This window comes from Bombina bombina, chromosome 6 (genome assembly GCF_027579735.1).
Source record: "Bombina bombina isolate aBomBom1 chromosome 6, aBomBom1.pri, whole genome shotgun sequence".
Taxonomy (NCBI): Eukaryota; Metazoa; Chordata; class Amphibia; order Anura; family Bombinatoridae; genus Bombina; species Bombina bombina.
In genome coordinates this window covers 839,870,453-839,942,541 of record NC_069504.1, presented here as the reverse complement: position 1 = coordinate 839,942,541, position 72,089 = coordinate 839,870,453, and the positions used below count along the sequence as shown (strand labels likewise).

General features: G+C 38.0%; 2 protein-coding genes across 2 annotated transcripts; one reads left to right on the top strand and one right to left on the bottom strand.

The window, feature by feature from the left end:
* Positions 1-21,079: 21,079 nt before the first annotated feature.
* SNRPG (small nuclear ribonucleoprotein polypeptide G) lies at positions 21,080-36,197 on the bottom strand. Its single transcript, XM_053716102.1, has 4 exons — positions 36,080-36,197; positions 33,785-33,807; positions 33,049-33,173; positions 21,080-21,268 (listed from the first exon to the last, which is right to left on the bottom strand). The coding sequence occupies exons 1-4, from the start codon at positions 36,109-36,111 to the stop codon at positions 21,218-21,220; spliced, it is 231 nt and encodes a 76-aa protein (XP_053572077.1). The 5' UTR covers positions 36,112-36,197; the 3' UTR covers positions 21,080-21,217.
* Positions 36,198-36,623: 426 nt separating this feature from the next.
* Positions 36,624-65,977, top strand: FAM136A (family with sequence similarity 136 member A). Its single transcript, XM_053716101.1, has 3 exons — positions 36,624-36,757; positions 61,752-61,892; positions 65,237-65,977. The coding sequence occupies exons 1-3, from the start codon at positions 36,671-36,673 to the stop codon at positions 65,423-65,425; spliced, it is 417 nt and encodes a 138-aa protein (XP_053572076.1). The 5' UTR covers positions 36,624-36,670; the 3' UTR covers positions 65,426-65,977.
* The last annotated feature ends 6,112 nt before the right edge of the window (positions 65,978-72,089 follow it).

The following is a 72,089-nucleotide window of genomic DNA, read 5'->3' as shown; positions in this document are numbered from 1 at the left end:
CACCGGGGCCCTGAGGTTTCTAGTTATGCCTCTGCCTGGGGTGGCAATCTTCCCCCAGCTAGGTGGTGGGACCTTGAACAGGCCTCACTACCGGCTCATGTTGAACTAGAGTATCTCTTATGGATCCCCTCGCATTGTAAAGATAAGCCAGTTATCTCAAATTTGCTTGTTAAAGGATGCCAAGAAACATGGCTCAAACTAAGATATAGCCCATCAATCTCCCCCCATCCTTCACCTATCCACTACATAGTGGGCCTACTACACAGCCTCCCAAACATGCACCTAAGTAGCTGGAAAAGCACATCCTTAAGCAAGGTATCTGACTTCTACACAGAAGGACGACTTCTTCACTAAACAGACCTGACCAATTTACTTGAGATTCCTTCTAAATTACAATTTGACTTACTTAGACTACAATCCCTTATGAAAGCTTGGGGATTCCTGGAAGGTCAGCTTCGAAGCCTGACTCCCCTTCCCACCCACTCCTTAGATGTTGTGATGCAAAATGGGGAAAATTAACCCTTAAGCAGACCTCTGCCTTAGTAAGATAATAATGACAGACCACAATACACAAGTAAATACTTTTTATTATTATACAACTAAAAACATTATCGCCTATATTTAGAGTTCTGCGGTAGCCGTCAAAAGCAGCGTTAAGGGCTCCTAACGCTGCTTTTGGCCGCCCGCTGGTATTTAGAGTCAGCAGGAAAGGATCTAACGCTCACTTTCAAGCCGCGACTTTTCCATACCGCAGATCCCCTTACGCCAATTGCGTATCCTATCTTTTCACCTATGTACCCCTAAACCGAGGTCCCCCCACATCGCCACCACTATAATAAAAAAAATGTAACCCCTAATCTGCCGACCGCACACCGCCACCACCTACATTATCCCTATGAACCCCTAATCTGCTGCCCCTAACATCACCGACACCTATATTATATTTATTAACCCCTAATCTGCCCCCCCCCCACGTCGCCGCTACTTTACCTACACTTATTAACCTCTAATCTGCCGACCGGACCTCGCCGCTACTCTAATAAAGTTATTAACCCCTAAACCGCTGCACTCCCGCCTCGCAAACACTATAATAAATAGTATTAACCCCTAATCTGCCCTCCCTAACATCGCCGCCACCTAACTTCAAGTATTAACCCCTAATCTGCCGACCGGACCTCGCCGCTACTATAATAAATGTATTAACCCCTAAAGCTAAGTCTAACCCTAACCCTAACACCCCCCTAAATTAAATATAATTTTAATCTAACAAAATAAATTAAATCTTATTAACTAAAGTATTCCTATTTAAAACTAAATACTTACCTGTAAAATAAACCCTAAACTAGCTACAATATAACGAATAATTATATTGTAGGTATTTTAGGATTTATATTTATTTTACAGGCAACTTTGTATTTATTTTAACTAGGTACAATAGCTATTAAATAGTTATTTACTATTTAATAGCTACCTAGTTAAAATAATTACAAAATTACCTGTAAAATGAATCCTAACCTGTTACAATTAAACCTAACACTACACTATAATTAAATAAATTAAATAAATTACCTACAATTACCTACAATTAAATAGACTAAACTAAATTACAAAAACAAACACTAAATTACAAAAAATAAAAAAGATTACAAGAATTTTAAGCTAATTACACCTACTCTAAGCCCCCTAATAAAATAACAAAGCCCCTCAAAATAAAAAACTTTCCCTACCCTGATCTAAATTACAAAAGTTAACAGCTCTATTACCAGCCCTTAAAAGAGCTTTTTTTTGCGGGGCATGCCCCAAAGTAATCAGCTCTTTTGTCTGTAAAAAAAAACACAATACCACCCCCCAACATTACAACCCACCACCCACATTCCCCTACTCTAACCCAAACCCCCTTAAATAAACCTAACACTACCCCCCTGAAGATCTCCCTACCTTGAGTCGTCTTCACCCAACCGGGCCGAAGTCTTCATCCGATGGGGCAGAAGAGGACATCCAGACCGGCAGAAGTCTTCATCCTATCCGGCAGAGGAAGACATCCGGACCGGCAGACATCTTCATCCAAGCGGCATCTTCTATCTTCATCCATCCGATGAGGAGCGGCTCCATCTTCAAGACCTCCGGCGCGGAACATCCTTCTTGACCGATGACTAGACGACGAATGAAGGTTCCTTTAAGTGACGTCATCCAAGATGGCGTCCCTCGAATTCCGATTGGCTGATAGGATTCTATCAGCCAATCAGAATTAAGGTAGGAAAAATCTGATTGGCTGATTGAATCAGCCAATCAGATTCAAGTTCAATCCGATTGGCTGATCCAATCAGCCAATCAGATTGAGCTCGCATTCTATTGGCTGTTCCAATCAGCCAAGATGTCTGCCGGTCCGGATGTCCTCTTCTGCCCCATCGGATGAAGACTTCAGCCCGGTTGGGTGAAGACGACTCAAGGTAGGGAGATCTTCAGAGGGGTAGTGTTATGTTTATTTAAGGGGGTTTGGGTTAGAGTAGAGGTATGTGGGTGGTGGGTTGTAATATTGGGGGGTGGTATTGTGTTTTTTTTACAGGCAAAAGAGCTGATTACTTTGGGGCATGCCCCGCAAAAGCCCTTTTAAGGGCTGGTAATAGAGCTGTTAACTTTTGTAATTTAGATTAGGGTAGGGAAAGTTTTTTATTCTGGGGGTCTTTGTTATTTTATTAGGGGGCTTAGAGTACGTGTAATTAGCTTAAAATTCTTGTAATCTTTTTTTTTGTAATTTAGTGTTTGTTTGTTTTTTGTAATTTAGTTTAGTTTATTTAATTGTAGGTAATTGTAGGTAATTTATTTAATTTATTTAATTATAGTGTAGTGTTAGGTTTAATTGTAACTTAGGTTAGGATTTATTTTACAGGTAATTTTGTAATTATTTTAACTAGGTAGCTATTAAATAGTAAATAACTATTTAATAGCTATTGTACCTAGTTAAAATAAATACAAAGTTGCCTGTAAAATAAATATAAATCCTAAAATAGCTACAATATATTTATTAGTTATATTGTAGCTAGTTTAGGGTTTATTTTACAGGTAAGTATTTAGTTTTAAATAGGAATACTTTAGTTAAAGGACCAGTCAACACATTAGATTTGCATAATCAACAAATGCAAGATACAATGCAATAGCACTTAGTCTGAACTTCAAATGAGTAGTAGATTTTTTTATAACAAATGTCAAAGTCATGTATATTTCCACTCCCCTTGTACCATGTGATAGCAATCAGCCAATCACAAATGCATATACGTATAGTCTGTGAATTCTTGCACATGCTCAGTAGGATCTGGTGACTCAAAAATTGTACATATAAAAGACTGTACACATTTTTTTTATGGAAGTAAATTGGAAAGTTGTTTAAAATTGCATGCTGTATCTGAATCATTAAAGTTTAATTTAATCTGAGTGTCCCTTTAATAAGATTTAATTTATTTTGTTAGATTAAAATTATATTTAATTTAGGGGGGTGTTAGGGTTAGGGTTAGATTTAGCTTTAGGGGTTAATACATTTATTATAGTAGCGGCGAGGTCCGGTCGGCAGATTAGGGGTTAATACTTGAAGTTAGGTGGCGGCGATGTTAGGGAGGGTAGATTAGGAGTTAATACTATTTATTATAGGGTTTGCGAGGCGGGAGTGCGGCGGGTTAGGGGTTAATAACTTTATTAGAGTAGCGGCGAGGTCCGGTCGGCAGATTAGGGGTTACTAAGTGTAGATAAGGTAGCGGCGACGTTGGGGAGGCAGATTAGGGGGTAATAAATATAATATAGGTGTCGGCGGTGTTAGGGGCAACAGATTAGGGGTTCATAGCTATAATGTAGGTTGCGGCGGTGTCCGGAGCGGCAGATTAGGGGCTAATTGTGTAATGCAGGTGTCAGCGATAGCGGGGGCGGCAGATTAGGGGTTAGTAAGTGTAAGATTAGGGGTGTTTAGACTCGGGGTTCATGTTAGGGTGTTAGGTGCAGAAATAGGAAGTGTTTCCCCATAGGAAACAATGGGGCTGCGTTAGGAGCTTAACGCTGCTTTTTTTGCAGGTGTTAGGTTTTTTTCAGTTCAAATTGCCCCATTGTTTCCTATGGGGGAATCGTGTACGAGCACGTTTTTCCAGCTAGCCGCTACCGTAAGCAACGCTGGTATTGAGGGTTGAAGTGGCGGTAAATATGCCTTTACGTTCCCTTTTTGGAGCCTAACGCAGCCCTTCAGAGAACTCTCAATACTAGCGTTGTTTAGAAGCAGCGCTAGAAAAAAAAACACGCGTAGCTAACGCACCCCTACGGCCGCAAAACTCTAAATCTAGGCGTAAGACTTTTACGTTAAGTTGATCTACATTCACCATCTTTTAAAGTTTGTCTGGAGGACCATAGGTCCATTCATGGTATTCACTCTATATCAATAATGTTTATTGTTTGATATTTGTTAAGCTATGTTATATATGAAAAATTTGGACATTGTATTTATATGTACTTTCAAGGATATGGACATTTTATTTCTCATCGACCACCTGGATATGGAACATTCATTAAAGCCTTTAGTTTTAGTATAGAGAGACAATGGCCTAACCAGTTGATCTAGAACTTCAAGTACTTTTACCCTTTTGCATGTATTGTTCTAAGACCTGATATGTATGCAAATCCTTGATAGACTATGTCATTATTACTTTTTCCTCAATAAAAAAAATCTTATTTAAAAAAAAGTAAAACACATGTAATAAATTCATACATAACCTGCCAGACAGAAGAAGTAATCTACGCCCTCTCATGCGAATGTAACCTGATCTATATAGGAATGACAACCAGAAAATTGAGAACCCGACTAGGAGAACATTTACGTAATATTAAGAACGCAATGAAAGACAATCAAGATGGCAAGAAAATAACTAGCATGGCATTACATTTTCTCAAGTCTCATCAGTATAAAACTAAGAACTTAAAATATTATGGTCTCCAGCATATAAATTTGGGTATAAAAGGAGGCAACCTGAAACAAGAATTGCTAAAAGCAGAAATCAGGTGGATCTACCTGTTAAATACTATATACCCATATGGACTAAATGAAAACAACAACTATTTTTCATATCTATAAAAGTACTGTGAGAAGAGCATAAGATCAGATAAAGGTTAAGTAATTGGTGGTAGTTTTAATACTTCTTTTCACAATCTACATGAGTTTATTATTGATGGAAGTAACCCATGGTGAAGGGTTATTCCAAGCCACCCACAATATAATGACACAAATGCACCAAAATACACAAGTTTATAATTATTTATTTATTTGTTTTTCACAACACAGTCTATTGAAGCACTCTGTTCACTCAAAAACTCAAATTAACATTAAGTATCCCACTATTAATTTCAGATCACATCTCATTTGAGATATTATATATTGTTTTATGTAATCCCTATTAAATTACATTTTATGATTACATCCTTCACTAATGACATTGTCATACCCACAACTACACTTTACCACATATAAGTTGTAATCAAAGGATACTTTATGATTGAATATCCCAAGTACAATATTTAGTTATAATTGCTAATAACTAGGTACGTGTCATGATGAATATATCTTTCCTCCTTTTTATCTCGTGCTGCTCAGATTACCTATACCACCTTAACGCTAGAGACCTGCCTACACAATCTATTTAACCTGTGCTGTGACGTTAGACAGGTGCTTAGTAATTGAGATTCTTAGTTCCTGAGCTTTGGATGTTACTCTCCTTGGAATTTATACAAACCTTGGATTACAAATACTGATACGTTCAGTCTAATTCTGCTAACTTAACGAAAGAAGCAGTTGTATACCCTTTGACCAAATCCCTCATCTCTCCTGCTGCATAACATGATCGATGTAGATGTACTTGCTGTTGATATCTAAGCATCTACCATCATATTCCTGCATACCTATTTCGCATACTGACTTCTAGTTCTAACATCGGACAAAATTAATTTTCTCCGGAACGCAGTCACACCCACTTGGTGACGTCATCCACGTTCCGTCAGAGTTCCAGCTGACCCAATGTCATTGCTCTAACCGGAGCTGTTACAATCACTCAGGTATCAGACTGCCTATCCTGTCTCGCATCCCTGTACTGGGGTAAGTCCTTTCCCTCCTTCTGCTCCACTATTCCATCCTGAACAAACTACCTGCAGGACACTGTAAATAAGAGAGGCTTTTAGGTAATTGATTTCCTCATTTATGTACCTGATTTCTGTTACTACTTAAGAAACCCGCTGCGAGAAGTTTTGCCGCAGCTCTCAGTCTGTCAGAAAAATTATCAATTCACTTCCAGCCGAAAGATTATACTAAATAATTATAATCTTGTGCTAAGTGACACAAATTACGATCTGCAGCTGAAGATCCTATTTTCTAGTGAAGAACCACATAACCTAATAATTCTAGATCATAACGGTTCCATAACAGTACGTTTAATATGCAATTCTAGGGCATAAGCACTATAAATGTATTTTATTCTAAAACATAATAATTGTATTAATGCTACTGACTCCCAATTACATCCTATTATCAAAGTGACACACTAAAATAATAAAATAATAATAATAAATAATCTTTAATATTAATATCAGTTGCCCAATATATCATCCATAACAACAATTTATTGCTCACATTTATCGTTCTCAAATAATGATTGATCTAGTTTCAAACACATCAAATGATGATCTCCATAAATCATAACACAAGTAAATATCCCGTTTCAGCCAATGAATAGACATAGATCACTATAAAGATTCGATAGGGATTGAAATACCTGTGACATCATAATATCGGACCTCACAAGATTTCACGACTTTAAAGCCCTAGAGGACGGCGTGCCTCATCCTTTTGATAAAGCCGTTAAGGCAAAACATGTCAAGGGCGGGTGGGAGTACTTTGGGGCTCTTTTATTTTTAATCAATTCTCAGCATTATTTAGTTGAAATAGTTTTTTTTATTAATTTTTAAAAATGAATTATACATGAATCAAACATTCCATCATTTTACATCCAAATATCTGTCAACAGATTGTTTACAATAGTATTCGTTACGTCATTATATAAATAGGACACAGAATTGTTTCCATCTAATTCCAGCATGATTTTTCTCCAAGTGTTCAACCTTGTGGGCCTCGGCTCAAACCTCTCGCACTCCAGATATGGTATAATTATCTTAATCACTATTTCTCAGTGTGGCCTCATAGTGCATAATAAACGGCTCCCATTGTAATAAGAAGCCCTCTTTATTATTTAGGGATTCAGCTGAACTTGCCATATTATAGTGGTATATTATCTTATTTTTTACTAGTTCAAAGCTTGGCGGTGTTGTTTTCCAAAATTGGGCAATACTTAGTCTAACAATCGTGCAGATCATCATGATTAATGTATTATTTTGTTTAGAGAGCCCATGAATCGGGAAGTGTCATAGTGTTTGTTCTATTGTTAGTGATATTCGCTTTTGGAATATTGAGCTCAATAGTACCGAAGTTTGTTCCTAAGTGTCCCTGATTTTTTCACAGTGTCACCACATATGTATATATGTACCTCTCTCTCCGCATCCTCTATAGCAATGTCGGGATAATGATTCCTCCACCCCACATGATCTTGTTGGGTAGAGATACCATCTGTAGGCCACCTTAATAAAGTTTTCCTTAAGCATTGCATTATGTGAGAAAGTTAATCCGTTAGTAAGACTTGTTGTCCATGTCTTGATTGGCCATGTTTTACCAATGTATTGTTCCCACTTTATCATGTTGTGTTTTGCCTTCTGTTGGGGTGTGGTTAAAAATATGGCATAGAATGGATATTGCACCTTGAATATGGTGTTCGGAGAGACGTAGTGTTTGAGGGTATTTATTCATTACCTATAATTTATTGTGCTCTGTATTTTAATTGTATGTAATGGTACCATATGTTCTTATCGTCACTGTCCAGTGCCTGATATTGCTCGTAGGATATGATTTTGTCTTCTCTGTAAATGTCTGCTATTCTATAAAGTCCTTTGTTGGACCATTTCTGTTGTACTCTTTTATCTATGGAGGAGGTAAGAGTTATTAGAGGGGTTACCTTTGATCTATTTTGAATTAGGGAGAATTTGGAGTTTAACAGTTTCCATAAGTGAATAGTGTGTTGAACCGCAATATAATTGCATTTTTGAGGTGATTTGGTAGTGTTGGGGGTCTACAATAGGTTAAATAATGGTTCGGTTTCCATGACACTGGATTCAATACGAACCCATTGCGTAGTGCAGTTAGTTTTGAACCAATGTAGTGTCTGTGCTATTCGTGCAGAATAATAATATGAAATTAAATTCGGAAGACCTACTCCTCCTTCTCTTTTGCTAGTGCACATGAGTTTTTTTTATTAATTCTAGCCCTTTTGCCCTGCATTATAAATCTTAAGATGTCTCTTTGGAGTTTATGCAATTCTGAATGGGGCACTGAAATAGGCAAAGATCTAAAGAGGTATAGCAGTTTTGGTAGTAGGGACATTTTATTAGATATAATTCTACCGTAAAAAAACATTTTGAATTTTATCCATTTTGCTATTTAGTCTCTAATATGCTTGAACATGGGAGTATAGTTTGAGTGGTACAACGTGTAGATGTTATTGGGGAGGTAGATCCCTAAATATTTAACAGATTTCCTTGCCCATTTAAATGTAAAATTTAACTCCAGTAGTTTTTTAGTGTGTTGTGAAAGTTTGACACTTATTGTTTCACATTTATCCTCAATAATTTTATATTCTGAAAGGAATCCGAAATGTTGTATCATTGAATAGAGTGGGGGAAGGGAAAGCAGTGGTTTAGTTAATGTCAGGATTATGTCATCTGCGAATAGCGATATTTTGTGTTCAAGTTGTCCCACATTAATTCCCAAGATGTCTTGGTTATCTCTGATTTTGAGTGCTAGTGGCTCTATGCTTAGTACAAATAGTAGTGGTGAGAGCGGACAACCCTGACGCATACCGTTGTTGATATGTATTGATTTGGATTGGTAGCCAGACAAATGCTGTCGGGGATGAGTATATGGCTGTGAGGGCGTTATGGAAAGCTCCAGTGATGCCCACTCTTTTTAATACTGCAAACATATAGGCCCAGTTAATTATATCAAATACCTTCTCTGCATCCAAAGATAGGAACAGAGAAAGCGCTTCATGAACTGTGCCAATATAAATCAGATCTATTACTTTGCGTGTATTATCAGGGGCTTCTCTATTCGTTATGAACCCCACTTGGTCTGGATGAATTAATTTGGCAAAAAGAGGGTTAAGACGATTAGCTAATATTTTAGTGAATAATTTAACATCTTGATTGATCAAGAAAATGGGCCTATAATTCTGCCAATGCTGTTTGTTTTTACCGGGCTTGGGAATCACTGCAATTCTTGCCATCAACATTTCTTTGGGTACTTCTTTGCCTTGCAATATACAGTTAAATACTTGTGCTAAAATGGGTTGCAGTCGTTTGTAGTAGAGACCTGAGTAACTATCTGACCCTGGTGCTTTAGAACCTTTAAGTTTTTTTTATGCATACATTTATTTCATCATGAGTGATGGGATTATTTAGTAACTCCCGTTCCTCTTCTGTTATAGTTGGTAGGACGCTATCTCCTAAGAAAGCGTTTAATGCAGTAGTTTTATCTAAGCCCTTATTGGTTGTTGGTAGATTATATAATTTATTATAGTAATCCGCTAATAGGTTCGCTATGGAGAGGGGGTCATTAGTGGTTTTATTGTCTGGGATCTGTAGTTGTGGAATTGTTGTGATCCTTGTGATCTCTTTTAGTTTATTGGCAAGCATCCTATCTGGTTTGTTACGTAAATGTAATATTGCTTATCTATTACTCTGATTAATCTAACCACCTCTTTATTTAAGACAAACAGCATTATTTAATGGTGGAATGGTATATAGCTGAATCGCTGATTTAGATTAATGTATTCTTAAATTTTTTCTCCATCATTAAACTATTAGTTTCAGCCTTCACTGGCCTGTCAGGTATGACCTTATTTACTCTAGACATAGCTGCTGACTAATAGTCTTAATTAACGCTTGGAATTTATTTGTTCTAAATCGCGGTATCACCTTATTTGATTTTCATATAATCATTGCTAAATATATGTTGCAGCATCTATCGCTGTTATTTAATAGAGCATAGACTCTGAATAGAAGATTGTTGCAGGCTATCATACTTGCATTCTACAACGGTGTGCTTGCTTTTATATAGTAATTGCTGCACAGTTAACTAGTTGATACAACCGAGAGCTGCTATATATTAACACTGTAACAGGTCTATATACCAGAATCTAATAGCGGTGTGGTTGTTGCTATATAGCCATTGTTGCTCAGTTAACTAGCCGATACAACCGAGAGCTGCTATATATTAACATTGTAGCAATTGTATTACTTATTTTGATAGCAGATACCACCTACAATTTTACTGGGTTTCTCATACATTAATAGTGTTAAGTTCACTTAATTACAAGGGATCTTATCCCTGGCTAATACCTACTTAGTCAGTACAGCTTCACCCCTTTTATCACCATCAGCTATCTTTGTATCACCATTTCTTTGATCATAATCTAATACACTATTAAATATATCTGGCTTTTTAGTGGATTATACTTTTTAGATATTGATATGATTTGGATCACTATCTTCATTATTATATTTTGGGCATGTTATGATTGTTTATTTTATTTTATCACAAATATTGCAGCATCCTTAAATTTATTGGTTCTTAAATTGCTGTTTGGGTTCATATAATTGTAAATTTTATAGTATTTGTAATCAAATTCTCTGTTTTCAACTTCTGGGTCCATCTGCGGCTTATGGATGCCACATCCTACTTCTGTTATTACTAGTAATATTGCCCACGGCTGATGATGAAGTATGTGTAACCAATGGTGATGTCTGTGTCGGATTGGACAGATTGTAACAGACGCTCCCCTGGATTGTTGATGTATATTACACGCATGACGAGTCGGGGGGGGGGGAGCATGTCTGAGTGCTGATTGGTAAATGTGTCGCTTCTCATGCCCTTGTTTGTTTGCTTGCTAGATTTGGGATTGACAGTTTTTTTTTTTTTTAATATAAGGCCATATTATACATGGCGCTTTATGCCTGATGAAACGGCGGAATTAGTCACTAAGAAGTGCGTTGCATTATACAGGGGTGTATTACTTTTTATACCCAATGGTAAGCAATTGTGAGCTGTATTTTAACTTGTATTCTTGTGTTTTTAATAAACCAGCTTTTATATTATACATAAGACTTGTCCTAGGTATTTTATACACAGCTGCCGATCTCATTTGCCTTAGTTGGGAGATTGGAGTTCCTGGGTTCCAGTACAACGGGTATCAGCATGCGTCTACCAGCACATGAGAGTGCTCTGCTCAAATGTGAGTAAATATAATTCCGGCCTTGAAGATTCCTACTTATATTGATTGATACACACATGGGGTGCTTCTTAGTTGTTTATTTCAGATGTTTGTTTGGGTGAATAAAAAAAGAAAGCCGTCTGACGTTTTTGTTGTAGAAGATCGTGGGACCATTAGATCTCCTTTCATTTATTCTCTCTCTTATTCCTTGATTAAGGTTTTTTATTTTTAATTATTAGTTATATATAGGATATATATAGCATTTTTTTTTGGTTGTTTTTAATATATGGCACCTAATGTGCTAAACACACACTATCCAAGCCGCTGCAAATCCGGAAGTCCCGATGTCACCGGTGAGCAGAGGTGGACTGATCCATACAGCATGTAGGCAGCAGGGGTGCTTGCTGTGTAAAACGGCCGGTGAAGTCGTATATCAATACTAAATGGGGTGATACAGCAGCACTTTAACAAAGGAGTCAGAGGGCAAAAATAGTAAAAATATTATTCACCTTTATTTAAACATAAGTTAAATAGAGAGAGGGCACTGAGCAAACTCACCCTATGATTAAGTGCTCAACAGAGCACGAAACTAGTCAGGGATTTTGCGAGCCTTGTACTATTTTAACTTATGTTTAAATAAAGGTGATCAATATTTTTACTATTTTTGCCCTCTGACTCCTTTGTTAAAGTGCTGCTCACCCCATTTAGCACCTAATGTGCTGTCAGCTTTAACAAAAAGTAGACAGGAGCACCGGTTGATATCCAAGTAGCATTTATTGCCAAGACAAAGGCTACATATGTGTGAGACCAAACAAATAGTCTCTTTATTAAACCATTAACGGTTCCATTAACAGTTCATATCATGGAAACTGTCAGCAATGCTTGATGTGATGCCAATGGGAGGAAAAGAACAACCGCCGACGCGTTTCAGCCTATGGCCGTAATCCAAACTGATAAAAGGGTTTTAAAACAACCGCCCTTTTAGTAGGGCCTTCTTTCCTCCCATTGGTCAAGCTTCTGACCAAGTCAAATCAACATATACAACACCTATGCAAACACAAACTGTTACATAAAAAATAGCAATATTAAATCTAATCAATATACATAGTGTGCATAACTTATGTCACCTTGTGTTGTAGTTTTTCACCCACATTTCTAATTCGCCTGCTGCCTTTGCTGTACAAAAAAGGGGGCATAAATGACCCATTTTACATAACTTTTCCTTTGATATTTAATAGATCTATTCCAAACATAAGAGGCAAAAAGTACGCCTGCAGGCTATAACAGGGTCTGAACTGAGTGAGCTACTGTCCTCTGGGAAAATTTAACAACCTATACCCTGTTAGTAAAGTGATAATTTACATGATCCAGTTTTAAATGCTAATTATCATTATCTATAACTGCATTTGTGTGCAGAAGAGACAATGTATCCCCTATTGCCAATAATTAATTAAATTATAGGTAGAGTTTAAACCTATCGGTGGTCTGGTCTTTAGCTTAAAGATCCAGAACACCTCTTGTTTACCCAAGATTTTTTCTCTGTCTCATCCTCGTAACGGGGTTGTTATCCTCTCAATAACTGTCCATACATATCTGTATTGCTGTCATGAGTATGTACAAAGTGCTGTACTAAGTGGGTGCTGGATCTGCCTGTTCGGATACTGACAGGTGTTCCCTGATAAGGGACCGCACCTCCTTGGTGTTTAAACCTACATATTGAACCTCACATTGATTACAGGTAGTCAGATAGATTACAAATTTAGACCTGCAGTTTATACATGTTTTTATATCAATCTGTTGGCCCTGTGGCCGAAGATTTAAATGTGTCACCACATACAACTTTTTCGCAAGCCACGCAATCCCTAAAGTTGCACCTGTGCATGCCATTAATTGTTAACCAAGCTGATCCCCCTTGCTGTGTTCCTTTCAATTTAGTTGGCGATACCAAGTTGCCAATCATTTTTTTTCTCTTGTAAGAGAATTGACAACCCTTCTTGGTTATATCTGCCAGGTCATCATCAGCTGTCAACAATGAAAAATTTCTTCTTTAGGATATTAAAAATCTGAAAATACCCCTCAGAGAAATCAGTTACAAATAATATCCCCTTATTGGGATATTTAATCGTGTTTTATCCTTCTGTGGCAATCAATTAAATATTTAAGCTGTTTCTGGAAACGCTTCGTTGGATCATTGTCCAACAATTTGTAATCACATGGATTTATGAGTTGCCTCATGGCTTCTTTGACAAAGTCATTCTTATCCATAACCAAGATAGAACCCACCCCCTTGTCAGCCGATCGGATCACAATGTCCAGATTGTTGCTTAAACAATTTAAGGCCTGCCTTTCCACCGAGGTGATGTTCTGTTTATAGGGTTTAGTATAATTCATTAAATCTTTCTCTACCCTAGCTTGAAACTTTTCTATTACTGAACCCCTATCTTGTATAGGGTAAAATGGGAGTTTATTGAACTTTGGCAGTCTTGTATCCCCTGTAATAGAGCCACCAACTCCTTCCATGAGGAGTGATTCCATTGCTCTAAGGTCACACAATTCTCCAAAGCTCAATGCATCTTTGTCCATATGTTGATTGGATCCTATATACTCTGGACCCCTCATAATGAGTCTCATCTCTATGGGCTGATTTGGAAAAATGTTTATGTAGAGTGATTTTCCTTATAAACATCTAGCAGAGTGTTAGATTGAAGCTGGTGGTTGGTACAAAACCTAAACCCAATTCCAAAACTTTCTTTTCAGTACCACTCAGCTTATATGTAGACAAGTTTATAACACTCGTAACTACTGATTTAGTAACTTCTTCCTTAGTGTGTACCTTTCCTTTGGTGCTCCTCTTGTACCTTGCCCCCCCATCTACTTTTGAGGGGGGGTGCAATTCAAAATACCTGGTTCAATTGTACAGAGTGTGTTTCTATTGCTGTACCCTCTCATGGTTTCTCTGTAGATTGTACTTAGAACATGTATGAGGCGTGGCATTTTTTTGTTAATATTGGGTTTAAGTGAACACTACCCTCTTTAGACCTTACTGTTTGTGGTAGTTGCGTAGTACCCTGTAATTCTTGTGTTGTACTACTGCTAAGAGGGTATGGCGTATAGTTGCTATCTGTATCCTCTCCCCTTGATGCTGAACTATTACCCTGGGAATCTATTTCACTATCTGAGAATGAAGTCCTCCTATTACCCCAATGTGCTATACCAAAGACTCTGTGGTTTGCAAGAAAATTATCTCATACCAAAGAGGAAAAACTACTCACAACTACCACAGACTTATTCACAGCCTTCTCAGAGACTATTCAATTGTCGACGGCCCTGAGGAAGACTTAACACCTTCCTGGCCCCTCCATACTTCCACCCCTCTATAATGCAAACTGAATTATTTATTAGGATGAATGTAAGAATAAAGTTGTGTTTTGACAATGTAATGCAAAAAAAAAAACGTATGTGTAAACCATGTACAGTGCCGTTGTCATTCAAATGTGATGTCACAGTAAACTGACATATGAGCTGCCCTGGGATGGTGGTCTAAATCACTGTACAAACCCCAATGAAGCTTAAAAGATGTGTATACAGCAATGCTATAGCATAAAGGGAGTCTGCCAAAAGCAGACTAAAGAAAGAAAAAAAAAAGTCATTACAAACCTCCGCTGCATGTCTTACCCAGAATAATTTGTGCAAAGGAAACAATGTATCCAGCGGTTTTCCGAAGGGAGATATATGATGGGAGAGTGATATAAATAAATGGGAGATTGAGAAATATAAAACAAATTCTGCCATCTCATGTATAGTCGCGTGTGTAAGAGATGGGATATAGATACATGGGAGATTAAGAAATATAAAAAATTCTGCCATGCAGTCGCTGCCATCTCATGTATCATCCCGGGTGCTTTTAATCTTTTAACAGTATTCACTCTTCCATAATTTTGAGGGCACTCTCAGGACTTTATTTTTTCTTTCATAATTATACTAAGTAAAAAATGTAACTTTTTTTTTTATATATATCCATCTATATTGAATGTATGGGATAAAAATTGAGACCTTCAATTTATCTGGCCTCCTGGTCACTCAACCAGCCTCATTGAATGAATGTCTATGGTTTAAAGAAATATATATAATAAACAAATCTAAAAGTATCTAAAAATATCCAATGGAGTATAGCATGTGACGCTGACTTAGTGAACCAGTGATGAGGAGTTAGAAGGACATGTACATCCAATAATATAAACAACCTAAGTGAGTGATTGAGTGCACACAATAGCTGTCAACAAAGCAAAATAGCATTCACAAAAAATAGTGTTCACAAAAATTGGCGTACATAAAAAATGTTCAAATGTTCAACCGGTTATATGTAAGTGAATCCAGTAGTGTTTCCTCCAAAGTGACGTGTAGAAATATAACATGAAGTCAATAATAGTAGAATGTAAACGTTGAGTGGGTCAAATTATTGTGGTTCAGCTTCTAAATTAAAAAATTGTAAATCCGTGAGGTGTATAAAACATAAAAATAACTTGTGAAAAAATCCACGTGGAAAACTTGAATTCAAATGATAAACAAAGGTCAAAAATCAAAAGACAAAAATAAAAAGACAAAAATATCAAAAGACAAAAATAGAAAATCAGTGATAATAGTAAAAAGCACTAAAGATCTAGTGAAAACAAATCCTTAATTCAGATGTTAAAAATCCTTGGTAAGATCCATAACAAACAAATACATCGATAAAATACCTAAAAGGGAACAAAAGAGAAACAAATAGTGCAACACTGTATATGATATATGATATAGGTAATTAAAACCAAGCTCACCAGTATGCCAACGCGTTTCGGCCTAGATTAGGCCTTTCTCAAGACTATACTGTATCAGAAAATCTGGGAGCTTTAAGTAGGGTCAGTGTTGAAATGATTGGTGCTGTTTTGGCGCCATTTTTAGAGGCCCCTCCCATTCCTGTTTCACCCATTGCATCTCTGGGATATTTCCTGTGTTGTGTTTCCTGTTTCACCCATTGCATCTCTGGGATATTTCCTATGTTATGTTTATGTTTTCCCATCTTAAAGGTCAATTGGTTCCTATTATTGCCACAAATTCTAGTATAAATCTAGATTTTCCTATTTGTTTTTTATTTTCATTATTAGGTAATAGTAGCGTTTTGTCAATGTTGTTATTATTATATTCTGTGTTAACTCCGTTAGTTTTCTGGGCGGGTTTCCCCTTTCTTTGGGCTCAAATTGCTTATTTATTTACATGGACTGGTTCTCATTTATGAATTGCCCCTGTTGATGTCAAAAACTTAATTTCCAATGCAATCTTATTTTGAAAATTGCTATGACCGGAAGTGGCCTGGTATCGCGGCATCAACTTCCATTTTAGCTTTTGGGAGACATAGTTTATTCGATTCACCGGTCTCTATCATGTGACCGGAAGTTCTTTAGTCCACCGGTCTGCATCATATGACCGAAAGGTGCAGCATCATATTCCCCATTAACTTATGGGATATGTAGTTCCCTCATTTATTAGGACTACAGATCTTTCTCAGATGTTCAGTATTACCCGATCTTACTATGGCTCATTGTCTCTATGTGTCTATAACATATAATGTCAGAGTCAATGTGCCAATATGTAATAGAATCGGTTACTGGGAATAGTCAATTCTTTGAATAATGTATGTAATTTCTTACGATGCTGATCTGTCACTGCTTATAGTAAAACTGCTTCTAATAAAACTCGCTATGTTAATTCTAAGCACATTCTTGGATACTAATAAAACTCACTTTCTTAATTCTAGGCACATTCTTGGATCCTAATATTGAATAGCTTTACAATTTACTTTTAATTGTTCATACTTTCGTAATGGATAGCCGTTTCACTGCTTCCTTCTAGTTCTTTTGAAAATAAAGCCTATGGGTATTTTCAAGGAGACATTGAGTCATATATGACCTTGATAAAGTATAGACCTGCAATGTTTATCTAACTTAACATTGTGGGACGTTTATTGCATCCTAATGCTGTAATCTCACCGCCGATGTCTGCCTATCTGTTCACAGTGAAGGTGTAAGCTCAGATCTAATTGGGAGGGTTTCATTACATTTGTATGTGTATATAAAGGACTTTAGGTGACCATTAACCAGAAATCAGCTGGTGTAAGATCAGGCATAAATACACTCAAAGTGATGGCTTTTGTTTGACTTTGGGGCAGACGTGGGGTAGAGGATACAAGATACAAAATCTTCAAATTATATTTCATTTCACACAGTAAGTAGTCCTACATTGGATTGTTATGTATAGACCAGTGTATGAATACAGGGTTTTTTCTTTTCTATGATACTTTTTTAGTTCAATATGACAATTTTAAAGTTGTCATACTGAATGTGTTCAGTTTGACAAAGCTGGGTGTATTCAATACGACATTGTCGCAATTCTTTAGGTCTATTATTCCCGTGTATGGATCTGTTGCCAGGTGTTAATTACTTGACAAATGTACTTATGCTTGTATATTTACTCATTGGTGCTGATGTATCTCTGTGACCAAATTGTCCTATGCCTGATGTTATGTTTCTCTCTCTGATATGATTTTGTTCTTAATGAGCGACTAACATTTTGTAATACAGAACAAGTATTATGCCCACTCTAAATTTTTACATTTCCCTTGGTTTTTATAGGAAACGGAGAGGGTTAGTATTTTCGATTTTCACTTCCACTCTAGTTTATAGCTTTCATGTATTCGATCTCCCTTTATAAGTACATAGAAAATAGTGATGAAAGCGGAGGTAAATATTTAGTTGGGATACTGTGTGGGGTAACCAACTTAGCGGTCGCATGTTTGGATCCTATCTCTCTAACTTAGGTCATATATTTGAGCCCTCGGAGATGGATGGTGGTTGTTATTTAATAGATGTTATTTAATGGAGATCAGGTGTGCAAGGTCTTCTTTCTGATTTAAACCTCTAGGGTATAGACAGTCCATCATAAATATCCATCTGGACTCATTGAATAGTAGTTTTTGCTCATGGTTTCCTCCTCTCCAGTCTTTTTTGACCTTCTGTATCCCAAAATAACTAAAATCTTTCAGATTCCCCTTGTGGGTAGTTGCAAAATGCTTGTAGAGTGAGGTATCTATTCTGCCTTTCTCTATGCATAGGATGTGTTCCCTGATCCTATCTTTGAGGGCCCTTGATGTATGCCCTATATATTGTAATCCGCAGGAGCAGGAAACTAGATAGATCACATTTTTGTCGCTACATCTGATCAACTCTTTGATCCTATGTTTCTCGTTTCTCTGATGTGATGAGAAAGTATCCGTTTTTCGTCCGTTCTTACAAGCTTTACAGCTTGGACATGGGTAGAAGCCTTTAATGCTTTTTCCTTGGTGATTGGTCGTGTCGTTAGTATTTCCTTTCCTAGGTATACTAGGAGCTATCATCGTTTTCAGGTTCCTAGTTCTCCTATAAATGAATCTCGGATGTGGATTCAGCCTTTCCCCAATCACGTCATCATCTTTGAGTATCGCCCAATGTTTCTTAATAATCTTTTCCAGGATGGATCTGTTCTCACAGTACTCGGATATCATAGGTACGTTGATTGTTTCATCATCCCAGGTTTTTCTTGGTTTGTTTTTATAACTCAGGAGGTTCTCTCTCTTGATCTTAAGGATTTCTTTGATTTTATCATCCAACGACTTATTGTCATACCCTCTTTCCAAGAAACATTGTTTCAGTATGTCAGCCTGTGCAGTCCATTGTTCTATAGTAGAACAATTTTTCTTGACCCTCAAGAATTGGCCCTTGGGTATATTTGACTTCCAGGTGGGATGATGGCAGCTTTTGTTATGGATATAGTTGTTACAGTCAACCTCCTTGAAGAAGGTTGACGTCTCGAGCTTCCCATCTTTCACTTCAATTCTCAGATCCAGAAAGTCCAGTTTCTCTTGGCTGTATTGGTATGTAAACTTAAGATTCTTTTCGTTGTGGTTCATTACATTGATAGTATGTAGCAGATCTTCCAATGTTCCACTCCAAATCAAAAAGATGTCATCTATATATCTTGAATATAGGAACAGGTCCGCGCCAGCTGGACATGAGTCCCAGAAGATGTTTTCCCATAGGCCCATGTAGAGATTGGCGCCAACCTGGTCCCCATTACTGTGCCTCACAATTGCCTGTAAAACTGATTGTTACAGAAATAGTTGTGATTCAAGATATATTTAATACAGTCCAAAATGAATATCCTCTGTTCTTCTGGTATTTCCTCATCCTTTACTAGGAATGAGTTTACTGCTTCAATCCCTAGGTCATGTGGGATACTTGTATAAAGTGACGTAACGTCACATGTGGCCATTATATAGTTGTTCTTCCAGGTCATTGAATTTAGCAGTGACAGAATTTGTGTGGAGTCTCTGAGATGTGATGGTAATGATATTACATATTTCTGTAACATCTTATCAACGTATTCAGATAAGTTGCTTGTCAAAGATCCTATCCCAGGAAACACAACACAGGAAATATCCCAGAGATGCAATGGGTGAAACAGGAAAGGGAGGTGCCTCTAAAAATGGTGCCAAAACAGCACCAATCATTTCAACACTGACCCTACTTAAAGCTCCCAGATTTTCTGATACAGTATAGTCTTGAGAAAGGCCTAGTCTAGGACGAAACGCGTTGGCATACTGGTGAGCTTGGTTTTAATTACCTATATCATATACAGTGTTGCACTATTTGTTTCTCTATTGTTCCCTTTTAGGTATTTTATCGATGTATTTGTTTGTTATGGATCTTACCAAGGATTTTTAACATCTGAATTAAGGATTTGTTTTCACTAGATCTTTAGTGCTTTTTAATATCACTGATTTTCTATTTTTGTCTTTTGATTTTTGACCTTTGTTTATCATTTGAATTCAAGTTTTCCACGTGGATTTTTTCACAAGTTATTTTTATTTTTTTATACACCTCACGGATTTACAATTTTTTTAATTTAGAAGCTGAACCACAATAATTTGACCCACTCAACGTTTACATTCTACTATTATTGACTTCACGTTATATTTCTACACGTCACTTTGGAGGAAACACTACTGGATTCACTTACATATAACCGGTTGAACATTTGAATATTTTTTATGTACGCCAATTTTTGTGAACACTATTTTTTGTGAATGCTATTTTGCTTTGTTGACAGCTAGTGTGCACTCAATCACTCACTTAGGTTGTTTATATTATTGGATGTACATGTCCTTCTAACTCCTCATCACTGGTTCACTAAGTCAGCGTCACATGCTTTACTCCATTGGATATTTTTAGATACTTTTAGATTTGTTTATTATATATATTTTTTTGTTAAGTCAGACATGGATCCGTGCGTCTGATTGCCATTTGTAAATTTTTATATGCATTAAAATGTACTTTTTACTAGCCTTTTAGCGCTTACTCTCTCCCCATTTTAACTTTTATATTGTTAGCCTACTAGGAGGCTATATAGTTAGTAAGCTTAAGTCCCTGGGTGTAGCGCTCGGTCCACTTCTCCTGTTCTTATGGTTTAAAGAAACTTGGAACCTTTTCCCCAAAATACAGCAAGACATTTAATAATAACATAAAAAAAAACAAAAAAAAAACAAGCACTAAGTATCTTTTTGAGCTAAGACAAGATGCGCATTAAAAGAATATACATACAATACACAACACTAAACTAACGAAAAGTTTTTAATACAAAAAAACAAAACAAAATATTTTGCAATTGAAAGTCACATTTTTCTAATACACAATTTAAACAGAGGGGCTTCTGGTAGGGGTTGGTCATCTCAGCTGCATTCTCTTAGGCTTCTATACACGTTCCAAAGCTTCTAACATTATGATACTGTTTCCTCGTATAACCTAAATAGATGAGAAGAATATGATCAACAAAATAAAAAAAATGTATCTGCAGTGTATAAATCAGGAACATTATATTTCATCAAAGAACTTAGCCATGGTGAAAGGGACATGAAACACAAAATTCTCCATTCATGCTGCAGATGGGGTGCAGTTTAAAAGGTGACAAATTTCAAGGAAATAGATAAACAGATTGGTTGAGCTATATTTTGGAATTTGTCCGGGTTTAGAATAGCAGTTTTAAATAAAAATATCCACGAGAAAAAAAAATTTTTTTTTTTTGTAAACCATGTATATGTGCAGTGTTTATTTTAACAGGCTGTATCTAGATCTACTGAAAAATCTAATGATGCTCTACAGAACAATCACTATTAACCTCTTAAGGACCGGACATTTTTCATGCAATTGGCAAGAGTCCATGAGCTAGTGATGTATGGGATATACAATCCTACCAGGAGGGGCAAAGTTTCCCAAAACTCAAAATGCCTATAAAATACACCCCTCACCACACCCACAATTCAGTTTTAAACAAATTTTGCCTCCTATGGAGGTGGTGAAGTAAGGTTTGTACTAAAATTTCTACTTTGACATGCGCTTCTCAGCAATCTGAAGCCAGATTCCACTCAGAGTACAGCGAATGTCAAAGGGATGTGAAGGGAGTATCACCTATTGAATGCAATAGTTTTCCTCACGGGAGATCTATTTCATAGGTTCTCTGTTATCGGTCGTAGAAATTCATCTCATACCTCCCTTTTCAGATCGACGATATACTCATATACCATTACCACTGATAACTGTTTCAGTACTGGTTTGGCTATCTGCTATATGTGGATGGGTGTGTTTTCGGTAAGTAATTTTTTATTATTATTTAAGACACCCCAGCTATGGTTTGGCCTTTTATGCATTTATATAAAGTTCTAAATATATGTATTGTACTTATATTTGCCATGAGTCAGGTTCATGTATTTCCTTGTGCAGACTGTCAGTTTCATATTTAGGGAAAACATTAAGAAATATTTTTCTTACCTGGGGTTTAGTCTTTTTCAAATTGACTACATTTTTTTCTTGCAAATTGCGGGCAGTACTAGGCCCGTGGGGTGTGCCAAATGCTAGACTTTATTGCATCATTTTTTGGCGCGAAAAGTATGTCAGTTGACGCAAGTTAGTCATTTCCGGCGCCGTAGTTGACGCCGAAGCCTTACACACTGTTGCGTCATTAGTGACGCAAGTGTCTCGTTTCCTGATATTGTTGGCGCCAAAAATTTTTCAGTTACATTGTGCGTCATACTTGCCGCCAAATTTTTTTATTAATTTAATACCCCATTGCCGTTTGCCTCTTTCTATGTCAGAGGGCTATGCTATTTGCATTTTTTCCCATTCCTGAAACTGTCATATAAAGCAAAATAATCAATTTCCGTATATGTCTTTTCTTTTACATTTTGCAAGATGTCGCAATCTGATCCTGCCTCAGAAGTATCTGTTGGAACTTTGCTGCCTGATATCGGTTCTACCAAAGCTAAGTGCATTTGTTGTAAGATTGTGGAAATTATATCTCTGAATATCATTTGTAATAGTTGTCATGATAAACTTTTACATGCAGAGAATGTGTCCATCAGTAATAGTACATTGCCAGTTGCAGTTCCTTCAACTTCTAATGTACATGAAATACCTATGAATTTTAAAGAATTTGTTACTGATTCTATTCACAAGGCTTTGTCTGCATTTCCGCCTTCTAATAAACGTAAAAGGTCTTTTAAAATGTCTCATGTTGTCGGTCATTTGAAACTTCACCAACCTTATAATTGATCCTCCTCTGATGAGGATCTGATACAGAAGATCCTTCCTCAGATAGACACTGACATATCTACTTATTTAAAATTGAGTATATTCATTCTTTATTAAAAGAAGCGTTAATTACTTTGGATATTGAGGAAACCAGTCCTCTTGACGTTAAGTCTAGTAAACATTTAAATGCTGTTTTTAAACCTCCTGTGGTTACTCCAGAGGTTTTTCCTATTCCTGATGCTATTTCTGATATGATTTCTAAGTAATGGAATAAGCCAGGTACTTATTTTATTCCTTCAAGGTAAAAAAAAAAAAAAAAAAAATAAGGTATCCTTTACCAGCAATTTCTATAGAGTTTTGGGAAAAAGTCCCCAAAGTTGATGGGGCTATTTCTACTTTTGCTAAACGTACCACTATTCCTATGGAAGATAGTACTTCCTTTAGATAGGAAGCTTGAATCTTATCTAAGGAAAGCCTTTATATTCAGGTCATCTTCTCAGACCTGCAATTTCTTTGGCTGATGTTGCGGCTGCATCAACTTTTTAGTTGGAAAATGTAGTGCAACAAGAATTGGATTCTGACATATCTAGCATTATTCGCTTACTGCGATAGGATAATCATTTTATTTGTGATGCCATTTTTGAAATCAAAATTGATGTTAGATCCATGTCTTTAGCTATTTTAGCTAGAAGAGCTTTGTGGCTTAAATCTTGGAATGCTGACATGACATCTAAGTCTAGATTACTCTTTCTTTCCAAGGTAATTTATTTGTTTCTCAGTTGGATTCTATTTCAATTGTTACTGGGGGAAAGGGAGTTTTTCTGCCTCAGGATAAAAAAAAACCTAAGGGTAAATCTAAGGCTTCTAACCATTTTTGTTCCTTTCGTCAAAATAAGGAACAAAAACCTAATCCTTCCCCCAAGGAATCTGTTTCCAATTGGAAGCCTTCCTCAAATTGGAATAAATCCAAGCCATTTAAGAAACCAAAGTCAGCCCCTAAGTTCGCATGAAGGTGCGGCCCTCATTCTAGCTCAGCTGGTAGGGGACAGATTGGTTTTTCAAGGATATTTGGATGAATTCTGTCCAAAATCAATGGATTCAGAGCCTTGTCTTGTCAAGGGTATCAAATAGGATTCAGAGTAAGACCTCCTGTGAGAAGATTTTTTTCTCACGCATCCCAGCAAAAGCTCAGGCTTTCCTGAAGTGTGTTTCAGACCAGGAGTTTTCAGGGGTAATCATGCCATTTCCTTTTCAGGAACAAGGTCTGGGGTTTTATTCAAATCCATTCATTGTCCCAAAGAAGGAAAAATCATTCAGACCAGTTCTGGATCTGAAAATTTTGAATAGTTATGTAAGAGTACCAACTTTCAAGATGGTGACTATAAGGACTATTCTGCATTTTGTTCAGTGAGGACATATGTCCACAATTGACTTGCAGGATGCATACCTTCATATTCCGATTCATCCAGATCAGTCCCTGAGATTCTCTTTTCTAGACAAGCATTACCAATTTGTTGCTCTTCCGTTTGGCCTAGCAACAGCTCCAATAATCTTTTCAAAGGTTCTAGGTGCCCTACTCTCTAATCAGAGAACAGGGTATTGCGGTGTTTCCTTATTTGGACGATATCTTTGTACTAGCTCAGTCTTTACATTCTGCAGAATCTCACATGAATCAACTAGTGTTGGTTCTTCAAAAAACATGGTTGGAGGATCAATTTACCAAAAAGTTTGATTCCTCAAACAAGGGTCACCTTTTTAGGTTTACAGATAAAGACAGAGTCATGGACACTGAATCTAACAGACAAGAGACGTTTGAAATTGGTTGCAGCCTGTCGGCACCTTCAGTCATTCCCTTCAGTGGCTATGTGCATGGAAGTTTTAGGCCTCATGACTGCAGCATCGGACGTGATTCCTTTTGCTCCTTTTCACATGAGACCTCTCCAGCTTTGTATGCTGAATCAATGGTGCAGGGATTATATAAAGATATCACAATTAATATCCTTAAATCCCAATGTTCGACACTCTGACGTGGTGGTTAAATCACCAGCGTTTAGTTCAAGGGGCTTCTTTTGTTTGGCCAACCTGGTCTGTGACAACTACAGATGCAAGTCTTTCAGGTTAGGTAACTGTTTGGGGATCAATGACAGCACAAGGGGTTTGGAAATCTCAAGAGGCGAGATTACCAATCAATATTTTAGAATTTTCAGAGCTCTTCAGTTTTGGCCTCTGTTGGAGAGAACCGTTCATTTGCTTTCAGACAGACAATATCACAACTGTGGCACATGTCAATCATCAGGGTGGGACTCACAGTCCCCAAGCCATGAAAGAAATCTCTGATACTTGCTTGGGCGGAATCCAGCTCCTGTCTAACCTCTGCGGTGCATATCCCAGGTGTAGACAATTGGGAGGCAGATTACCTCAGCCATCAGACTTTACATCCGGGGGAGTGGTCTCTCCACCCAGATGTGTTTTCTCAGATTGTTCAGATGTGGGGTGTTCCAGAGATAGTGAAAAAACAAGTGTTATAAAGCGCTACGGTCTAAAAATTAATCCAGGCCTCTCCCTAACCACCTCTCCAAATGGCTATATAGAAAACGGAGTATCAAAATATAAAATGAGAGGGCGCTAAAAGCAAGAATAAATACCACACTTAATCTCTAAAAAATTATGAGTTTAATAAACATAATTAAACATATATATAGCAAGTAAAAATTACTAACATCAAAAAATTGAAGGGACGTCTCCCTATAAAAAAATTAATCTTAAAAATACCACCAATATATTCCAAAAAAATGTTAAAATTCCATTTATCATCCGTTTATATAAGGACAAAAAAGTATAGTCAAATCGATGTAGGCCACTGGTAATTGCAATAAAATTGATCCGCAAATGCTCAGGGACCAGCAGTTGGTAATGATCCAAAAAATGATTAACAATGTTGCATAACACTTTCAGTCACTTTGTGGCAGTTCTTAAATAGATGAGTGCCTAAAGTTTAAAGACAGCGTTCCACCTTTTATATGCAATTATCAAAAGTACTTGTGTATATGTTAAGAAGGGCGCTCCAGGGCGTCTTACCGTTTTCTTTTGTCGGCTAAAAGCAGGCCGCTCAGCTTATGTAGTAAAGGTTCACCCGTGGTGATTGAGTGATATTCAAGCTTCCAGGTAAACTCCCACTAAGGTTTAACCGTCTCACAGCAAGCCGTTCTTACCACACTGGTGGCGGTTTCCTTTCGGTGGTTGAGCACGGTAGTGGTCCGTGTCACTGGCTGGATCTGTCCTGACTGAGGTTAACACCTTACTTTGTGACTTTTAGTAACAACGGCTCCAGGACAAAATAGAAATTCAGGCAGCATGAAGTAACGGAGAATGTCAGTGAGTCCCGCACTTAGCGTGTATCACGCGCGGGGTAAAAAGAACTAGGTACCTAGTGTCAGATATTTGCTCTTAGCAGGATAAGCAACTCTCCTACGCGTTTCACCCAGGTGTGGGCTTTCTCAAGATAAAAGTTGCTCCCAGAACAAAGTTTAAAAACCTGCTGCTTCTCTTCTATTGGTCCGAGTTCTAATTGCTTTAAAAGGTGGACTTCATTTTAAGGTGGATTGTCCGTTTCTTCAACATACTAGGAATTTGGCACTTGTTTAACCATCTTGGAATATTTAAAAATATTATAAATATTTTGCTTAAAGAAATTGGTATAACTTTAAAACATTTTATTTGGTGGTATTATAAAATTGATTGGTGGTATTTATAAATATGTTAAACTAAATAATATTCACAAAATTGCAATAGTATATTTCAACACAAAATTGATTATTTAAAAAATAAATAAATAAATGAATTAGAGGATCAAGACCTTGTTTCTCGTATTGGCATTGTATGATATAACTACATAATTGTTATCACATGGATTTGTGTGTAATCCATATATCCTAGATTATTTCTAAATATTAGGAATACGCATATTTGGAACAAGGAATTTCTTATATTTGGGAAAAAATAGAAATGATAAATATATGATGGTCTAGCTTCCTCCAATCATAATATATGTGAGGATTTTAATGAGTTTATCATAACTGTCTCTGGGAAGAATTATATTCCTAAAAAAGGGGACAGATCCATTTCTGAATTTAACCCAGCAGGGTGAAGGGAGTTATACTTATAAATAAATTCAGCTTCTTTTTTGAGGAGTTTATTTACAAAATTTCCTCCTCTCCAATCCCCTTTTACTATGTGGATACCCCAGAATTTAAAGTGTTCTAAGTTGTTGTTATGAATGTCTCTAAAATGTTTATAAAGGTGAGTGTCTAAATTACCTTTCTCAATATTGCATAGGTGTTCCCTAATCCTATCACGTAACATTCTTGTTGTTTCTCCAAAATACACTAAATTACATGAACATTTTATAACATATATCACTCCCTTCTGTGAGCATCTTATTATATTTTTAATATCTAGTTTTTCCATTTTTTCGGTTATGTTTATGGAGCTGCTCTTCGTACTATATTTGCATGCTCTACATAAATGACATGGAAAGAAACCCTTCAAATTATGTCCCTTCACCCTGCTGGGTTAAATTCAGAAATGGATCTGTCCCCTTTTTTAGGAATATAATTCTTCCCAGAGACAGTTATGATAAACTCATTAAAATCCTCACATATATTATGATTGGAGGAAGCTAGACCATCATATTTATCATTTCTATTTTTTCCCAAATATAAGAAATTCCTTGTTCCAAATATGCGTATTCCTAATATTTAGAAATAATCTAGGATATATGGATTACACACAAATCCATGTGATAACAATTATGTAGTTATATCATACAATGCCAATACGAGAAACAAGGTCTTGATCCTCTAATTCATTTATTTATTTATTTTTTAAATAATCAATTTTGTGTTGAAATATACTATTGCAATTTTGTGAATATTATTTAGTTTTTTAACATATTTATAAATACCAATCAATTTTATAATACCACCAAATAAAATGTTTTAAAGTTATACCAATTTCTTTAAGCAAAATATTTATAATATTTTTAAATATTCCAAGATGGTTAAACAAGTGCCAAATTCCTAGTATGTTGAAGAAACGGACAATCCACCTTAAAACGAAGTCCACCTTTTAAAGCAATTAGAACTCGGACCAATAGAAGAGAAGCAGCAGGTTTTTAAACTTTGTTCTGGGAGCAACTTTTATCTTGAGAAAGCCCACACCTGGGTGAAACGCGTAGGAGAGTTGCTTATCCTGCTAAGAGCAAATATCTGACACTAGGTACCTAGTTCTTTTTACCCCGCGCGTGATACACGCTAAGTGCGGGACTCACTGACATTCTCCGTTACTTCATGCTGCCTGAATTTCTATTTTGTCCTGGAGCCGTTGTTACTAAAAGTCACAAAGTAAGGTGTTAACCTCAGTCAGGACAGATCCAGCCAGTGACACGGACCACTACCGTGCTCAACCACCGAAAGGAAACCACCACCAGTGTGGTCAGAACGGCTTGCTGTGAGAATGTTAAACCTTAGTGGGAGTTTACCTGGAAGCTTGAATATCACTCAATCACCACGGGTGAACCTTTACTACATTAGCTGAGCGGCCTGCTTTTAGCCGACAAAAGAAAACGGTAAGACGCCCTGGAGCGCCCTTCTTAACATATACACAAGTACTTTTGATAATTGCATATAAAAGGTGGAACGCTGTCTTTAAACTTTAGGCACTCATCTATTTAAGAACTGCCACAAAGTGACTGAAAGTGTTATGCAACATTGTTAATCATTTTTTGGATCATTACCAACTGCTGGTCCCTGAGCATTTGCGGATCAATTTTATTGCAATTACCAGTGGCCTACATCGATTTGACTATACTTTTTTGTCCTTATATAAACGGATGATAAATGGAATTTTAACATTTTTTTGGAATATATTGGTGGTATTTTTAAGATTAATTTTTTATAGGGAGACGTCCCTTCAATTTTTTGATGTTAGTAATTTTTACTTGCTATATATATGTTTAATTATGTTTATTAAACTCATAATTTTTTAGAGATTAAGTGTGGTATTTATTCTTGCTTTTAGCGCCCTCTCATTTTATATTTTGATACTCTGTGTTCCAGAGATAGATCTGATGGCCTCTCATCTAAACAAGAAACCTCCCAGATACCTGTCCAGGTATGTTCAGGCGGAAGCAGTGGCTGCGCTGACACTTCCATGGTGTTATCAACCTGCTTACATCTTTCCGCCTCTAGTTCTCCTTACAAGAGTGATCTCCAAAATCATGGAACAATAGTTTGTTGCTGGTGGCTCCAGCATGGCCACACAGGTTTTGGTATGCGGATCATGTTCGGATGTCCAGTTGCCAACCTTGGCCATTTTTCCATCAGGATCTCAAATCATTAAATTTGAAGGTATGAAATTGAACGCTTAGTGCCAAGTCAGAGGTTTCTCTGACTCAGTGATTAATACTGTAAATCTGTCTCTAGAAAGATTTATAGAGTTTGGAAGACTTGCATTTCATGGTGTTCTCATAAATTCTCTTGGCATTCTTTTAGAATTTTACAGTTTCTTCAGGATGGTTTGGATAAAGGTTTGTCTGCAAGTTCCTTGAAAGGACAAATCTCTGCTCTTTCTGTTCTTTTTCACAGAAAGATTGCTAATCTTCCTGATATTCATTGTTTTGTACAAGCTTTGGTTCGTATAAAACCTGTCATTAAGTCAATTTCTCCTCCTTGGAGTTTGAATTTGGTTCTGGGGGCTCTTCAAGCTCCTCCATTTGAGCCTATGCATTCTTTGGACATTAAACTACTTTCTTGGAAAGTGTTGTTCCTTTTGGCCATCTCTTCTGCTAGAGTTTTTGAGCTATCTGCTCTTTCTTGCGAGTCTCCTTTTCTGATTTTTCATCAGGATAAGGCGGTTTTGCGGACTTCATTTCAATTTTTACCTAAGGTTGTGAATTCTAACATAAGTAGAGAAATTGTTGTCCCTTCCTTATGTCCCAATTCTTTGGAAAGATCCTTACATTCTCTGTATGTGGTAAGAGCTTTGAAATATTATGTTGAAGCTACTAAAGATTTCAGGAAGACTTCCAGTCTATTTGTTTTATTCACTGGGCCTAGGAAAGGTTAGAAGGCTTCTGCTATTTCCTTGGCTTCTTGGTTAAAGCTTTTGATTCATCAAGCTTATTTGGAGTCGGGTAAGACCCCGCCTCAGAGAATTACAGCTCATTCTACTAGATCAATCTCCACTTTGTGGGCTTTTAAAAATGAAGCTTCCATTGATCAGATTTGCAAAGCGGCAACATGGTCCCTCTTTGCATACATTTATTAAATTCTACCGTTTTGATGTATTTGCCTCTTCAGAAGCAGTTTTTGGTAGAAAAGTTCTTCAGGCAGCTGTTTCAGTTTGATTCTTCTGCTGATGTTTTAAGTTTTTCTTGTCATTAAAAGAATAAACTTATGATTTGGGTTGTGGGTTATTTTTTCAGCGGAAAATGGCTGTTTTTTTTATTTTATTCCTCCCTTTCTAGTGACTTTCATGGAGGTCAACATCTTGGGTATTGATATCCCATACGTCACTAGCTCATGGACTCTTGCCAATTACATGAAAGAAAACAATTTATGTAAGAACTTACCTGATAAATTCATTTCTTTCATATTGGCAAGAGTCTATGAGGCATGGTGGTTATGATTTTTTTTGTATAAAGCACAATTATTCCAATTCCTTGTTGATGCTTTCGCTCCTTTCTTATCACCCCACTACTTGGCTATTTGTTAAACTGAATTGTGGGTGTGGTGAGGGGTGTATTTATAGGCATTTTGAGGTTTGGGAAACTTTGCCCCTCCTGGTAGGATTGTATATCCCATACGTCACTAGCTCATGGACTCTTGCCAATATGAAAGAAATTAATTTATCAGATAAATTCTTACATAAAATTACGTTTATTCAATTCTATCCTTAAGGACCAGAGCTATTTTTACATTTCTGCTGTGCTTGTGTTTCTGTAATTTTCCTCTTACTCATTTACTGTACCCACACATTATATACCGTTTTTCTCGCCATTAAATGGACTTTCTAAAGATACCATTATTCTCCTTACTATTAAAAAAAAAAAAAAAAAAAAGAAACTTGAAACCCTCCCCACCTTTTCTAACTGACCCCCAAAATCTGTTACACATCTACAACCACCAAAAAACACCCATGCTAAATAGTTACTAAATTTTGTCCCGAGTTTAGAAATACCCAATGTTTACATGTTCTTTGCAAGTTATAGGGCAATAAATACAAGTAGCCCTTTGCTATTTCCAAACCATTTTTCTCTCTCAAAATTAGCAATAGTTACATTGTAACACTGATATCTGTCAGGAATCCCTGAATATCCCTTGACATGTATATAATTTTTTTTCTTTTAGTATAGACAACCCAAAAAGTATTGATCTAGGCCCATTTTGGTATATTTCATGCCACCATTTTACCGCCAAATGCGATCAAATTAAAAAAATATTTTTTTTTAACTATCACAAACTTTAGGTTTCTCACTGAAATTATTTACAAACAGCTTGTGCTATTATGGCAAAAACAGTGGTAAATGCTTCTCTGGGAACCCCTTTGTTCAGAAATAGCAGACATTATGGCTTTAGCATTACATTTTGGTAATTAGAAGGTCTCAAGGGGTCTCTCTCCCAGATCCCTTTCCAAAGAACTATTTAATTATTCCCCCTCTACCTCCTTCCCAGAGACTAACATTTTATTTAATAGCTTGCGCATTCGTGCACACCCACCCCCACAGGATCCGGAAGTACCTGCAGTGATGGGCCGCTCACCTGCTATGGCTCCCGCCCACCAATGATCGGCACCACCGCTGTCCGGTGCAGAGTGGCCCTCACTCTATCGGTAACTCAGCAAATCTATTTCTGCAGTGCCCCACTCATAAGATATTCAGAAATAGTGCGATCTCGATAAAAATAGCGAAATCACGGCAGAGAGAAGCCCAGGACTACAGCAATGTACAGGGCATAACTACCAGTGTCGCACAGGGAACGACACTGGTCGTTAAGGGGTTAAAAAGTCTATGGGTCTTTTTGTAATCAGTCCCACAGCTTGATGAGCAAGTCAAAGTTTTAATTATAGAAAAAAAGGGGACATCACACATCCCTGAAAATCTGTTTTAAAATTCATTGCCTTTAAAAAAAAAAAAAAAAAAAAAAAAAAAAAAAACATGATTTAAGTAGGACATGTAATTTTAAAAACTTCCCAATTTACTTTTATCACCAATTTTGTTTTGTTCTCTTGGTATTCTTAGTTGAAAGCTAAACCTTGAATGTTCATATGCTAATTTCTTAGACCTTGAACACTGCCTTTAATCTGAATGCATTTTGATCACTAGAGGGCATTAGTTCATATGTTTCATATAGATAACATTGAGCTCATGAACATGAAGTGACCTAGGAGTGAGCACTGATTGGCTAAAATTGAAGTCTGACAAAAGAACTGAAATAAGGGGGTAGTCAGCAGAAACTTAGATACAAGGTAATTAGAGGTAAAATGTGTATTATTGTAACCGTGTTGGTTATGCAAAACTGGCGAATGGGTAATAAAGGGATTATCTTTCTTTTTAAACAAAAATTCTGGTGGATTTCCGATTAGGCGAAAAACATAATATCATGGGGCAGTACTCCAATCAAATACCTCTGACAAGCACTGTACTCTGAGGGGAACTGGGCTTCAATATGCTCTGAAGCACCTTTCACTGAAGAAATCAAGCACATCATCTTACTTCAACCACCTCCAATGGAAGAAAAGTAAAAACTAAGGTATGAGTGAGGTGCTAGGGTTTTTATAGGCTTTTGAGATTTGGGAAAATTTGCCACCTCCTGGTAGGAATGTATATCCCATGCATAACAGCTTGTGGACTCTCGCCATTTATATGAAAGAAATATATCTAATGCCAGAACCCAGAGCAGGCCCTGTTTTACAAGAAGAAAAGTAACAAATATACCCACCACCATGCCAATGTTGTTTTGGTGTCCACTTGGTGCCACCTCTGTGCTTTCATCTACCACCAAGTTCATGAAGGGGTCAAATCCACGTAAGATGCCTTGGACATGCCTTCCACCATTTAATTTCACTAGAAAACAGTTAAAGAAATTAAAAAAAAAAAAAACCACTACACACACAAAAAAAATTATATATATACATACACACATACATACACACATATACATATATACATATACACACATACATACATATATATATACATACATATACATACATATATATACATATATATACATACATATATATATATACATATATACATATATATATATACACATACATACACTATACATTGGGTACTACTGGCAGATAGCTACCAGTACCTAAGATGGCTGCAACTAATAGGAGGGGGAGGGTTAGAGAGGTTTGGAAGGGATAAAAAAAAAACACAAAAAAAAAAAAAACGCTTAGGTGCTGGCAGACAGTCTGCAGCTAAGATGGTGGTGAGGAGTGTGGGTTGGAGAAAGCTATTTGGGAGGAATCAGGTGGGAGGGTAATCCCTACATTACAATAATATTACGCTTACCAGCTTATTTCAAAATTCAAACCTTTTCTGGTCCCAAGCCATTTGGGAAAAAAAAGATTTTTTTTTTTTACCTGTACAATGTTTTTTCTTTTAAGGCTAATTTGTATTTATACTTTAAACAAGTGTGACAAAGGAAAATAATGAATACTTACAGGACAACTTCTTGTCCATGAACCTGGGGAGAGAAGAAAAAAAAAAATATATATATAAAAAGTTATGTTTTTAGGTAGGAAACAGCAATTTATTTTTAAATTTGTAAGAAATGTTAGCAACTTACATTACAACAATAACAGAACACTGACTATACTCAGTACTAGACAAATGTGGATGAGGAAAAGCTAAAAGCATAGACATACATAGTTTGGGGAAAAAACACCCTTACACTGTAGTTTAAAGCCCCCCCTACCCCAAGTGTGGTATTTAGTGAGAATAAATGATTTGAGTTGAGCAGATTGTTTTGGGTAAATGCACGATAATTATATGGCAGTGTACTTTATTATTGTTCAAGTTTAAAATAGTTACTATAGATTCATATGAGCTGATACAGAAAGGAAGGAAGGAGCAATGTAAAAAGACAGTCATATCTTTGTGGAGATCACTGATCTGCACAAAAACCCACATCTGTTTGTACTTGTTTTATTTAAAATGGGTTTGTTGTGTGTATTTTAATGCTCTCAGCCTGTATTGGTCAATGAGAAACATATACATTAAAGGGATACTAAACCCTTAAATTTTCTTTCATTATTCAGATAGAGAATACAAATTTAAACAACATTACAATTTACTTATATTTATTTTGCTTCATTTTTTAGATATTCTTAGTTAAAGAAAAAGCAATGCACATGGGTGAGCCAATCACACAAGGCTTCTATGTGCATGAACCAATCAGCAGCTACTGAGCCTATCTAGATATGCTTTTCAGCAAAGAATATCAAGAAAATAAAACAAATTAGATAATAGAAGTAAACTAGAAAGTTGTTTAAAATTGCATTCTCTTTCTAAATCATGAAGGAAAAAAATGTGTGTTTCATGTCCCTTTAAGATTCTGTAGTGTTAAATGTTTTAATGAAAAATTAAGGTGTTATAGTAATCTATAAGAAAATCACGATGAAATATTCTTTGACGTAGCAATAATGCACTCCTGGGACCTAACTGAACACTAGAGGCATGTGTGTAGTCCCCAATCAGCCACAAACTTCCAGTAGTGTATTTCTGTGTCAGACTACCAATATATGCTTTTCAACAAATACCACAAGAATGAAGCAAATTAGATAATAGAAGTAAATTAGAAAGATATTTAAAACTGCATGTAATATCTTTATAATGAAAAAGTAGTTTTGACTTTACGGTATCATTAAAGGGACATTGCACACTAGATTTTCTTTACATAAATGTTTTCTAGATACATTTATATAGCAAATCTGGGTGTGTTTTTGTAAAAAATGTATAGTTTTGCTTATTTTTTTTTAATTAACATTGTGCTGATTTTCAAAATCCTAAACAAGCCCCGAAGTTTTAGATGTATACTGATGTATAAATACTTATTTGGATAATCTGTATTTTCATATGCAGGAGAGAGGAGAGGTTCTGCTCTCAGCCCCTTTCAGTTGGTGTCCCAGGCTAATCTCATCAACAGTTCTAAATTGGGAGCTTCTAAGTAAGTTTTAAAAGGTTTTATACTGGATTTTTATATATCTGTGCATATTATTCTTTATAGATTACATGCAATTAAATGAAAATTGATGTATACTGTTCCTTTAAACAAGTTTCCAAATTACTTAGGTTATCAAATCTGCTTTATTCCCATGGTATTCTCTGTTGAAGTGCATACCTAGGTTGGGCACATGCAGGAAGCACTGCATGGCAGCAAACAGTGCTCCCATCTAGTGCTCTTCCTAATGTAGAATTTTGTTACAAGTATTCTTGCAAAACTGCTGCTTTATATTGCTCCAGCTACATACATGCCCCTGAACTTATTCACTTGTATTTCTAAGGAAGACAAAGCAAACTTAACAATGAAGGTTGGAAACTTTAAAAAAAAAAAAAATCTTATTTATGCTGCCTGAATCATAGGAAAAAAAATAGGCTTCGTGGATTAGTAGTTGTATTTTTTTAACCCCAAATCCAATTACCCCCGAGGTGATCAGCAACGTTAATTTGTGTCGTCATTGTCAAATCTAAACAAGTAATTAAGGGTTTTTTGCAAAGTTTCTTATTAAAGTGCCTCCTGGTACAAATTATCACGGTCTGTATATACCAACAGCCCCCACAAAGGACGGAGGTAAAACAAGATAGAAAGGCGCTCAAAAATATACATCAGACAACGAAATTTTCAGGCCTTAACGCCCTCCAACTCTCAGTTGTTCTCTAAAGGGATTAAAAAGTAGGCAACGTATTTACCCAGATAGATATTCCCCTTCATCTATTTCCCTCCCTGTACAACTTACTTCTTTAGCTCAGGCGGGTGCGCTTTACTCATCTTCTCTCCTCGTGTGCTGTGTAGCCGCCTTGCACAAAACGCTGCCTACACCGAAACCCAGACGTCTAAAAACGTAACTACGCAACTGCCGCAAAATGCGTGTTATCTATGCACCAATCATCGCTGTAGACATCACGGGTACGTATTTGCATTTACGCTAGAATCTGCCATCTTTGATTGGGCAATTTTTAAAAATTGATAAATATAAAACTTTATGAAAAGGTTGATAATGCGGATTTCGCGCTCATATATTTTTAATTATGTGTTATTATGCGGTTATATATGATGTACGAGGAGAGTTTAATAAGTTACAGAATGCCCATGAAATAGAGCTACATTTGCAGTTATATTATTTATTAAAAATATAATTTAGGAACTGGAGTCGATGGTCGTGGTGGTGGTGGTGGTTACGTACAAATAAGACAATAGACTTCATAAGAGCTGCCAGTAATAAATATGTCAGGTCATGGCAACCCATCTTTGCGTAGAACACTGGAGGTGACAAAGTAAGGGCGGAAGCAAAGTGTTTTGCCCTTGGAGAACACGCTTTTGGTCAGAAATGGCAGAGGTGCAGCAGACTCGTTTGCAAAATGCGGTGGATTCTATGGTAAAGAACCTGGAAAGGGAAAATATTAGAAAGATGCAGGTAAGGAAAATGTTTGGAAGGATAGTGTGGTATATCTAATAACAGACATTGGATATCTGAGTAACTATTGTAAAATATATGTATAGTTTAGAGGAGAGAAGGGAGAGATGTGATATGATAGAAACCTGCAACTATATGATAGATAAAGAAACCAAGGAAACGAAGACAATTGTATAAAAGAAGTAAAGGGATATGAAACTCACATTTTTCTTTCATGGCTGAGATAGAGCATGCAATTTTAAACAACGTTCTAATGTACTCCTATTATCATTTTTTTCTTTGTTCCTTTGGTATCTTTATTTGAAAAGCTGGAATGTAAGCTTAGGAGCAGGCCCATTTTTGGTTCAGCCCAGGCTAGCTCTTGCTGATTGGTAGCTAAATGTAGACACCTATCAGCAAGTACTACCCATGGTTCTGAACTAAAAATGGTCCGGCTCCTAAGCTTACATTCTTTCTTTTTCAAATAAAGATACCAAGAGAACAAAGAAAAAATGATAAGAGTAAATGAGAAAGTTGCTTACAATTATATGCTCTATCAAAATGGTTAAAGAAAACATTTTGGGTTTCATATCCCTTTTAATGACCCTTAAAATGATGATAAACTTTCCACTTTGTATAAACAGATGTGGAATGTTAGCAATATTTTAGATGGAGTTTAATTAATCAGCTGTAATTAAGATGCGCTTCAAATTAATTTTTAATGTAGCGCTGAAATTCAAATACCCTGCACTCCGACCGCCCACTTCAAAAGTATTTTTTTTTTTGTTAGCTCATGGTTTGAACTGTACTCCAATCGACCCTCTAGCTACAGAAAAGTTGTGTGTGTGCCTTATGGCTAGAGTGCTGATTAAAGAACAGTTTAAATCGTTAATTCACACACAAAAAATACTTTTGAAGTGCTACATTAAAAAGTAAGTTAAAGTGAAGGTAAACTTACCTTTATGACTATCCCGGATTTCATTTGGTTCACAAAATCAATATGACTTTAATTCATGATTCGTTATAAATCTAATTCCAAACCAACTTATCATTATTGTTCCATTTGCGATCGTACACAAATGCATCCCGTAATTTGTATTTATTTTTTGCTGCCGATCACGTTTCTGTAGCAGCTAACTGAATTTCTGTCCGTTAGACGGCCGTCAGTGCACGTCATCCGCCTACTTGACCCTGTGCACATGTGCTATTGTTGGCCTCCATGCGCGCTCACGATTCGCGCATGCATATTGGCAATATTCAGGAATCCCCATAGAACTTGTTATGAGTGCCCATTCTCGCTTGCGCAGAAGACTGTAAAATCGCCAATGAGCCTCGTGAACGCGCGTTAGGAAGACGTAGAAAGCGGGTGGGACAGCTCTCTACGTCAAACACAAGAAAAGCCGGAACTGGTATGTGGGAGGAGTTAGACTTTGCAACGGTAGGGAGATAACAATTTAAAAATAAGAAAATTGGGGGGGGGGGAAATGAAAAAAAAACTTAGCAATTAGATTAGGGTAATATTAACAAATGTATTCCTGTATTTCATATGCTGAAACTTAACCTTCACTTTAAAGTGATGATAAACTTGACATGTTTTTAAAACAGGTTCAGAATTTAAGCAACATTTTAATGGGACATTAATTGACCACTTCCAATAAAGATGCACTGTAACTTATTTTTTTAACTAGCCGTGCCATTCTAATACCCCATGCTCCAGCCGGTCACTTCATAACTCATATTTTTTCTGAGCTAATGGTTTGAACTGCTCTTTAATCCGCGCTCTAGCTATAAAAAAAAAGTGCCGTATGGCTAGAGCTCAGATTGGACAATTGTTCAAACTGTTAGCTCACAAAAAATGAGCTTTAATGTGGGTGGCTAGAGCACTGGATATTAGAATGGTGCGGCTAGATTAAAAAGTAAGTTACAGCTCATCTTCATTATATACAGTGCCCTCCACTAATATTGGCACCTTTGGTAAATATGAGCAAAGAAGGCTGTGAAAAATTGTCTTTATTGTTTAATCTTTTGTTAAAAAAAATACACAACGAGACTTCCAGTGGGCGGCATTATAAGATGGCCACTAATTCATATTGCTCTGTCTTTACACTTCACAATTGAGTTTATTTGTTGCTATAGTCTTTGCCTTCCGCACCTTCCTTGGCAACCATTGTGCCCGGGAATAATATACTTGGATCAGGATATTGCATTCTCCTAGCCGCTGAGGAGTCAAATAATCCTTGAAGCCACCCTGCTTTTGCTTTGCGTGTAAGACGTGTTTCTTCAGGCATGGCGTATATCACAAATTCCTTATCAGCGCTACTGTCACCCCTGTTTGGCTCTGTACAATTTGCACTGGAAGATGTCTTGCTTTCTCTGAGAGCCAGCAAGAACTTAAAGGGACACTGAACCCACATTTTTTTTCTTTTGTGATTCAGATAGAGCATGCAATTTTAAGCAACTTTCTAATTTACTCCTATTATGAATTTGTCTTCGTTCTCTTGCTATCTTTATTTGAAAAAGGCATCTAGATTTTTTTTTTTTTTTTTTTTTTTTTTTGGTTCAGTACTCTGGACATCACTTTTTTATTGGTGGATGAATTTATCCACCAATCAGCAAAAACAACAGAGGTTATTCACTAAAAATGGGCCGGCATCTAAACTTACATTCTTGCATTTCAAATAAAGAGAATGAAGAAAATTTGATAATAGGGGTAAATTAGAAATTTGCTTAAAATTTCATGCTCTAGCTGAACCACGATAGAAAAAATTTGGGTTCAGTGTCCCTTTAATACACTCACAAAAGTCTGCTATGTGTTTAGCAACGGTATCTGAGCCAAATCTGACTGACATACACCTAGATTTAGAGTTCTGCGTTAGCCGTCAAAAGCAGCGTTAAGGGGTCTTAACGCTGCTTTTGGCCGCCCGCTGGTATTTAGAGTCGGCCAGGTAAAGGTGTACCACTCACTTTCAAGCCGCGACTTTTCCATATTGCAGATCCCCTTACGCCAATTGCGTATCCTATCTTTTCAATGGGATCTTCCTAACGCCGCTATTTAGAGTCTTGGCTGAAGTGAGCGGTAGACCCTCTACCGATAAGACTCCTAACGCCCATGGAAAGGCTGTAGTTAAGAGCTTTATGGGCTAACGCCGGTAAATAAAGCTCTTAACTACAGTACTCTAAAGTACACTAACACCCATAAACTACCTATGTACCCCTAAACCGAGGTCCCCCCACATCGCCGCCACTATAATAAATATTTTTAACCCCTAATCTGCCGACCGCACATCGCCGCCACCTACATTATCCGTATGAACCCCTAATCTGCTGCCCCTAACATTGCCGACACCTACATAATATTTATTAACCCCTAATCTGCCCCCCCCCCCCATGTCGCCGCCACCTAACTTCAAGTATTAACCCCTAATCTGCTGACCGGACCTCACCGCTACTATATTAACTGTATTAACCCCTAAAGCTAAGTTTAACCCTAACACCCCCCTAAATTAAATATAATTTTAATCTAACAAAATAAATTAACTCTTATTAACTAAAGTATTCCTATTTAAAACTAAATACTTACCTGTAAAATAAACCCTAATATAGCTACAATATAACGAATAATTATATTGTAGCTATTTTAGGATTTATATTTATTTTACAGGCAACTTTGTATTTATTTTAACTAGGTACAATAGCTATTAAATAGTTATTAACTATTTAATAGCTACCTAGTTAAAATAACTACAAAATTACCTGTAAAATAAATCCTAACCTAAGTTACAATTAAACCTAGCTACCAATACCTACAATTAAATAAACTAAACTAAATTACAAAAAAAAACACAAAATTACAGAAAATAAAAAATATTACAAGAATTTTAAACTAATTACACCTAATCTAATAAACCCTAATAAAATAAAAAAAAAACCCAAAATAATAAAAGTCCCTACCCTATTCTACATTACAAAGTAATCAGCTCTGCCTGTCTGGATGTCCTCTTCTGCCCCATCGGATGAAGACTTCGGCCTGGCTGGGTGAAGACGACTCAAGGTAGGGAGATCTTCAGGGGGGTAGTGTTAGGTTTATTTAAGGGGGGTTTGGGTGGGTTAGAGTAGGGGTATGTGGGTGGTGGGTTTTAATGTGGGGGGGGTTGTATTTTTTTTTACAGGCAAAAGAGCCGATTACTTTGGGGCATGCCCCGCAAAAAGCAAAATGTTTTTTAATTTTATTAGGGGGCTTAGATTAGGAGTAATTAGTTTAAAATTCTTGTAATTTTTTTATTTTCTGTAATTTTAGTGTTTGTTTTTTTTGTAATTTAGTTTATTTAATTGTATTTAATTGTAGGTATTGGTAGCTAATTTATTTAATTAATTTAATGATAGTGTAGTGTTAGGTTTAATTGTAACTTAGATTAAGATTTATTTTACAGGTAATTTTGTAATTATTTTAACTAGGTAGCTATTAAATAGTTAATAACTATTTAATAGCTATTGTACCTAGTTAAAATAAATACAAAGTTGCCTGTAAAATAAATATAAATCCTAAAATAGCTACAATATAATTATTTGTTATATTGTAGCTATATTAGGGTTTATTTTACAGGTAAGTATTTAGTTTTAAATAGGAATACTTTAGTTAATAAGAGTTAATTTATTTAGTTGGATTAAAATTATATTTAATTTAGGGGGGTTTAGGGTTAGACTTAGCTTTAGGGGTTAATACATTTATTATAGTAGCGTCGAGGTCCGGTCGGCAGATTAGGGGTTAATACTTGAAGTTAGGTGGTGGCGACGTTGGGGGGGGGGGGGCAGATTAGGGGTTAATAAATATTATGTAGGTGTCGACGATGTTGGGGGCAGCAGATTAGGGGTTCATAGGGATAATGTAGGTTGGGGCGGTGTCCGGAGCGGCAGATTAGGGGTTAATTGTGTAATGCAGGTGTCAGCGATAGCGGGGGTGGCAGATTAGGGGCTAATAAGTGTAAGGTTAGGGGTGTTTAGACTCAGGGTTCATGTTAGGGTGTTAGGTGCAGACTTAGAAAGTGTTTCCCCATAGGAAACAATGGGGCTGCGTTGGGAACTTAACGCTGCTTTTTTGCAGGTGTTAGGTTTTTTTTCAGCCCAAACTGCCCCATTGTTTCCTATGGGGGAATCGTGCATGAGCACATTTTCCCAGCTTACCGCTACCGTAAGCAACGCTGGTATTGAGGGTTGAAGTGGAGCTAAATTCGTCTCAACGCTCCCTTTTTGGAGCCTAACGCAGCCCTTCAGACAACTCTAAATACCAGCGTTGTTTGGAAGCAGCGGTAGGAAAAAAAGCTGCGTTAGCTACGCGGGTCTTTACCGACAAAACTCTAAATCTAGCCGATAGACTCTGATAAAACCTGTGCTACAAGCTGCCTTCTTGCTACGGACCAAACAGAATACTCCATGGCTAACACTGAGATTGTCCGAATTCAAGCAGCTTCTCTCCTCCACAGCAGCTGTGTTACCATGCCTAAGCAATGTTATCAGCAATACGGAATGAAAGTGCACACAGAGCTTCTCTCATCCATGAAGATCTTTACTTCAAGGAGCATAATTGATTACCTGTGGCTCCTGTGCAGATGCCCGCTTGGATTTAGCTGAAAAGACCAGGGAAAAGGAAGACTGGAGTGGGATGAGGTGTTTGTCTTACTGCAGAGGCAATGGCCTACTTAAAGTGAATGTAAATTTTTATGCTAAAGTGCCCGTTTTTTAAAAATTCAAATAAAAACAGGGACACTTTAATTCATCAAAATTTACATTTCAATCCTGTTGTGAAAAAATACTTACCTTTTTAAACTTGACGGTCGCTCCAGCTTTCTCCACCCGTCGCAAATCCTCTTCCTGGGTCTAAAATGAGGAATCCGGCTTCCTCCAATCATGGCATTGAATCAGACACTGATTCCCCTGGGGGGGGGAGCCGTGATTGGAGGATGACCTATCCATAATTTCTGACATCAGAAATGTCTTGCGAGGACCAGAGGAAGCTGGAGCTGCTGTCAAGTTTAAAAGGTAAGTATTTCTTCACAACAAGTGAAATGTAAATTTTGATGAATTAAAGTGCCCCTGTTTTTAATCAAATTTTTAAAAACAGGGCACTTTAGCATCAAAATTTACATTCCCTTTAAATAAGTGTGCCTGTTTTTGTTTTTATGTTGCCTTCACTTCAGACTGACTCACTTAAAAATAGATATGAGGAAACTGCCTGCATTAGTAGAATATATATTGGAATGCTACAAAATACTGATGTTCCTTTTCATTTGATATAAACTTTTGTAAGCTGTTTATGAAAGATTGATAGTCTTGAGAAGGATGTAGTTTACATGCTGAGTTGTTGTTATAAACGCATTTGCTTCCTTTTTCACCTTCTGGTTTCTCATTATCTGGTATTATATTATTTTAATGTGTGCTACCTTGCCAAATAGAATATTTAGTTATTGAAATTACTTTTAGTTTTTGGTAGGTTCTAAAACAATTCACATGCCACTATTGGCTATTAATGCTCTGTGAATGTGAGGTGACTTTTCCTTATCCATTCTCATATAGATGGAATACATACATCAGCAAATGCCTTAATCCCAGGTTTGACACACACACATACTGGGAAAATTGGCTAGAATTTTTTTTTTTTAATCCACAATTTGCTTACTTGAGGCATAGCTAGCAACTAATTTTACTGTTATACTTAAGCCACTACTATAAAAAATACCTGGGTTACAGTAATTCTCTAGTTTTGTTCTACAGAGAGTTTAATCTATACATTTGTTCATACTTGATTCTACTAAACTTCTACCAATAAAAATAACATACTTAAAGTGACACTAAACCCACATTTTTTCTTTCATGATTCAGATAGAGCATGCGATTTTAAGCAACTTTAAAATTGGCTCCTATTAATTTTTCTTCATTCTCTTGCTATCTTTATTTAAAAAAACAGGAATGTAATGCATAGGAGCCGGTGTTCTAAAATAAGTCTTGACTTATAAGAATGCGGGACTTACGTCACTTCCGGTGATGTTCTATCAGCTGTTGGCGGTGTGTGGCGCTCACTGTGCAAGCGGCCCGACCTCCCAAAATCAGCTGTAGAAGGCCATGCAAGGGGTCGAGGAATTCTATGCCCATTACGTGTCATTGCGCAGGCGCGCAGAATACCACGCATGCGCACACGGCCCTAATCCGCATCAGAGGGTCAATAATTTCTACAGGTGACTTGCCTTCAGTGCGCAACACACACTGCCGTAAATTGGTTAAAAAAACAGAATTTATGTTTACCTGATAAATTTCTTTCTCCAACGGTGTGTCCGGTCCACGGCGTCATCCTTACTTGTGGGATATTCTCTTCCCCAACAGGAAATGGCAAAGAGCCCAGCAAAGCTGGTCACATGATCCCTCCTAGGCTCCGCCTACCCCAGTCATTCGACCGACGTTAAGGAGGAATAATAGCATAGGAGAAACCATATGGTACCGTGGTGACTGTAGTTAAAGAAAATAAATTATCAGACCTGATTAAAAAACCAGGGCGGGCCGTGGACCGGACACACCGTTGGAGAAAGAAATTTATCAGGTAAACATAAATTCTGTTTTCTCCAACATAGGTGTGTCCGGTCCACGGCGTCATCCTTACTTGTGGGAACCAATACCAAAGCTTTAGGACACGGATGAAGGGAGGGAGCAAATCAGGTCACCTAAATGGAAGGCACCACGGCTTGCAAAACCTTTCTCCCAAAAATAGCCTCAGAAGAAGCAAAAGTATCAAACTTGTAAAATTTGGTAAAAGTGTGCAGTGAAGACCAAGTCGCTGCCCTACATATCTGATCAACAGAAGCCTCGTTCTTGAAGGCCCATGTGGAAGCCACAGCCCTAGTGGAATGAGCTGTGATTCTTTCGGGAGGCTGCCGTCCGGCAGTCTCGTAAGCCAATCTGATGATGCTTTTAATCCAAAAAGAGAGAGAGGTAGAAGTTGCTTTTTGACCTCTCCTTTTACCTGAATAAACAACAAACAAGGAAGATGTTTGTCTAAAATCCTTTGTAGCATCTAAATAGAATTTTAGAGCGCGAACAACATCCAAATTGTGCAACAAGCGTTCCTTCTTTGAAACTGGTTTCGGACACAGAGAAGGTACGATAATCTCCTGGTTAATGTTTTTGTTAGAAACAACTTTTGGAAGAAAACCAGGTTTAGTACGTAAAACCACCTTATCTGCATGGAACACCAGATAAGGAGGGGAACACTGCAGAGCAGATAATTCTGAAACTCTTCTAGCAGAAGAAATTGCAACTAAAAACAAAACTTTCCAAGATAATAACTTAATATCAACGGAATGTAAGGGTTCAAACGGAACCCCCTGAAGAACTGAAAGAACTAAATTGAGACTCCAAGGAGGAGTCAAAGGTTTGTAAACAGGCTTGATTCTAACCAGAGCCTGAACAAAGGCTTGAACATCTGGCACAGCTGCCAGCTTTTTGTGAAGTAACACCGACAAGGCAGAAATCGTCCCTTCAGGGAACTTGCCGATAATCCTTTTTCCAATCCTTCTTGAAGGAAGGATAGAATCCTAGGAATCTTAACCTTGTCCCAAGGGAATCCTTTAGATTCACACCAACAGATATATTTTTTCCAAATTTTGTGGTAAATCTTTCTAGTTACAGGCTTTCTGGCCTGAACAAGAGTATCGATAACAGAATCTGAGAAACCTCGCTTCGATAAAATCAAGCGTTCAATCTCCAAGCAGTCAGCTGGAGTGAAACCAGATTCGGATGTTCGAACGGACCCTGAACAAGAAGGTCTCGTCTCAAAGGTAGCTTCCAAGGTGGAGCCGATGACATATTCACCAGATCTGCATACCAAGTCCTGCGTGGCCACGCAGGAGCTATCAAGATCACCGACGCCCTCTCCTGATTGATCCTGGCTACCAGCCTGGGGATGAGAGGAAACGGCGGGAACACATAAGCTAGTTTGAAGGTCCAAGGTGCTACTAGTGCATCCACTAGAGCCGCCTTGGGATCCCTGGATCTGGACCCGTAGCAAGGAACTTTGAAGTTCTGACGAGAGGCCATCAGATCCATGTCTGGAATGCCCCATAGTTGAGTGACTTGGGCAAAGATTTCCGGATGGAGTTCCCACTCCCCCGGATGCAATGTCTTGACGACTCAGAAAATCCGCTTCCCAATTTTCCACTCCCGGGATGTGGATAGCAGACAGGTGGCAGGAGTGAGACTCCGCCCATAGAATAATCTTGGTCACTTCTTCCATCGCTAGGGAACTCCTTGTTCCCCCCTGATGGTTGATGTACGCAACAGTCGTCATGTTGTCTGATTGAAACCGTATGAACTTGGTCCTCGCTAGCTGAGGCCAAGCCTTGAGAGCATTGAATATCGCTCTCAGTTCCAGAATATTTATCGGTAGAAGAGATTCTTCCCGAGACCAAAGACCCTGAGCTTTCAGGGATCCCCAGACCGCGCCCCAGCCCATCAGACTGGCGTCGGTCGTGACAATGACCCACTCTGGTCTGCGGAATGTCATCCCTCGTGACAGGTTGTCCAGGGACAGCCACCAACGGAGTGAGTCTCTGGTCCTCTGATTTACTTGTATCTTTGGAGACAAGTCTGTATAGTCCCCATTCCACTGACTGAGCATGCACAGTTGTAATGGTCTTAGATGAATGCGCGCAAAAGGAACTATGTCCATTGCCGCTACCATCAACCCGATCACTTCCATGCACTGAGCTACGGAAGGAAGAGGAACGGAATGAAGTATTCGACAAGAGTCCAGAAGTTTTGTTTTTCTGGCCTCTGTTAGAAAAATCCTCATTTCTGAGGAGTCTATAATTGTTCCCAAGAAGGGAACCCTTGTTGACGGGGATAGAGAACTCTTTTCCACGTTCACTTTCCAGCCGTGCGATCTGAGAAAGGCCAGGACGATGTCCGTGTGAGCCTTTGCTCGAGGGAGGGACGACGCTTGAATCAGAATGTCGTCCAGGTAAGGTACTACTGCAATGCCCCTTGGTCTTAGCACCGCTAGAAGGGACCCTAGTACCTTTGTGAAAATCCTTGGAGCAGTGGCTAATCCGAAAGGAAGCGCCACGAACTGGTAATGTTTGTCCAGGAATGCAAACCTTAGGAACCGATGATGTTCCTTGTGGATAGGAATATGTAGATACGCATCCTTTAAATCCACCGTGGTCATGAATTGACCTTCCTGGATGGAAGGAAGGATAGTTCGAATGGTTTCCATCTTGAACGATGGGACCTTGAGAAATTTGTTTAAGATCTTGAGATCTAGGATTGGTCTGAACGTTCCCTCTTTTTTGGGAACTATGAACAGATTGGAGTAGAACCCCATCCCTTGTTCTCTCAATGGAACAGGATGAATCACTCCCATTTTTAACAGGTCTTCTACACAATGTAAGAACGCCTGTCTTTTTATGTGGTCTGAAGACAACTGAGACCTGTGGAACCTCCCCCTTGGGGGAAGTCCCTTGAATTCCAGAAGATAACCCTGGGAGACTATTTCTAGCGCCCAAGGATCCAGAACATCTCTTGCCCAAGCCTGAGCGAAGAGAGAGAGTCTGCCCCCCACCAGATCCGGTCCCGGATCGGGGGCCGATATTTCATGCTGTCTTGGTAGCAGTGGCAGGTTTCTTGGCCTGCTTTCCCTTGTTCCAGCCTTGCATTGGTCTCCAAGCTGGCTTGGCCTGAGAAGTATTACCCTCTTGCTTAGAGGACGTAGCACCTTGGGCTGGTCCGTTTTTACGAAAGGGACGAAAATTAGGTCTATTTTTTGCCTTGAAAGGCCGATCCTGAGGAAGGGCATGGCCCTTACCCCCAGTGATATCAGAGATAATCTCTTTCAAGTCAGGACCAAACAGCGTTTTCCCCTTGAAAGGAATGTTTAGTAGCTTGTTCTTGGAAGACGCATCAGCCGACCAAGATTTCAACCAAAGCGCTCTGCGCGCCACAATAGCAAACCCAGAATTCTTAGCCGCTAACTTAGCCAATTGCAAAGAGGCGTCTAGAGTGAAAGAATTAGCCAATTTGAGAGCATTGACTCTGTCCATAATCTCCTCATAAGGAGGAGAGTCACTATCGAGCACCTTAATCAGTTCATCAAACCAGAAATATGCGGCTGTAGTGACAGGGACAATGCATGAAATGGGTTGTAGAAGGTAACCCTGCTGAACAAACATCTTTTTAAGCAAACCTTCTAATTTTTTATCCATAGGATCTTTGAAAGCACAACTATCCTCTATGGGAATAGTGGTGCGTTTGTTTAAAGTAGAAACCGCTCCCTCGACCTTGGGGACTGACTGCCATAAGTCCTTTCTGGGGTCGACCATAGGAAACAATTTTTTAAATATGGGGGGAGGGACGAAAGGAATACCGGGCCTTTCCCATTCTTTATTAACAATGTCCGCCACCCGCTTGGGTATAGGAAAAGCTTCTGGGAGCCCCGGCACCTCTAGGAACTTGTCCATTTTACATAGTTTCTCTGGGATGACCAAATTTTCACAATCATCCAGAGTGGATAATACCTCCTTAAGCAAAATGCGGAGATGTTCCAATTTAAATTTAAAAGTAATCACATCAGATTCAGCCTGCTGAGAAATGTTCCCTAAATCAGTAATTTCTCCCTCAGACAAAACCTCCCTGGCCCCCTCAGATTGGGTTAGGGGCCCTTCAGAGATATTAATATCAGCGTCGTCATGCTCTTCAGTAACTAAAACAGAGCATCCACGCTTACGCTGACAAGGGTTCATTTTGGCTAAAATGTTTTTGACAGAATTATCCATTACAGCCGTTAATTGTTGCATAGTAAGGAGTATTGGCGCGCTAGATGTACTAGGGGCCTCCTGAGTGGGCAAGACTCGTGTAGACGAAGGAGGGAATGATGCAGTACCATGCTTACTCCCCTCACTTGAGGAATCATCTTGGGCATCATTGTCATTATCACATAAATCACATTTATTTAAATGAATAGGAATTCTGGCTTCCCCACATTCAGAACACAGTCTATCTGGTAGTTCAGACATGTTAAACAGGCATAAACTTGATAAGAAAGTACAAAAAACGTTTTGAAATAAAACCGTTACTGTCACTTTAAATTTTAAACTGAACACACTTTATTACTGCAATTGCGAAAAAACATGAAGGAATTGTTCAAAATTCACCAAACTTTCACCACAGTGTCTTAAAGCCTTGAAAATATTGCACACCAATTTTGGAAGCTTTAACCCTTAAAATAACGGAACCGGAGCCGTTTTAAGCTTTAACCCCTTTACAGTCCCTGGTATCTGCTTTGCTGAGACCCAACCAAACCCAAAGGGGAATACGATACCAAATGACGCCTTCAGAAGTCTTTTATAAGTATCAGAGCTCCTCTCACATGCGACTGCATGCCATGCCTCTCAAAAACAAGTGCGCAACACCGGCGCGAAAATGAGACTCTGCCTATGCTTTGGGAAAGCCCCTAAAGAATAAGGTGTCTAAAACAGTGCCTGCCGATATTATTATATCAAAATACCCAGAATAAATGATTCCTCAAGGCTAAATAAGTGTTAATATCAATCGATTTAGCCCAAAAAAAGGTCTACAGTCTAAATAAGCCCTTGTGAAGCCCTTATTTACAATCGTAATAAACATGGCTTACCGGATCCCATAGGGAAAATGACAGCTTCCAGCATTACATCGTCTTGTTAGAATGTGTCATACCTCAAGCAGCAAAGGACTGCAAACTGTTCCCCCAACTGAAGTTAATTGCTCTCAACAGTCCTGTGTGGAACAGCCATGGATTTTAGTTACGGTTGCTAAAATCATTTTCCTCATACAAACAGAATTCTTCATCTCTTTTCTGTTTCTGAGTAAATAGTACGTACCAGCACTATTTGAAAATAACAAACTCTTGATTGAATAATGAAAAACTACAGTTAAACACTAAAAAACTCTAAGCCATCTCCGTGGAGATGTTGCCTGTACAACGGCAAAGAGAATGACTGGGGTAGGCGGAGCCTAGGAGGGATCATGTGACCAGCTTTGCTGGGCTCTTTGCCATTTCCTGTTGGGGAAGAGAATATCCCACAAGTAAGGATGACGCCGTGGACCGAACACACCTATGTTGGAGAAAATAACATACAACTATAACCAATGAAATTAAATATCAGAAGCACAAATTAATTGTTACAATACAATATAGGGCGGATTCTATTAAACAAATTAATAAAGTGTCATGTGGCCCCACAAAATGTAACGCTTGTCTAGAACAACCATAATATTTTTATAACGATCTATGCCATGGTCATGCGTGAAACGTCACTGTCTTTTTGAAAAATGCAGTTTCCTGATTGGCTGGCATTGTCTTTTATTGTTATACCTGACAAGCGTTACATTTTGTGGGGCCACATGACACTGTACATTAATTTGTTTAATAAAGATAGCAAGAAAACAAAGAAAAATTGATAACAGGAGTAAATTAGAAAGTTGCTTAAAATTTCATGCTCTGTCTGAATCATGAAATTAAAAAAAATTGGGTTAAAGGAACATTATACACTCATTTTTTCTTTGCATAAATGTTTTGTAGATAATCTATTTATATAGCCCATAAAGTTTTTTTTTTTAAATTAATGTATAGTTTTGCTTATTTTTAAATAACATTGCTCTGATTTTCAGACTCCTAACCAAGCCCCAAAGTTTTATGTGAATACGCTCGACTACCTACTCCAGCTTGCTCCTGTTTGTGTAAAGGGTCTTTTCATATGCAAAAGAAGGGGGGGGGGTCTTATTTGCCACTTGCAGTGGACTTTCCAGCTACCTTTTCAACAGAGCCAAACTGACAGCTTCTAAGTAAGTTTTTAAACTGTTTTATACTGGATTTTTATATCAGTATCTGTGCATATTATTCTTTATAGTAGTATCTATTACATGCAGTTATATGAAAATGAGTGTATACTGTCCCTTTAAGTGTCCCTTAAACTAGTTTTCTGGCTTCACTTTTGGCTGTTGCCAAACACTATTTGGAACTACTGGCATCAAATTTATTAACACCTCTCTCTAGACTCTAAACTTGGGCCATTTATGACTTTATGCCTTGTTATTTCAAGACTATGTTTGATCTTGCATGGGTTATCAATCCTGTTCTGCAGTAAGATTATGTAAATAACTCCTTGTTTTGTTATGTTCCGTTTGTTTTGTTTGTAATTTTATAGTTTAAAACCGGAAGCACAAGTGTACATAGGAAGCATACAGTTTCCCAGTCTGAAACTTCCCTGGCAAAATTATGTCGACTTATATTCTTTTTTTTTTTTTACTAGTTCTACCAGCTTTATAGGCGTGTGTACTAATATGGTTCCTGTTCTGCAATTCATGTTATCAGATTTTTTCATGCAGATCTAATTAAAATTGTGATGTATACTTGTGTTTCTTAATAAAAAGAATTTGAAAAAAAAATACACAACAATACTCTGCTCTCATGGATATCAAACACAACACAGGTTTATCCAAAAAATAATAATTTTGTTAAATATATGTGTGGCACAATTATTGGTACCCTTTTAATCATTACTTTGTGCTACCTCCCTTTGCCAAGATAACAGCTCTGATACTTCTCCTATAATGCCTGATGAGGCTGGAGAATACATGGCAAGGGATCTGACACCATTCCTCCATACAGAATCTCTCCAGATCCTTTAAATTTCAAGGTCAATGCTGGTGCACTCTCCTCTTCAGTCACCCCGCATGTTTTTTATGGGATTCAAGTCAGGGGAATGGGATGGCTATGGCAGGGCCTTGATTTTGTGGTCAGTAAACTATTTTTGTTGTTGATTTTGATGTATGTTTTGGATCATTGTCCTGCTGGAAGATCCAACCACAGCCCATTTTAAACTTTCTGGCAGAGGCAGTCAGGTGTTCATTTAATATCTGTTAATATTTGATAGAGTCCATGATGCCATGTATCCTAACAAAATGTCTATGTCCTCTGGCAGAAAAACAGCCCCAAAACATTAAAGAGCCACCACCATGTTTAACCATGGGCATGAGGTACTTTTCCATATGGCTACCTCTCTGTGTGTGCCAAACCCACCTCTTGTGTTTATTGAAAAAATAAATGTGATACAAGTGCAAAACATACAATTTAATAATAATAAATTAGGATATATCCGTCCAAAAGTAATGTTAACAAGAAGCAATCTGGTGACCCAAATTTTCAATAGGCTCTCAAATGAGAGAGCACAAAATAGTGTAATATTGTAACCAACTGGGTATAACTTGTTTGAAAGGACAATTGGCTACTCATATGTGGTGGAGCTTAAACAATTAGTAGCCAGTAAGAATATTTAGGAGCCAGGCATATTTTTAGGAACCAGCCAGATGGATTTGTATATAGATATATGGAAAATAACCCAAATACTTAAGAGCCAGGGGTAAAATTCTAGGAGCCAGTGGCTCCCAGGCTCCTGGGTTTGTCGAGCCCTGCTCCATGGTATGTGCACACCTACTTTTATACTGGTAGGCAAACAGTATCCCACAATGATTGAGATAAAATATTTTTATTTTTTTTACAAATAATTTTTTCATTGAGACAACATAATGTATAACAACATTGCCTGCCGATACAAAATTGAGGTTGTATAGACATATTGTTGGAATACAAATTTGAGTATGATAAGTCAAACAATTGTACGCGAATGTAAGCAATGATGAGATAAAATATTTTTTAAAACATGTCACGAATGGTCAGTGATATACGTGGTACATAGAGATCCAAATGGAAAACAGTAAATCAACACTGTCCAGAGCAAACCAGTGTGCCGGATGGATGTGGATAGAAAGCCGTCAGGAGACCACTCACACACCGCTACCTCTCGCTGGGTTATGCTCCACCCTTAGCGTCACTGGCACGTATTGATGTAATGGTGGGTAAGATAGTTCTGTTCCAACGTATGTTGTGTTGTTAACTAACAGCTTTTTTAAGGATTTTCAATATGTGCCAGTGACGCTAAGGGCAGAGCATAACCCAGCCAGGTATTTTGTGCTTTCTCTCATTTAAGGAGCTAATGAAGATTTGGGTCACCAGATTGCTTCTTGTCAACATTACTTTTGGACAGACATATCCTTCTAATTTATTATTTCAATTTTATGTTTTGAACTTGTATCATATTTATTTTTCATTAATTCAAGCATTGTGATCTTACTTGTACATTTAGTTGATTTATCTGGTGTTTATTGCTAAAAAAAGTTCTATTTTGGTTTCATCTCACCATAGAACCCAATCCCATTTGAAGTTCCAGTAGTGTCTGACAAACTGAAGACGCTTGAGTTTGTTTTTGGATGAGAGTAGAAGAAGCTTTTTTTCCAAACAACTTGTGGTGATGTAGGTGTCGTCAGATTTTAGTTTTGGAGACTTTCTTACCCCAAGAGGCAACTAACTTCTGCAATTCTCCAGCTGTGATCTTTGGATATATTTTGGCCACTCGAACCATCCTCTTCACAGTGTGTTGAGACAATATATACATATGTCCTCTTCCAGGTTGATTCATAACATTTCCAGTTGACTAGAACTTCTTAATTGTTGCCCTGATGGTGGAAATGGGCATTTTCGATGCTTGGGCGATTTTCTTATAGCCACTGCCCATTTTGTGAAGCTCAACAACCTTTTGCCGCACATCACAACTATATTCCGTGGTCTTACCCATTGTGATGAATAAGGGAATTTGCCCTATGTGTTACCTCATATTTATACCCCATGTGAAACAGGATTTCATGGTTGAACAATTTCCTGTTCCTAGTCACCCAGGTGTACTAAAAAAATGTAAAATATAAATGGGAATATACATCAAATATATTTTTCTCATATGAATTTATAGGTGTGCCAATATTTAACAAATATTATTTTTTTGGATAAACCTGTGTTGTGTTTGCAATTGTTTGATAACCATGAGAACAGAGGTTTTTTTTTGTGTGTATTTTTGAACAAAAGGTTAAACAATAAAGACAATTTTTCACAGCCTTCTTTTCTCATATTTACCAAGGGTGCCAATATTAGTGAAGGGCACTGCACGTGTGTGTGTTATATATATATATATATATATATATATATATATATATATATATATATATATAGGACCGGGTACACATCCCATGACCCTGCAACATGCTCAGCCCTGGGTGCCACTGGCACTCACAGGAAGCTGTGCTGTCCCCAGAGCCACAAGCAGTTAACCCCAGACAGGTCTGGGTGCAAGGACCATAGGGAAAATTACAAAACAAATTAATACAACACACAGAGAAAACCCAGCACTCACTTACAAGCTCTCAGCTAAGATTTAAAAGCAAAAATGGAAAGGTTAGTCACCGCATCTGGCCAAATGGGACAAGCTCAGGCACCACGTCAAGGTCCTTTCCAATACCTGAGACCCTAAAACAGCCACACAATGCAAGCTTTCAAATCCAAACAAACTGTGTGTGTGTGTGTGTGTGTATGTGTGTGTGTATGTGTGTGTATATATATATATATATATATATATATATATATATATATATATAATGACCTCTATCCATTCAATGCTTAGTGAAGGACAGACTACCTTTGATGATTTACTTGTGAAGTTAACCTTTGTAGCTCAATATGTACAAAGTATGTACTGCTGTCTGCTCTCATGTTTGTGGATGAATGCAATGTTAAATATATTGAGAAATATAATATTGCGTTCAGTCTGTTCTCTTCATACATTCTGCAAATACATGGCTTGGTTTTAGTAATATTAATTTTATTTTTATTTTTTCAAATGCTTTATTTAAAATTATATAACCAATACAAACATGAAAAGGTAAAACATACGCAATATTAGTTTTAGTCAAAATTGTAGGAACTATTAAAAGAAAACGCACTTCTCTGATAGAATTATCCTTGTTAAATGGGCATAAAACTCAAATTTGAATTCCCCATAAAATGTTTGAAGGGACTTAAAAATTAATAATAATAAAATGCCCTAGCATTGCAATATTGATTGAGCAAAACTACCTGTAATGCACTTCTTGTCTGTAACTGGACATAGCTGCTTCTCCAGCAAGTCGACACCTGCATAGCCGCCAGTCACAAGCCATGTTTAGTTGAGAATTGGCAGTGCATTGATCAGGAGTTGACTTTAAAGGGGCAGTATACACCAATTTTCACTGCATGTAATAGACACTACTATAAAGAAGAATTGCGCAGATACTGATCTAAAAATCCAGTATAAAATGTCTTAAAAACGTACTTAGAAGCTCCCAGTTTAGCACTGTTGATGATGATAGGCTGGGACAACCAAGTGAAAGGGGCTGGGAAAACGGGAACAGTAGACCCTAAAACCTGCTACATAGTGAATGATTGATCAGTACAGTAGCTCATTTATATCTTTCTGTAATTGGCCACAACAGAAGATATACAAAACATATGGAAGATGCTTTTTTTTAAGGGAAATGTTCCTGGACTGCAAAGCAGTGCAAATTTTGCTAATAAAATAAAAGGGATATGAAATCCCAAAATGTTCTTTTGTAATTCAGACAGAGTATACCATTTCTCCAACATAGGTGTGTCCGGTCCACGGCGTCATCCTTACTTGTGGGATATTCTCTTCCCCAACAGGAAATGGCAAAGAGCCCAGCAAAGCTGGTCACATGATCCCTCCTAGGCTCCGCCTTCCCCAGTCATTCTCTTTGCCGTTGCACAGGCAACATCTCCACGGAGATGGCTCAGAGTTTTTTGGTGTTTAAATGTAGTTTTTATTCTTCTATCAAGAGTTTGTTATTTTAAAATAGTGCTGGTATGTACTATTTACTCTGAAACAGAAAAGAGATGAAGATTTCTGTTTGTAAGAGGAAAATGATTTTAGCAACCATTACTAAAATCGATGGCTGTTTCCACACAGGACTGTTGAGAGGAATTAACTTCAGTTGGGGGAAACAGTGAGCAGACTTTGGCTGCTTGAGGTATGACACATTTCTAACAAGACTTGGTAATGCTGGAAGCTGTCATTTTCCCTATGGGATCCGGTAAGCCATTTTCTTAATTTTCAATATAAGAATAAAAGGGCTTCACAAGGGCTTTAAAGACTGGTAGACATTTTTCTGGGCCAAAACGATTACTTTATAAGCATATTTAATGGTTTATAACTTTGGAGAGTTATTTTAATCTTTGGAATTTTATTAAAAAAACGGCAGGCACTGTATTGGACACCTTTTTCACTGGGGGCCTTTTCTAGTCATAGGCAGAGCCTCATTTTCGCGCCACTAATGCGCAGTTGTTTTTGAGAAGCAAGGCATGCAGATGCATGTGTGAGGAGCTCAGATCCACTGAAAAAGCTTATTGAAGGCGTCATTTGGTATCGTATTCCCCTCTGGGCTTGGTTGGGTCTCAGCAAAGCAGATACCAGGGACTGTATAGGGGTTAAATGTAAAAACGGCTCCGGTTCCGTTATTTTAAGAGTTAAAGCTTTCAAATTTGGTGTGCAATACTTTTAAGGCTTTATGACACTGTGGTGAAATTTTGGTGAATTTTGAACATTTCCTTCATACTTTTGCGTATATTCAGTAAAAAAGTGTGTTCAGTTTAAAATTTAAAGAGACAGTAACGGTTTTATTTTAAAACGTTTTTTGTGCTTTGTTATCAAGTTTATGCCTATTAACATGTCTGAACTATCAGATAGACGATGTTCTGTATGTTCGGAAGCCAAGGTTCCTCTCCATTTAAATATATGTGATGAATGTGACAAACAAAGTAGGGACAATGATGCCACTGATAATAATGTTGCCCAAAATGATTCCTTAAGTGAGGGGAGTAAGCATGGTACTGCATCATCTCCTTCTATGTCTACACCAGTCTTGCCCACTCAGGAGGTCCCTAGTGAATCTAGTGCGCCAATCCTCCTTACTATGCAACAATTAACGGCTGTAATGGATAATTCTTTTAAAAACATTTTAGCCAAAATGCCCACTTATCAGCGAAAGCGCGACTGCTCTGTTTTAGATACTGAAGAGCATGAGGACGCTGATGATAATGGTTCTGACATGCCCTTACACCAGTCTGAAGGGGCTAGGGAGGTTTTGTCTGAGGGAGAAATTTCAGATTCAGGAAAAATTTCTCAACAAGCTGAACCTGACGTTATTACATTTAAATTTAAATTGGAACATCTCCGCGCTCTGCTTAAGGAGGTGTTATCTACTCTGGATGATTGTGACAATTTGGTCATTCCAGAGAAATTATGTAAGATGGACAGGTTCCTAGAGGTCCCGGTGCCCCCCGAAGCTTTTCCTATACCCAAGCGGGTGGCGGACATTGTAAATAAAGAATGGGAAAGGCCCGGCATACCTTTTGTCCCTCCCCCTATATTTAAGAAATTATTTCCTATGGTCGACCCCAGGAAGGACTTATGGCAGACAGTCCCCAAGGTCGAGGGGGCGGTTTCTACTCTAAACAAACGCACCACTATCCCTATAGAAGATAGTTGTGCTTTCAAAGATCCTATGGATAAAAAATTAGAGGGTTTGCTTAAAAAGATGTTTGTTCAGCAAGGTTACCTTCTACAACCAATTTCATGCATTGTTCCTGTAACTACAGCAGCGTGTTTCTGGTTCGAGGAACTAGAAAAGTCGCTCAATCAAGCATCCTCTTATGAGGAGGTTATGGACAGAGTTCAAGCACTTAAGTTGGCTAACTCTTTTACCTTAGACGCCACTTTGCAATTAGCTAGATTAGCGGCGAAAAATTCAGGTTTTGCTATTGTGGCGCGCAGAGCGCTTTGGCTGAAGTCTTGGTCAGCGGATGTGTCCTCCAAGAACAGATTGCTTAACATCCCTTTCAAGGGGAAAACGCTGTTTGGCCCTGACTTGAAAGAGATTATTTCAGACATCACTGGGGGAAAGGGCCACGCCCTTCCTCAGGATAGGTCTTTTAAGGCTAAAAATAAAACAAATTTTCGTCCCTTTCGCAGAAACGGACCAGCCTCGAATTCTACATCCTCCAAGCAAGAGGGTAATTCTTCTCAAACCAAGCCAGCCTGGAGACCGATGCAAGGCTGGAACAAAGGTAAGCAGGCCAAGAAGCCCGCTACCGCTACCAAGACAGCATGAGATGCTGGCCCCCGATCCGGGACCGGATCTGGTGGGGGGCAGACTCTCTCTCTTCGCTCAGGCTTGGGCAAGAGATGTTCAGGATCCTTGGGCGCTAGAAATAGTTTCTCAAGGTTATCTCCTGGAATTCAAGGAACTACCCCCAAGGGGAAGGTTCCACAGGTCTCAATTGTCTTCAGACCAAATAAAAAGACAGGCATTCTTACATTGTGTAGAAGACCTGTTACAAATGGGAGTGATTCATCCTGTTCCATTAGGAGAACAAGGGATGGGGTTTTACTCCAATCTGTTCATAGTTCCCAAAAAAGAGGGAACATTCAGGCCAATTTTGGATCTCAAGATCCTAAACAAATTTCTCAAGGTCCCATCGTTCAAGATGGAAACCATTCGGACAATTCTTCCTACCATCCAGGAAGGTCAATTCATGACCACGGTGGATTTAAAGGATGCGTATCTACATATTCCTATCCACAAGGAACATCATCGGTTCCTAAGATTCGCCTTTCTGGACAAGCATTACCAGTTTGTGGCACTTCCATTCGGACTAGCCACTGCTCCAAGAATTTTCACAAAGGTACTAGGGTCCCTTCTAGCGGTGCTAAGGCCAAGGGGCATTGCAGTAGTACCCTACTTGGACGACATACTGATTCAAGCGTCGTCTCTACCACAAGCAAAGGCTCATACGGACATTGTCCTAGCCTTTCTCAGATCTCACGGGTGGAAAGTGAACGTAGAAAAAAGTTCTCTATTCCCGTCAACAAGAGTTCCCTTCTTGGGAACAATAATAGACTCCTTGGAAATGAAGATTTTTCTGACAGAAGCCAGAAAATCAAAACTTCTAAGCTCTTGTCAAGTACTTCATTCTGTTCTTCTTCCTTCCATAGCGCAGTGCATGGAAGTAATAGGTTTGATGGTTGCGGCAATGGACATAGTTCCTTTTGCGCGAATTCATCTAAGACCATTACAACTGTGCATGCTCAGACAGTGGAATGGGGATTATACAGATTTGTCCCCGACGATCCAAGTAGATCAGAGGACCAGAGATTCACTCCGTTGGTGGCTGACCCTGGACAACCTGTCCCAAGGGATGAGCTTCAGAAGACCAGAGTGGGTCATTGTAACGACCGACGCCAGCCTGGTGGGCTGGGGCGCGGTCTGGAAACACCTGAAGGCTCAGGGTCTATGGTCTCGGGAAGAATCTCTTCTCCCGATAAACATTCTGGAACTGAGAGCGATATTCAATGCTCTCAAGGCTTGGCCTCAACTAGCAAAGGCCAAATTCATAAGGTTTCAATCAGACAACATGACGACTGTTGCATATATCAACCATCAGGGGGGAACAAGGAGTTCCCTGGCGATGGAAGAAGTGACCAAAGTAATTCAATGGGCGGAGCTTCACTCCTGCCACTTGTCTGCAATCCACATCCCAGGAGTGGAAAATTGGGAAGCGGATTTTCTGAGTCGTCAGACATTTCATCCGGGGGAGTGGGAACTCCATCCGGAAATCTTTGCCCAAATAACTCAATTATGGGGCATTCCAGACATGGATCTGATGGCGTCTCGTCAGAACTTCAAGGTTCCTTGCTACGGGTCCAGATCCAGGGATCCCAAGGCGACTCTAGTAGATGCACTAGTAGCGCCCTGGACCTTCAACCTAGCTTATGTGTTCCCACCGTTTCCTCTCATTCCCAGGCTGGTAGCCAGGATCAATCAAGAGAGGGCTTCGGTGATCTTGATAGCTCCTGCGTGGCCACGCAGAACTTGGTATGCAGACCTGGTGAATATGTCATCGGCTCCACCATGGAAGCTACCTTTGAGACGGGACCTTCTTGTTCAAGGTCCGTTCGAACATCCGAATCTGGCATCACTCCAACTGACTGCTTGGAGATTGAACGCTTGATTTTATCAAAGCGTGGGTTCTCAGATTCTGTCATTGATACTCTTATTCAGGCTAGAAAGCCTGTAACTAGGAAAATTTACCATAAAGTATGGAAGAAATATATCTGTTGGTGCGAATCGAAAGGATTCCCATGGAACAGGGTAAAAATTCCTAAGATTCTATCCTTTCTACAAGAGGGTTTGGAGAAAGGATTATCTGCAAGTTCTTTGAAGGGACAGATTTCTGCTTTATCTGTTTTACTTCACAAGAAGCTGGCGGCTGTGCCAGATGTTCAGGCTTTTGTTCAGGCTCTGGTTAGATTCAAGCCTGTTTACAAACCTTTGACTCCTCCTTGGAGTCTCAATTTAGTTCTTTCAGTTCTTTAAGGGGTTCCGTTTGAACCCTTACATTCCGTAGATATTAAGTTATTATCTTGGAAAGTTTTATTTTTGGTTGCAATTTCTTCTGCTAGAAGAGTTTCAGAGTTATCTGCTCTGCAGTGTTCTCCTCCTTATCTGGTGTTCCATGCAGATAAGGTGGTTTTGCGTACTAAACCTGGTTTTCTTCCGAAAGTTGTTTCTAATAAAAATATTAACCAGGAGATAGTTGTGCCTTCTTTGTGTCCGAATCCAGTTTCAAAGAAGGAACGTTTGTTGCACAATTTGGATGTAGTTCGTGCTCTAAAATTCTATTTAGAGGTTACAAAGGATTTCAGACAAACATCTTCCTTGTTTGTTGTTTATTCTGGTAAAAGGAGAGGTCAAAAAGCAACTTCTACCTCTCTCTCTTTTTGGCTTAAAAGCATCATCAGATTGGCTTATGAGACTGCCGGACGGCAGCCTCCTGAAAGAATCACAGCTCATTCCACTAGGGCTGTGGCTTCCACATGGGCCTTCAAGAACGAGGCTTCTGTTGATCAGATATGTAAGGCAGCGACTTGGTCTTCACTGCACACTTTTACCAAATTTTACAAATTTGATACTTTTGCTTCTTCTGAGGCTATTTTTGGGAGAAAGGTTTTGCAAGCCGTGGTGCCTTCCATCTAGGTGACCTGATTTGCTCCCTCCCATCATCCGTGTCCTAAAGCTTTGGTATTGGTTCCCACAAGTAAGGATGACGCCGTGGACCGGACACACCTATGTTGGAGAAAACAGAATTTATGTTTACCTGATAAATTACTTTCTCCAACGGTGTGTCCGGTCCACGGCCCGCCCTGGTTTTTTAATCAGGTCTGATGATTTAATTTCTCTAACTACAGTCACCACGGTATCATATGATTTCTCCTATGCAAATATTCCTCCTTTACGTCGGTCGAATGACTGGGGAAGGCGGAGCCTAGGAGGGATCATGTGACCAGCTTTGCTGGGCTCTTTGCCATTTCCTGTTGGGGAAGAGAATATCCCACAAGTAAGGATGACGCCGTGGACCGGACACACCGTTGGAGAAAGTAATTTATCAGGTAAACATAAATTCTGTTTTTAAAAGTTTCCAATTTACTTATATTATCATATTTGCTTCATTCCCAGGGTATTCTTTGTTGAATAGGTAGCTAGGTAAGTGTCTGGAGAAATCGTGCTGCCGTCTAGTGCTCTTGCAGTTGAATAACATTCATGCAAAACTGCATCCTTATAGTGCTCCAAACATATGCACTCTGCTTTTCAACAAAAAATGCCAAGAGTACAAAGAAAATTTGATAATAGAAGTAAATTTAGAAAGTTGTTTAAAATGGCGTGCTCTATCTAAATCCTGAAAGAACAATTTTGGGTTTCATGTCCCTTTTTTAATACAATTTTTATTTTTAGCAGACATTTTCTAATGTGGTGTTTAATTACTGATGTATACTTTTTAAATAAATAACAAAGAGTTCACTGTGCATTTAATATTCACATTTCCTTTAAAGCATTTCCTTTAAAGAACCTACAATCTTTGTTTAAAAGTATACCTGGAAATCACTTGCATGTTCCTTCGTACATTGTGCTGTGTATTAAGCACCGATTCAATCTTTCATTTCAGGCGAAGATGTTTCAGTGCAGTGCAAAGTGCTGCGAGAATGAAGGGGCCTCTATGCAGCAGGTTCACCAGTGCATTGAACGGTGTCATACGCCCTTGGCACAGGCGCAGAGTTTGGTCACCACAGAGCTGGAGAAGTTTCAGGTGAGAGACGTAAACCTCATATACCACTGCTTGGGATGATTATCCATCAGTGTAAATAAATATGCACCTTGTTTAGTTTTTACATCTGATGGCAGCGTAAATAAAGGGATAGTAAAGTCAAATTTAAAGTTTTATAATTCAGATGAAGCATGCAATTTTATACAGCTTTCCATATTACTTCTGGTCTCATCAGCTTTGTTCTTTTGTTTTTCTTTGTTGAACCTTATCTTAAAGGGATAGTCTAGTCAAAATTAAACTTTCATGATTCAGATAGCACAGGCAATTTTAAGCAACTTTGTAATGTACGCCTATTTTCAAATTTTCTTCGTTCTCTTGCTATCTTTATTTGAGAAAGCAAGAATGTATGCTTAGGAGCTGTCCCATTTTTTGTTTAGCACCTGAGTGGCACTTGTTGATTGGTAGCTACATTTATCCACCAATCGACAAGCGCTACCCAGGAGCTGAACCAAAAATGGGCCAGCTCCTAAGCTTAGATTCTTGCTTTTTCAAATAAAGATAAAAAAAAGAAGAAAGAAAAATTGATAATAGGAGTAAATTAGAAAGTTGCTTAAAATTGCATGCTCTATCTGAATCATAAAAGTTTAATTTTGACTAGACTATTCCTTTTTAATCTTGCATGATTAAAGGGTGAAAGTCCTGAAACGTTACATGTATTTTAACCTGGTCTTATGAAGGAGTTATTTTAAGATAAGGTGTTGTGGACACTTTGTATTTGAACTTGTGAGTTAAGGTTTAAGCAGGAAACCTCTGTCTTCATCAGCACATGTGTATCTTTTTTGTTGAAGAGTTTACCTAGGTAGACTCAGGATCATTGTACTGGTGTAAGCTAGCTGTGGATTGGTGGCTGCACATATGTGCCTCTTGTCATTGGCTCACTCAATATGTTCAGCTAGCTCCTAGTATGATTTCTACTCATTCAACAAAGGATACCAAGAAACAAAGTAAGTTTGATAACACAAGTAAGTTGGAAAGTTGTTTAAAATTACATGCTCCATCTAAAAAATAATTTAGAGTCTCTCTAGCTAGTACAAAAGTACAGATTATTATTTATGTATTTTTTCCTGAGACGAGTTAGCTTGTTTTAGTTGCAGTCTATGATTAGTTTTTTCCTATACAGATATGGGTGTGTTGTCTTATCTGCCAACAGTGATGACAACACTGCTGTCGTATCTTCAGGTTCTACACATATTATTAAACACTTTAAGGGCATCTTCCTAAGATGAGTTTGAACAGAGAAACCTCTGCAAATGGACCAGTTTGAAGTAACAAAATGGGTCACACTGTCTATAACAAAGAATCAGTGACACTAAAAAAAGAGATACTCTTCCTATTCATAAAATAAGTGGGGGCACAAGGTACCAGAACCTCATGAAAAAGAATCATCTCAGAAAAACAATAGTCTATCAACAGCTTAAAGTGAATGTGAAGTTTGAGGAATGAGTGCCCGGTTTTTAATAATCCTATTAAAAACGGGGGCACTTTCATTCATCAAACTTTTAAATTACACTTCTTTTGTTAAAATACTTACCTTTTCTTTCTGCAAGCCACTCCAGCGCTTCCTCCACCCGTCGCAAGCCTTTTCTTATGTCAGGAATGACGATTCCGGCATCCTCCAATCATGGCTCCCCCCCCCCCCCCGGGGGAACCATTGCCTAAAGCAACGCCGTCTGATGTCGGCAGAGGCTTGCGACGGGCGGAGGAAGCGCTGGAGCGGCTTGCAGAAAGAAAAGGTATTTTAACAAAAGTTTGATGAATGAAAGTGCCCCTGTTTTTAATAGGATTATTAAAAACCGGGCACTCATTCCTCAAACTTTACATTCACTTTAAACTTTATCTTAAGCGTAATTCAACCTGGTAATACATTATTTTTATGTTAATTTACATTTCCTGTCGTTTTATATTTTGGCTTATTCTGCATAAGATTGGCCAACAAATTAAAAAAAAATATATATATTTTTTTAGAAAAACAGCCAAAAACCTCCTGTTTGGATTTAATTTGACATTTTACATTTTAATTAATAAATCCACCTTGTATGTCCAAGCTATGTTGGCCATGAGATAATCTAATCACAAGATGAAACAAGAGTTCACTTTCCCCTTCCCAAATCAGGAGCTGTTTTATAATGTCTTGCAAACGAGGTATGTTTTTTCTTCTTCAAATGATTCTGCATTGCAATTACTTAGTAACATTTCCGGTTTTTAAACTGCAGAATGACAAAAGTCACAGCTCTCATAACACTACTGGCTGTGTCAACACTGCTTAAAGGGACAGTCTACTCCAGAATTGTTATTGATATTGTTTAAAAAGATAGATAATCCCTTTATTACTCATTCCCAAGTTTTGCACAACCAACACTGTTCTATTAATACACTTTTTACCTCTGTGATTACCTTGTATCTAACCCTCTGCAGACTGCCCCCTTATTTCACTGCTTTTCATAGACTTGCATTTTAGCCAATCGGTGCCCTCTCATAAGTAACTCCAAAGGCGTGAGCACAATGTTATCTATATGGCACACATTAACTCCCTCTAGCTGTGAAAAACTGTAAAATGCCTTCAAGGACTTTGAAATTAGCATATGAGCCTACCTAGGTTTAGCTTTCAACTAAAAATACCAAGAGAACAAAGCAAATTTGACAATAAAAGTGAATTGGAAAGTTGTTTAAAATTACATGCCCTATCTGAATCATTACATTTTAATTTTGACTAGACTGCCCCTTTAACGGTGAACTCTGGGTCAAAAATCCTCTAATGTATAAAGTTCTACGCAGACAGAAACCCAGACCTGCTCAGTCTTTTGCCATTCAAAGAGACATTTTATTCAAAAACACTGTAGGCTCGATCAAAGCTAATAGTTAAAAAAAAATAATAATAATAATTAGATGAAGCCTCTCCACATGACTCTTTTTTGGATTTTATCCACAATCATAGAAAGTCTTATACTTTATCCTTCGCATTATTTGGCCTGATAATACATAGTTTTAAGTTACTTAAATTTTCTGATATTTTATTTCATGCCTCGCCCTACTTAACATTTACTATCCACAAATGACCATGACTTGGTAAAAGTTAATCTGAGAATGAGCCAGGCAAAGTCAATTATGGTAGGTAAAGTTTACATTTTTATTGGCATACTTGACATGTAATTTGATATGAACATTAATTGATCAATGTTAGATAGGGAATGATGTAAATTATGACAGGGGTAGCTTTACATTTCTGTCATTGAAACAGTTTTACTTTATTATTACATTCATTGAGCCAGCAATACTGACATTTGATGAGATCCTTGATTAATCAAATAGCCCTCTATTTTTTGCAGGACCGACTAGCACGATGCACCATGCACTGTAATGACAAAGCTAAAGATTCCTTTGACTCAGGAGCGAAAGAGTCACAGGTAAAAGCACAATTGGAGTCATGTGTAATGAAATGTGCTGACGAGCACATGAATCTTATCCCAAGCATGACTAAGAAGCTAAAAGATGCACTTCATGCTGCCGACAAATAATATCAAGCAGGATCTATACACAGGGAGACGATTTAGTGGTGCTCAAGGGAGATGTCATTTCCTGGGCTATAGCAGGATACACATCATAAGCTCTGCCATCTCAATGGACTGATGAACCAATGACCATATAGAGCTGTATAATTATAATCCTGTCTTCTCAAGTTAATTAAACTTAACTTTCTACATGTGGGAAGAAGCGTATAGATGCTAAATTGTAATTCAAAAGGCAGGATTCTCTAAATTCAGGTGCCTGATCATCACATCCAGAGTTACTATGGACTTATTTTACAATTATTTGTATTAGGCAGTTAATTGATAAGATTCCTTTACTGTCATAAGACCTATTTTACAGAAATTTGTTGTCGTGGGCCTTGCCATACCTGATGAAAGCTGCTGGAAATGTATTAATTTCTATGTGTTTTAGTAATCGTGACATTTTGTAAGATTACTTAAACTAATGTGACAAGTTAAACCATACATCATACTCAAAATACCATGTTTTCTGGAAAAAAGCATGTGGTGCTCTTAAAAGGACAATAAAGTAATTTTATACATATGCTTCTTATATATTTGCAATGAAATCCTACACAGCAAAATCATCTGCATACGAAATACTGATTTGGTAAGCATTAAAATGTTATTTTAGCATTGCTTTGCAGGGTCAGAGCAGCCCAGGGTTAAAGGGACAGTCTAGTATAAATTAAACTTTCATTATTCAGATAGGACTTTTAATTTTAATCAACTTTCCAATTTACTTTTATCATCAAATTTGCTTTTTTCTCTTGGTATTCTTAGTTTAAACTAAACATAGGTAGGCTCATATGCTAATTTCTAAGCCTTTGAGGGCTGCCTCTTATCACATGCTTTTTAAATCTCTTTTCAACACAAAGAGACAAAGTACATGTGGGCTATATAGATAACACTGTGTACAGGCACAGGGGATTATTTAAGATTTAGCACAAAACAATGCTAAATGCAAGACAATAGATGGTAAACAGTCAAAGTCATGTGATCAGGAGGCTGGAAGAAGGTTCCTAGATACAAGGTAATCACAGAGGTAAAAAGTATATTAATATAACTGTGTTGGTTGTGCAAAACTGGGGAAAGGGATTATCTATCTTTTAAAACAATAACAATTCTATGGTAGACTGTCCCTTTAAATGAAAAACGCTTATTTCCTATGCCGTGGTTAGCTAGGTACAGATATAACTGGTAAAGCAAGGGCATGACACATTTACCCAGAATCTAGGACCTAGGTATAATTTTAGTCAAATCAAAAGCATAAATAATACACACGTTACAATATACAAAATATAACTATACTGTGACGACCCAGGTTAACCAACCCTGCACCAGTCACTTGTTTGTCAAAGAAAGGGTTAACAGACCCTTTCCACTTTAACCAATCTGTCACAGTCTAGCCACTCCAGGAAAGCCTGTGACTTAGTTCAGTTGGTGCAAGGGTTAACACTCTCTAGTCTGTCCTAGACTTAGAAAAAAATGCCCAAACGCCCCTTTAATGCCACCCACACAAAACTATCGCTAAGCTGCCAACACTTAAGATTTATTATATGGGAAATCTTAAAGGGACACTGAAACCAAATTGTATCTTTCAGGATTCAGATAGAGAAGGCAATTTTATGCAACTTTCTAATTTACTCCTATTCATTTTTCTTCATTCTCTTGCTATCTTTATTTGAAAAGCAAGAATGCAAGTTTAGAAGCCGGCCCATTTTTGGTTTACAACCTGGGTTGTGCTTGCTGATGGCTAAATGCTGTCCTGGGTTAGATGCTTTCTTTTTCAAATAAAGATAGCAAGAGAACGAAGAAAAAATTACAATAGGAGTAAATTAGAAAGTTGCTTAAAATTGCATGCTCTATCTGAATCATGAAAGAAAACATTTAGGTTTCGTTGTCCCTTTAAGGAAAACCCAAACTAAAAAAGTAAATCCCAGAATACAATTTAGCAAAAAATAATCTAAAATCACAGTATAAATACTACCAGTCTCTTTCAGCAACGTGGTTCAAATATTAGACTAAGGCAAAAACTTAATAAAGGAATTATTTATTATGCAAACACATATGCACAGAGCATTTTTAATAAAAAGATGTTAACAAATTATACACAAGCAAACAGTTTTAAAAATAAAAAAGGAGATATAACAGACCTAATACTTTATTAGCTTTAGATGTCTGTGCCAGGAAGATTGGCAAGAAAAGATGGTCACTCACGCTGTAACAGCCTTCCATGTAGGATGAACCACCTGTATTGTTAGACACAAAATGTTATACCTGTTTCTCTGATATGAAATTGCTTTCTAGAAACAGTGTCTATTTCATATACACAGATAGGCAATCCCTTAGTGATGTTGTGAGGAGTATTTTGATACCAAACACCATACATTTTGCATTCTTTATGTTTCAGAGGTATTATGATATAAAAACTATATTTGCAAGGCTGGTTGTTCTGTCCATGACTTCAGGTTATTGCCTGGATAGAGGCACTGTGTTCCATAATTCTCTGTGCTAAAAGGTTGGGGCAATAAACTAACCACAAAGTTCTGTCTTGTGCATCTTACAAACTATTTATGTGGGCTCTGGCTTATCTACGGGAAAACACAGCAACAATTTTTTTTCTGAAAAAACAAATGTTTTTAGCACAAGCTAAAGAAAACGAACTATTAGCATCTAAATCATGAGGTATTCATGACATATACACTCACTCTTTCGGTAATCTGGTGAGGAACCAGGTAATCTGATTGGTCCAGGGAGAAGCTGGGGCAGTCCTGGGGACCAACATAAAGCTAAGTATAATATAGTGTGTTCATCCATGGAATGCAGCATGAAACAATGATCTCTCCTGTATTCCATGCATCTCTTCTGCAGAGTGTACTGGCTCTCCCTATAAAACTGCCCTGCACTCTGTAGTCCACTGGTGAAAATGGTGACAAGGAGGAAACAAAGAAAATGCAGCTGGGTTGAAGTGACTATGACAAAACTGCATATAAACTGAGATGTACAGCTGTTTTTCCTGTACTCTCCATCATTAATGAGCAGGACAGGGTATTTTTCAGGGCCAATTTTCTAGACATCACTGGCACCCAAGTTTATCAAGCCCTGGATAAAGCAATCACTGTGTATCCCTTCTGGTGTATGGAGTCCACAAAGTGTCTGGTGTTGTCCATCATGTACTTGAGGTCTCAAATGGAGTGAGACTCTCTAGAACACACTCCCTTTGCAGCTTTTCCTTGTTCCTTGACTTCAGTCAGCCATGTCTTTTTTTTAGGGCTGAGATATATGATTTTTCATACATCTTTAATGGTTCTAACACACAAACTGTAGAGTGCATGCAGTTGATGGGCACCTACACCAAGGCTGACAGCAGAACTTTTCCCATTGTCACGGGCCTGTGAGCAAATGAAAAAAGGTACTGAAACAAAAACTAATTAACAATGTGTTCTTGCAATATAGGGCATTACTGAAACAAGATCTGCATCTAAGCCAAAAAATTTTTTGAAGTTATAGAACATGAACATGATAGTTACTGGGACAAGAATAACTCATGAGGGCAGATGTGGATGATTAAAAGGGACATGAAACTTTTTTTTTTTCCTTTTGTGAATCAGATATAACATCTCATTTTAAACAGTTTTTTAATTTGCTTTATTTTCTTGGTATCCCATGTTGAAAAGTATACCTAGGCTTAGAGGTTCTAAATTTAAAAAATAATTAGAATACATGTATACTGTATATGTATGTGTGTGTGTGTATATGATTATATATATATTATATAATGTAAGCCAAATATGCGGTGCACTCACTAGGACTTGAATAAATAATCTTTTATTTACAGTAATGTTTCAGGGTTAACCCCGTCTTCAGACCGACAGTTATACTGTCAGTCTGAAGACAGGGGTAACCCCCCGAAACGTTACTGTAAATAAAAGGTTATTTATTCCAGTCCTAGTGAGTGCACTTCATATTTGGATTACTTATCTACATTCAACTACGGAGGTACCCTGGGCATTGATTCTGCTTCAGTGCTAATAGCTGTTACGTGAGTGCTTTATCCCTAAACTGATATATATTTATATATATATATATATATATACACACACATATATTCCCCCTATGTGAAGAACATTGGAATGTCAAATATTTACAGTATATACACAGTTAAACACATTTCTCTTGTAAGGTGTATCCAGTCCACGGATTCATCCTTTACTTGTGGGATATTCTCCTTCCCAACAGGAAGTGGCAAAGAGAGCACACAGCAGAGCTGTCCATATTGCTCCCCCTCTAGCTCCACCCCCCAGTCATTCTCTTTGTCGGCTCTAAGCAATCGGAAGTGTAAAGTGAATGTGATGTTAGAAATGTAGTTTTTATTTTCTACAAGCAAAAGTTTGTTATTTTAAATGGTGCCGGTGTGTACTATTTACTCTCTAGCAGAAAGAGATGAAGATTTCTGCAGGGAGGAAGATGATTTTAGCATGTTGTAACTAAAATCCACTGCTGTTCCCACAAAGGACTGAGGAGTACAAGAAAACTTCAGTTGGGGGGAACGGTTTGCAGGTTAGGCTGCAAAAAAGGTATGTTCAGTCATTTATTTCTAGACAAGACTGTGATAATGCTAGAAAAGACTGATAATATCCCCATGAGGGAAGGGTAAGCTGTATTCAGAGACTAAGTATGGAATTGCAAGCTTACATAACAGGGCTAGTTTATGCTGGTTGACACTACTTAATGGCAAACGTTTTTTTTATTGAAAAAGTTAGTTTTTTGAGACACTTTGAAGGTTCCTTTGGGTTTCTTTCAGGGGTTGTTACCCACATGGCTATTATTAAAACACTTAGGAGTGTTTCTTTAGGCCTCACAGCACCAGAGTAAGGTGGGAGGGGCCTAATTTTGCGTCTCAGATGCGCAGTTATATTTGACTAGAAGTCCAGGTTTTTTCACATGGAGGGTCCTGCTGCAGTTTGAGGGCCTATAAGAAGCTTTTTCCCCACAAATCTGGGTCCTAAGGGCAGGTAGAGCCACAGCAGAGCATGGTGCTGATGTTGTTTTAACCGGTTTGTTGGCTTACTGTCGATCCGGTTTGGGCATTAAGGGGTTAATCGTTTTTATTGCTAGTGGTGCAATCTTACTAATGCTTTAGGTACATACTGTAAAAATTTTGAAAAGTTTGCTGCATTTTTCACTGTTTTGCAAAATTGTGTGCCTTTTTTATCTCTTAAAGGCACAGTAACGTTTTTTTCAAAGTGTGTTTTTACTTGATTAAAGTGATTTCTAAGCCTGTTTGTCTTACTACTAGTCTGTTAAACATGTCTGAAACCAAGGAAAATCCTTGTTCAATGTGTTTAGAAGCCATGGTGGAACCCCCTCTCAGAATGTGTCCCACTTGTACTGATATGTCTATACATTTTAAAGAACATATTGTTGCACTTAAAAATGTGGCCTAAGATGATTCTCAGGCAGAAGGTAATGAGGTTAGCCCGTTAACCTCTCCCCGAGTGTCACAACCAGTTACGCCCGCTCAAGCGACGCCTAGCACCTCTAGTGCGTCTAACTCTTTTACCTTGCAAGACTTGGCGGCAGTTATGGATAATACCCTCTCAGTGTTTTTATCTAAACTGCCCGTGTTACCTGCAAAGCGTGATAGCTCTGTTTTAAGAACAGATTCTGAGCATTCTGACGCTTTAGTAGCCGTATCCGATATACACTCACAACGCTCTGAAATGGGGGCGAGGGATGTGCTGTCTGAGGGAGAAATTTCCGATTCAGGAAAGATTGCTCCTCAGACAGACTCAGATACGTTGGCTTTTAAATTTAAACTAGAACACCTCCGCTTATTGCTCAGGGAGGTATTAGTTACTCTGGATGACTGCGACCCTTTGGTGGTTCCAGAGAAATTTTGTAAAATGGACAAGTACCTAGAAGTTCCCGTTTACACTGATGTGTTCCCGGTCCCTAAGAGGATTGCGGATATCTTTACTAGGGAGTGGGATAGACCAGGTATTCCGTTTGTTCCCCCTCCTGTTTTTAAGAAAATGTTCCCCATATCTGACCCCATGCGGGACTCGTGGCAGACGGTCCCTAAGGTGGAGGGGGCTGTTTCTTCACTTGCTAAATGCACAACCATACCAATTGAAGACAGTTGTGCTTTTAAAGACCCTATGGATAAAAAATTAGAGGGTTTACTTAAGAAAATTTTTGTTCAACAAGGTTTTCTTCTCCAACCTATTGCGTGCATTGTTCCTGTAACTACTGCAGCTGCTTTCTGGTTCGAGGCGCTGGAAGATGCGCTCCAGACGGAGACCTCATATGAGGACATTATGGACAGAATTAAGGCTCTTAAGCTAGCTAATTCTTTTATCACAGATGCCGCTTTCCAACTAGCTAAGTTAGCGGCAAAGATTTCAGGTTTCGCCATTTTAGCGCGCAGGGCGCTATGGCTAAAGTGCTGGTCGGCCGATGTGTCGTCAAAATCCAAACTCTTGAACATCCCTTTCAAAGGAAAGACCCTCTTCGGGCCTGAATTGAAAGAGATTATTTCAGAAATCACTGGGGGAAAAGGCCATGCTCTCCCTCAGGACAAGTCCTTTAAGACTAAGAACAAACAAAATAATTTTCGTTCCTTTCGGAATTTCAGGAGCGGCCTCGC

Excerpts from the sequence above, each read along its gene's own strand:
- SNRPG (XM_053716102.1), bottom strand. The coding sequence starts at position 36,111 with ATGAGTAAAGCGCACCCGCCTGAGCTAAAGAA. Across the intron at positions 33,174-33,784 it reads CATGGACAAGAAGTTGTCCT|TGAAATTAAATGGTGGAAGG; the intron begins GTAAGTATTCAT and ends ACTGTTTTCTAG. Across the intron at positions 21,269-33,048 it reads AAAACAACATTGGCATGGTG|GTTATACGAGGAAACAGTAT; the intron begins GTGGGTATATTT and ends TCATCTATTTAG.
- FAM136A (XM_053716101.1), top strand. The coding sequence starts at position 36,671 with ATGGCAGAGGTGCAGCAGACTCGTTTGCAAAATGCGGTGGATTCTATG. Across the intron at positions 36,758-61,751 it reads AAAATATTAGAAAGATGCAG|GCGAAGATGTTTCAGTGCAG; the intron begins GTAAGGAAAATG and ends CTTTCATTTCAG. Across the intron at positions 61,893-65,236 it reads CAGAGCTGGAGAAGTTTCAG|GACCGACTAGCACGATGCAC; the intron begins GTGAGAGACGTA and ends TATTTTTTGCAG.